The following is a 70,889-nucleotide window of genomic DNA, read 5'->3' as shown; positions in this document are numbered from 1 at the left end:
TGCGTGCGTGTGTGTCTGTGTGTGTGTGTCTGTGTCTGTGGGTGTCTCTATGTGTGTGCCTGTGTGTGTATCTGTGTGTGTGTGTCTGCGTGTGTCTCCGTATGTGTGTCTCTGTGTGTGTGTCTGTGTGTTTGTGTATGTGTGTGTCTGTGTGTTTCTCTATGTGTGTGTGCCTGTGTGTGTTTGTGTCTGTGTGTGTCTCTGTCTGTGTGTGTCTCTCCGTGTGTGTGTCTGTATGTGTATCTCTGTGTGTTTGTCTCTGTGCACGTGTGTCTGTGTATCTGTGTGTGTGTACCTCTGTGTATGTGTCTGCATGTGTGCCTGTGTGCGTTTGTGTCTGTGTGTGTCTCTGTGTGTGTGTCTGTGTGTGTATCTGTGTGTCTGCGTGTGTCTGTGTCTCTGTGTGTGTGTGTGTGTGCCTCTGTGTGTGTGCCTCTGTGTGTGTCTCTGTGTGTGTGTCTGTGTGTGTCTCTTTCTGTGTGTCTGTGTGTGTCTGTGTGTGTGTCTCTGTCTCTGTGTGTGTGTGTATGTCTCTGTGTGTGTCTGTATCTCTGTGTGTGTGTATCTCTGTGTGTGTGTCTATGTATGTGTCTCTGTGTGCGTGTGTGTCCGTGTGTGTCTGTGTCTCTGTGTGTGTGTCTGTGGGTGTCTCTATGTGTGTGTCTTTGTGTGTATCTCTGTGTGTGTCTGCGTGTGCCTCCGTGTGTGTGTCTGCGTGTGTCTCCGTGTGTGTGTCTGTGTGTGTCTCTGCGTGTGTGTCTCTGCGTGTGTGTCTCTCTGTGTGTCTGTGTGTGCCTCTGTGTGTGTCTCTGCGTGTGTGTCTGTGTGTATGTCTGTGTGTGTGTGTCTGTGTCTCTGTGTGTGTCTGTGTGTATGTCTCTGTGTGTGTGTGTCTGTCTCTGTGTGTGTCTCTGTGTGTCTCTGTGTGTGTCTGCGTGTGTCTCCGTGTGTGTCTCTGTGTGTGTGTCTGTGTGTGTGCCTCTGTGTGTGTGTCTGTGTGTATGCCTCTGTGTGTGTGTCTGTGTGTGTGTGTCTGTGTGTGTGTCTGTGTCTCTGTGTGTGTGTCTCTATGTGTCTGTGTTTGTGTGTCTGTGTGTCTGTGTCTGTGTGTGTGTGTCTGTGTGTGTGTCTGTCTCTGTGTGTGTGTCTCTATGTGTCTGTGTCTGTGTCTCTGTGTGTGTGTCTGTGTGTGTGTGTCTGTGTGTGTGTTTCTCTATGTGTCTGTGTGTGTGTCTGTGTGTATGTCTGTCTCTGTGTGTGTGTCTCTGTGTGTGTGTGTCTGTGTGTGTGTCTGTCTCTGTGTGTGTGTCTCTATGTGTCTGTGTCTGTGTCTCTGTGTGTGTGTCTGTGTGTGTGTGTCTGTGTGTGTGTTTCTCTATGTGTCTGTGTGTGTGTCTGTCTGTCTCTGTGTGTGTGTCTCTATGTGTCTGTGTTTGTGTGTCTGTGTGTGTGTCTGTGTGTGTCTGTGTCTCTGTGTGTGTCTGTGTGTGTGTGTGTCTGTGTGTGTGTTTCTCTGTGTGTGTGTGTGTCTGTCTTTGTGTGTGTGTCTGTGTGTGTCTCTCTGTGTGTGTCTGTGTCTCTGTGTGTCTGTGTGTGTCTGTGTGTGTGTGTGTCTCTCTGTTTGTGTGTGTCTGTGTCTCTGTGTGTCTGTCTCTGTGTGTCTGTGTGTGTGTCTCTGCGTGTGTGTCTGTGTGTCTGTCTCTCTGTGTGTGTGTGTCTCTCTGTGTGTGTCTGTGTCTCTGTGTGTCTGTCTCTGTGTGTCTGTGTGTGTGTCTCTGCGTGTGTGTTTGTGTCTCTGTGTGTGTGTCTGTGTGTGTGTCTCTGCGTGTGTGTCTGTGTGTGTGTGTGTGTGTGTCTGTGTGTCTGTGTCTCTGTGTGTGTGTCTCTATGTGTCTGTGTTTGTGTGTATGTCTGTGTGTGTGTCTCTGTGTGTGTGTCTGTGTGTGTGTCTGTGTGTGTCCCTCTGTGCTTGTGTGTCTGTGTGTGTGGGTATGGGTGTGTGTACACATCTGGTGACAGCACAGCTCTGTCCACCTTTGGGTCTTCCTGCTTTAAAGCACTTCGGGACTGCCACAGCTGAACTGAAATCTAGAAGCTTTCTTCAGGGTGGCCATCAGTCCCAAGGTGGGGCTGCTCACCCTTTCTCCTCTGGGGCTCACTCGTGGCCTCCTGGGTCCTGTGTCTGACCCAGGCCTGGTCTGATGGGCAGACCCAGGCCACCTGGGTTCACATGCTGGCGCTGCCACTTCCCATCCGGGACCTGAGCCCCTCCCTCCACCTTCCTGAGCCTGGGTTTTCTCATCGCAACCCAAAGGGTGGTGAGTGATGAATTCCTGCCTAACTGGAAGGGTTGTTGGGAGGATACAAGGGAAGGGAAGGTGTGTGGCAATCACTTAGCGAAGCCCCTGGCCCACCGTGGGGTCCCCTCCTGTCCTGACGGCAGCAGGGGCTGGGGAAGGCCCCAGCAGGCAGGCTGAGGGGGGATGGTCCTGAGGGGCAGGCTGCTTCCGGGGGCCTTCGGATCCTCCTGCAGAGGCAGCTGCTTGTGCAGAAGGCTGCCGCTGATGCCGGGCCAAGAGCAGGGGGGCCCTGAACGGGCTCCAGAGACTCAGCACCCACCTGCCCGCCCGCTCGCTCACTTGCGCACACGCGCAGGGCACTTGGGAGCGGTGGTGGAGGGTGAGGCTGCGTGTGCATGCGGGTGGGAGTGTGCGTGTGTGTGCAGGTAGGCACGTGTGGGCTTGAGAGTGTGGACTGAATGTTAAGCGACTTGCCTGAGTTCATCCTGCTGGTTGGCGCTGGTGCCAACACAAACTTGACTCCAAGGGGCTCATTGAAGGCAGGGCAGCCCCCTTTTCCTGGGCTTCATTCTCGCATCTCTGAGGAGGCTCTGCCCACAGTGGGGGCACCAAGGAGAACAGGGTTCACCGTCCAGTGAGGCTCTGGACCACCCTGTCTGGCTGCTGCTTCTTTCCAAGGGAGACAGTGATGGGTTGGGGATGGTTGTCATGGGGGCCAGAAGCTCTGAACGTGGCTTTCAGCTCTGACACCCATCTCAGTTTCCCCAACTGTCAAAGGGCGCCAATGGTCCAGGCTGCTGACCTGGCAGGACTGTAGTGAGGACGAATGGGTCCCGCATGGGGAATTACCCGTAAAGGATGCTCCTTGGGATGTGAAGATGGAAGGGATTCTTGCCACCTGCCCGCGCCCTGGCCGGGTCAGGGGAGGTGGGCGTGACCCTGGGGACAGACCTCCTCTCCTGGTCCTGAAGCTGGCTGGACACTGGCCATGCAGCCACAGTGGAGGCCCGGCCATGCAGGTGATTGGCGCTGAGCCCTTACTGGGCAGGCCCCAGGCTGGAAGCTGTCCCAGGTGACCTGAGGGGAGGGCCAGGGGGCTACGGGTGGGCAAAGGCTTCCCCTTGCCTCGGGGAGGTTATGGCAGAGAAGGGGTGAGGGCTGGGCGATGGGGGTGCTCTAAGCCCTGCCCGACCCTGGGGGCATCACTCACACGCACAGAACCTGGACGGCACCGTCATCCATTTACTGTTTAGACTCGCCTTGGCCCCAGGAAGGATGTGAAGAAGGCTATCCGCGCAGGGACTCACCAAACGCCGGGCGATTCAATGCAGCCTCCCTGGGAGCTCTCTGCGCCCCCCAGCTTCAGAGCGATACCATATTTACGACCTCGTTTGGTGACTGAGTCATCGCCCGTGAATTTATTTCTGCCACCCCGGCTAGGTGGTCGCACCCTCTGGAGGCCCCAGGGGCCTCTCACCCGTGTGCACCCGCTCTGTGGCCGCCGCCCACGGGCAGCTCGTGGGGGGCTGGTCTGGTCTGTGGTTCCTTAGGGTCCGCATGGCCCGGTCCCCAGCTCAGAGCTGGGCTTAGGCCGGCACTCAGCAAGGGGCAGGGAGAGTGTGTCACATGGATGGCAGCTGCGAGGGCAGGTGCAGGGCTGCCCGGCGTGGGCACCCCACTGGCCTCGCTGAAGCTGACCGCCAGGCACAAGAGCTGTTCATAACTAATTCAAGTTCAAGTGTGAAGGATTTTCCTTTAGCCCAGTGGGCTTGGAGCGCACAGAGCTGAACTGAATTTGACAAGAAGAGCCTGGGATGGGGGCGTGTGAGACGGCCCGAGTCCTGGATGTGCAAACACCACAGATGGTGGGACGTTCCCACAAGGCAAGAGGAGCGCCCCCATCCCCTGCCGCTGAGCCTTTCCAACAGGAAGAGCAGGTGAGGGTGGAGGGACTCCAGTACGATATGGCCTAGCTCTGTCCCCTTCTGCCTCAGTGACTTTGGGCAAAGCACTGAGCCACTCAGAGCCTCCGTCTCCCATCTGTAAAATGGGAACCACAGCATCACCTGCCCCTTAGCTGGCTGTGAAGATGGAATGAGACGATACAGGAGGAGCGGCCGGAACAGCACCCTGTGTGCGGTAAGTGATAATTAGCTATTTCTATCACTCACTCATTCGTTCACTCCTGAACGTGTTTATCAAGTACTGACTACGTGGTAGGCCTGGGAAGTAGCTGAAAACAAGGTCCTCCACCCCGCGGAGCTTGCAGACTGCAGCACGAGGTATCAAGTGCACAGCTGCTCAGAGGCTGATGTGAGTTCTGGGACATGCACGTGGTTTCCAAACCGCTGGGTGTTAGTAAGGACGAGAACCCTGAAAGCCAGGGCAGAAGCCCGCCTGCCGGGCCACACGCCCCCGGGTGCCGAGTAAGTCAGTGAGTCCAGGGGATGGGGGTGGGTGCAGGCTGGCCGGGCCATTTGGTTGTGAGGACAGAGGTGCAGCCAGTGTCTGCAAGAAAGGGGTGACTGTGCAGACGTGCAGTCGGCTGCTGACGGGGCGCTGTGCTCACCTCTACCCCTCTCCCCCCGTCATTCTTCCTCCTGGGCAGGGGTCACGCCTCCGTTGCGCTCTCTCTTTCCCCTTCTCTGCGAGGCTCCCACCCCCTCCCTCTGCTTACAAGGATGCCCCCATCCCCACCCCAAGGGCAACTCCTGGCCTTCCCCTCCTTCAGCCACCAGCTCAGCCCTCAGAGCGGACTGGTCCAGCCTTTCTTCCAGGGGCGCTGCGGGCCCGCCCCTCTGCGGGCTCCCTGCCCTTCCCACTGGACTGTGCTGGGCCCCCTCCAGCCAAGCACGACCCCCCAACATCTCACACCCCCAGCCCCAGGGTAGCACCTGGAAGCATGTCCAGGAGAGGACCAGCCATGGTCATTAAATCCTCCCCCACCCTCAGCATCCTCCCAGCCCCCTGGGGCCAGGGGACCATGAAATTCCCCTTGTCTCCCTCTCTCAGTGAGGGTGGGATGCTGTGGGCACACAGAGCCCCCGGAAGAGACCCTGGCCCTGCCTTAGGGAGCTTGGGGTCTCCCAGGAGGCCGAGAGGCCCCAAATGATGACCTGCGTGCTGGGCAGAGCTGGACTCTGTGAGCTGGGAGGCTGGGCCAGTCTGGGGTCCTGGCAGCGTGGTCCGCCAGGCCCCACGGGTGGGACCAGAGCCAGCCCCCTGCGGAGTCCCTGCTCTCCACACCGCTGGTCAACAGGCCCAGGAACAGGATCTGGGAGACATTGTTTGGCCTGGTGTTTTTACAAAGGAAACAATGGGATGCCTTAGGGAGTGCCCACCACCAGCCAGCCAGGGAATGAACGCTCGGAGCACCAGGCTTTTATGTCCCCGACTGAGCAATCTTTCGGCCCCACCCTTAGGTGAGGTCACATCTCCCCAGAGGCCTCACTACCCCGCCGCCCATCCCCACTGCCAGCCACATCCTGGATCAGAGGTTCCTCCGGGTGACATGAAGCTGGACCGGGCCACGGGACACCCTGCTTTCCCGCCCTGGCTGACAGCGCCCCTTGGAGCGGTGGGCTCCCAGCTGTGGGTTCTGCCGGGCGTGCAACTGAAAGAGTCGCTGCCAGTTCAGAGGGGCTCGTGAAAAGGCACCGCAGCAATGGACGATGACACGGGCTTATCATTTTGGGGTCACTATTATAATGATTCTTTCGAATGCCATTGTTATTACCTGGCAGTGGAAGCTCTATGCCAAGCTGCTCTAAACGACCGTGACAGCAAGCCGGTCAGGGTGACTTCATTCATTCATTCATTCATTGGGAACTATTTGTTGCCTACCTACCACGTGTCAGGGGCTGTGCTGGGCCCTGGGGGCCACAGACCCGAGACTGGGGACAAGCCCCCCACCTCCAGCCCTGTTTGCGGTCAGACGGCAGTGTCAGAGGCGGGCGGGCAGGTCTGCGGGGCTCTGAAGGCTGACCATCCCCGAAGAAAACAGGATGATGAACTGGACAAGAGCACAGAGGTCCCTACCTCCCTGGTGTGTCCAGGGGAAGTGTCACCCCTGGAAACTGCAGGTCAAGGAGGAGGGGATTCGGCCAGGGGTCAGCAGTGGGGTGCGGTCGTCCGAGGAGTGTGTGCCGCACGCCTGACCCTTCCAGGTCCGGCTGGGGAGGGAGGAACCTCAGAGGAGGAAAAAGAAAGTCAAATGGCTCTGCCAGTTCAAATGCCCTTTCTGTCGGCCTCCATCACCTGTGGGGTGGGGAAGGCGGCAGGGGGCTCAATGGGCCCCAAGTGGACCTGTTTTTCTTCCACCACAAATGGACTTCCCAATTAACAGATACACACTACTGAATACAAAATAGGTTACCAAGAAGGACCTACTGTACAGCCCAGGGAACTCTACTCAACACTCAGTAATGGCCTACATGGGAAAAGAAACTAAAGAAAGAGTGGATATATGTACATGTGTAACTGATTCACTTTGCTGTGCACCTGAAGCTAACACAGCACTGTAAACCAACTGTACTCCAATAAAAATGTAAAAACTAAAATAAAATAAATAAAAAAGTAACAAACAAACAAACAAATGGACTTCCTGTTTTCCCAAATACAAGTAGGGCAAAAATTCACTGATCTCTTCATTCACGGATAAATGAACATTCACCCTTCATTTGTGTGTTGAGCCATGGTGCCAGGCGCTGGAGACTGTCCCTGCCCTCCTGGAATTCACGGTTTGGTGTGTAGGTCGGGGCTGGGGTTAAGAGAGATGAAACTCAGATAAATCCCCACGCAGTGCGTCAGCAGCACCAAGGGGGCAGGAGGAGAAAGGGAGACGGACACGTCCCAGCGCTTGGCCTCCCCCATGGCCCCTCACACGGCCCCCTAACTCTACTGAGATGCAGGGCTTCCTCCTCCGGCCGCCCCGCTGCCCGCATCTGCCCGTCCCCCTCCCACGCCGTCCAGTCTTCCCACGATGCCCTCTGCACAGAAAGCCCCCTCCTGGGGGTCCAGGGCCAGTTTCTTGGGCCTCCCTCCTGGCCTCACCCCTGCTGGGCACTGACCCCAGTTCTGGTCACACCTGACCTTTCCCCAGTACACAAAACACCTCATGCCCTGTGCCCTTTCCTACATGATTCTCTCCATGTGGACTGTCTTTCCTCCACGTAGCGCCTGTAGGAACTGGCTTCTCTGGGCCTCGGTTTGCTCATCTGTAAAATGGGGGTGATAGGCTCTGATGAAGAGGAAACGAGGGGCTGCGTGTAGAAACCCGCGCTGTTCAGAGCTCCCGGAAGGGGCTCAAGAAACGGTGGTCTCCTCCCCGCTCTTCTCTGGGAAGGATTGGGAGCCATGGCGGGCTAAAGAGGGAGGGGTGCCGCCTGAACTGTGCGGGGAGGGTCTTGAGGGCAGAGAGGCTGCCAGTGGGCAGAGCTGCTCCAAGGCCGGGTGACGTTTCAGGAAGTTTGGGGGGTGCTGTACGAGCCACAGGTGTGAGCTCTACCCACCGGAAGGGGAGGCCAAGGGAGGGACAGATGGACATGCCCCTGAGCTTTCTAGGGGGCACTGGGGTGGGGCTGGGGCTGAGCAGTGGTGCTGGTGTGGGAAGGAGGGAGGCCAGTGGCAGATTTGGGGAGAAGAGGGCGGGTTTAGGGGTGCAGAGGTGGGGACCATCGCAGTGGAGGGTGTGGCAGGCTGCGGGGAACTCGGGTCAGGCCTCAGGAGACAGGTCCGGGCTTTCCAGGAAGAGAGAAGGTCAGGCTGGGCCATGTCGTGCCTCTGGACCGGGAGCTGATCCGGGCCTGCGTCCAAAGATGGCAGAACCTAGCGTCTTTGCTGTGGGAGGGTGTGGATGGGGTGCCAGACCAGGCAGACCCCAGCATCTGGTGTTAGAAGCATCGCCCCACGGGCTTCGCAGGACCTGGCAGAGTCAAGGCTCCTGGCGCAGGACAGGTTCAAGGGATACGTCCTTGGCTTGGGAGCTCAGGGTCCGCAGGGGACGCAGACATGTAAACACATGGTTACCATGACAATGCAGGCAGGCCCCAGAATGTGGGGTGCCCCAAAGGGGGGGGAGTCAAGGAGGTTGTTTTGGAGGAGGTGGTGCTTGCGTTAAATCTTGCCATTTTCTGGAACTTCCTCCACCATTATCTATGTGACCTCTTTCTGTAGATTAACCTACTAAAAACCAAACCAAACCAAACCCCCAAAACCAACTTACCTTAAAAGGGAAGCTTCCACTGCCATCAACTGAAAACCCTGTCACCTGCCATTCGCAGAAGGCAGTACAAACAAAAAAGCCTCTTAAATTCCATCTTGATGAGGCTTCCTGCAGGACGGCTCTGAACCTGAGGCCTGATGAATGTGAGAAAAATGTTCTAGCTGTCAGCCCCCAACTCCCCGATAGACTAAGCAGAGGTCCCAGCCTCACACCCTGGGTCCGATAGAGCAGGTGGAAATCCGCTAGCCTGCGAGTGAGTGCGTGTGCGTGTGACGGTGAGTGCGCACATGTGAGCACGAGTCTCTTGGGGAGGGTGTGAGGGTGGGGCCGCAGGGACGCAGAGCAGAGAAGCCCCCTGGGTGTGTTGAGGGAAGGGGGCTCTTGGAGGGATGCTCGGTGAGGATCGTGTGTGCTGTGGCTGGGGAGGGAACAGGGTGCGGGCCGGACCCCAAACTCACTGTCCCCGGAAATATTGTGCGTTGCTGGGGGCGGGGGCACCGGAGCCCCGTCCACTGACACGCTGACCAAGGTGGCCTCAAGGGCTAAATAGAGGCTTAGGGGCCTTGGGCGGGGCTGTGTGGAAAAAACTCCCTCCCAACTGCCCCGCCCTCCAGAGGCCTCACCTGGAGTGCGTGTGTGTATTCACCGTGCACCTAAATGTGATGTGCGTGTGTGTGTATTCACTGTGCACCAGCAAATGCGATGTGTGTGTGTATTCACTGTGCGCCTGCAAATGCGACGTGTTAGAGTGTGTGCACCCCAGTGCCTGCCCGTGTGCACACGTGAGCCTCCACCTTGTCCTCACGCGCGTGCATGCACCTGCCCCACAGGGCCGTCCGTCTCACGCCAGCTGAAACAGCCGAGCCCCCGGGGTGGGGCAGGGGCTTTTTCTGCTTGGGAAGCTTTCTGAGCCCACCTGCCTCTCTGTGTCCACACTTGCAGAGGCTATGTGACCTGCCCCAGGTCATGTGGTGCAGATGCTGTGTTCTTTTGTAGGAGGTTTATCTGAAACTTTCTGGAATTTCAGGAATTTGGGGGGGAGTCTCCTGCCTGAAGCCAGTTGGATTCAAGGTGATAGGAAAATTAACTGGGGACAGGGGCATTCCTTGTGAGTGACAGCCTCCCAGGCAGAGGTGCAGTGGCGATGGCGGGTGATGGGAGGCGGAGGTTAGGGTCTCCCAGGAGCGCGCTCCTGCCCTCGCCAGGCCCAGGAGAACCAACGGAGTCACGGCTGTTAGACCCGTGAGTATGCAACTTGGCCTCAGGTGGAGTTGGATTCTGGTGACTCTGAGTTCGAAGGGACAGAAACCTCTAAGCTCCCCAGAGCTCAGTTCCCCCATCTATGAAATGAGACGTGGTGAGGATTGGCTGGAATTAGCATGAAGTGACTTAACACAGTGCCTGACGTGTAGTCAGTTACAGACGAAAACACAGTCCGGAGAGGTTAAGCAACCTGGCCAGGGTCACACCGCCCCTGAGGGAGAGCTAGACCTCAGTGTCAGCTTATCCCGCCTCATCTCCGCCCCCATCCCACAGCATCACGTGGCTGCGGCAGGGACTGGCTCCTCTGGGAGTCCTGGACTTCCCACGGCCCCGGCTCCTGGACCATGGCAGAGAGAGCCGAGGCTCCAAAGGGCGTCGGGAGGGTCTGACTGCATGCACCATTGCTCAGGGGCTTCCTGGGGGGAAGCTTAGGGCCAGCCTTGCTCTCTGTGGTGTCAGGTCTGCCTTCTGGGGAGAAAGGGCTCTTGGCAGCTGTCAGACGCTCTGGGCAGCTGAGGTGGCCGTTAACACGCCCAGGCCAGGCTCCTCTCACCGCCGAGGCCAGCAGACCTCACTGATCACACGGTTCCAGCTTCGGGCTGGCCTCACACCTCCACTGCCCATGTGGCCTTTCTGAGGCTGGAAGCTGCCAGCGGTCCCCACCGCCCGCAGGATGGAGTCTCCACGACGTTCTCCGAGGTCTCCGAGGTCCTCTGTCCCCGTCCCCTTGGACTTTGTGGTCCCAGCAGAGAGCCAGCCGACACTGGCTGATACCCCAGGATGTCCACACCTCTGTGCTTTCACCAAGCTGCCGCCATTGCCCGGGAGGCCTTCTCCCTGTCACTCTGGCAAAGACTTTCTTACCTCTCAAGACACAGCTTCCTGCCATCTCCGCTCTGTACTTTTCTCTGAAGCTCCTTTCAGGCCCCCAGGGCCACCCTAACACCCAGACACTGATGGAGCGTCTGCATGGACCCCCAGGCCCTGGCAGCGGGGGCACCAGTGTCAGAGTCCATTCGTACCTGTTCTCACCTCTGGGGCCCTGAGCCAGGCCAACCTGGGGTCCCGCTTCTATCCACTCTGGCACAAAGGTTTGCAACGATTCCCCACCCCCCGGAAAACAGAGAGCTCCATTAAACAACCCTGCCGGCACACACCCGCTGCAGCGGGGCCACCTGGGGAGGGTGCTGTCCAGGGCACGCCCTTCTTTGAACCTCGGTGCACCTGTCTCCTGGTCCGCTCTCAGGACAGATGTCCTGGGTCCGTGAAGGGGGTGCCTGGGAACTGCAGGCCCGTCCCCACCCATCACGGCCCCCGCAGCTCCATCTCCACCCACCAGGCCTCACACCTGGGCACCTGCATCCGGCTACCTACCGGGGCTCCAGGCCACGCCCACAGGGGCACTGGTTCCTCCGCCCCTTTATCATTCCTGGGGAGGGGGCGGGGCCGCGGCTGGAGGTGGGAGAGGCCGGGGAGGAGCCTTGGGAGGCGCACCTGGGCCGGTGGGGTGCGGTGCTGTGCCGACCCGACAACCGTGGCCATTATCTGCACTCTCGTCCTCCTCCTGGGACATTCTTCCCTGCTCTTGGCTACTGGTTCCTCTCGCTCAGCTCCCAGCTCTCCCTCGGCTCAAGTACCTTCTTCCCTGGGAACCTCCCCTCGGGCTGGGTTAGCTGCCCTCTCTTCAGGCTGGAGGCCGGGCAGCCACAGGCCACACCTGGCCCGTAGGCTGTTTGCCCAGCACCGTGTTTCAGAAACATTTGAATTAGTTGCCACTGTTTTGAAACTGTATGTCTTCTCTGGAAAGACTGGGCGCTGGGCTAACTCGGGGCCCACATTCCCAAACACGGGGGGGGGGGGGGTGGGGCCGAGTCCCAGCAGTGCCCTCTAGAGAGGACAGGGTCTCACAGTCCGCGGCCAGCTGCTCACGGTTTTCTAGTGCCTGCCCGGACCCCGTCTGCACTGGAGTTGGCCATCCTGGGTTCTAGAATGTAAATTCCTCCGGGGAAGGGCCTGGGGTCTCAGCCATCCCTGAATCTGGGGTCAAGCACAAGCACAGCTCATGCGGACGCCCGCTAAGCGTTGGCAGGATGTTTCTGAAGAAGGCCGGCCAAGCGGGGGAGGAATTGTTTTTAAGAGAAGGGGAGGTGGGGCTGGATCCCGAAGGAGTGGCGGAGATAGGAGCATCTGGAGAAGCGCCTTCCAAGCAGGAAGAGCCGCCTGAGCAGAGGCCCCGAGGCGGGGGCTGGAGGCGGCAAGACCTGGCTGCAGTGCGGGCGTCCACGGGGACGTGGTGGCGCGTGAGGTCAGAGAACTAGAGCTTGAAGGGTGAGTGGGTGTTTGTGAGGAGCTAGGTAAGCCTCGGCGGAGAATTCCAGGGGGAGGGGTCATGGGGCGCGAACACAGGGACAGGAAGGTGTCCCTCATGTTTGTGCACAGCGGGGAGTTCACAGTGACAGAGCTCAGGGTGTGTGTCGGGGACAGGCTGCTGAGAGGGGTGAACGTGATGCAGGTGGTGAGTCAGGCCTAGGCAGAGAGAGCTCTAACGCAAGCCTAGCTGAGGGTTGCCTGTTTTTTCTCTTCCTTGTTTTTTCTTTCCTAAAAGCACTGGGAGTGAAGTCGTTGGATTTTTGTGTGAGAAAGATTGCTTTAGTAAACCCACAATTGGAGTTGTCAGTTTCAACACATACTTCTCAGAAACTGATTGATCAAGTGGGCCCAAAATGATATAGATAGACACCATTGATAAACTCAGATTTCCATAGGCGTGTAAATGTTGCACAAGAAGGTCAAGGTTATCCAAGCACCCCTGGAGCGGTCACAAAAATCGTCCTTGTGCTGGGCCTCAAAGGAAGCCCCCATGCACTTAACACGACCCACTTCACACCCACTATGTTCTCTGACTACCACGCAATAAAATCATAAATGAGGGACTGTAGGATCAGCGCAAACATTCTGTGTGTCTGGGGACTAGACAGCATCTTGGTCAATTACACCTGGATCAAAGAGGAAATCACCAGGAGGAATTATAAAACAATTAGACCTGAATGACCTTAAAGATGCTCTGTATCCAAATTTTAAGATATAGCTAAAAAAAGTACTCACAGAAAAATATATAGCATTAGATACATTTATCAGAAACAAGAAATAATGAAACAAACGAGCTAAGCATTCAACTCCAGCAGTAAAGCAAAACAGAAGAAAGGAGGGATGAAATAATAACATTTTAAAATCAAAGAAATAGAGAGCAAAAAAGGATGGACTACTGAACACCAAAAATTGCTTCTTTGAATAAATTAATATGACTAATCAAGGCAAATAGAATAAGCATGCAAATACAATGTATAATAAAAAATAATAATAACTACAAAAATGATATTCTATGAATATAGTAATAAGAATAACCAGATGATAGTAAATTGATAAACCTGAGCAAAATGAATAAATTCCTGGAAAACACAAAGCAATGAATAAAGTCAAGAAGAAGTAAAAAGCTTGAATGGGTCAATAGTTATTTAAAAAATTGAAATGATAATCACTGATCTTTTTACCAAAAAAGTCTAGGTCTATTCAGTCTTGTAGGTGAGTTTTGTTAAAATTTCAAGGAATAGGTTAAGTGTTCTCTTACAAAGTCTGTTCCAGAATTAGACAAAACAGGAAAGATGCCAATCCATTTAATAAGCCTGGTTAATATAACCTGGATTCTGAAACATGTTTGGGACAGTACAGGAAATTATAGGTTTATTTCATTCATGAGTCGTGGACATAGGGTTTATTCTGGAATGCAAGGATGATTAAGTATCAGAAAAATCTAATGATGCAATTCTTCCCAGTCATGAATGAAAGAATAAAATCATTTCATTATTTCCATAGCACTCAAGAAATGCTGACATCTATTTCTGATTAAAAGCCTCTTAGAAAACCAAGAATAGAAGGAAATTTCCTTAACTTGATAAAGGCTGTGTACCAAAACCTACAGCAAAACCATAATTAATGCAGAAATTTTAGGCTCATTTTCATTAAGATTTAGAGCAAGGCAATTCTACTCATACTATCAGTACTGTTTTTTTAAAAAAATTATTATTAACATAGTATTACAGGCCAAAGCTATAAGACAAGGAAAGGTATGTGAAATATAAGGGTTAAGAGGGAACAGACAAGACAGTCATTTGTGGAAGATATGACCAACACAGAATCAAAATAAGCAACTATTCACAGTATCATAGGAACCATGAACTATCTGGACTTACCCTAACAAAAAATGAATGAGACTTTCTTGAAGAGAATAGCCTCTCTACTAAAGGAAATTTTTTTAATTTGAAAAATCAAGAAACATTATATATTCACAAATGGAATGACACATAGCAAAATCTCAATAAAACCTGTTGCTAGGGGCTTCCCTGGTGGCGCAAGTGGTTGAGAGTCCGCCTGCCGATGCAGGGGACGCGGGTTCGTGCCCCGGTCTGGGAAGATCCCACATGCCGCAGAGTGGGTAGGCCCGTGAGCCATGGCCGCTGAGCCTGTGCGTCCGGAGCCTGTGCTCCGCAACGGGAGAGGCCACAGCAGTGAGAGGAGAATTCTAGATCAACAGGATAAAGACAGAAAACCCAACAGAACAATGGGCAATGGCTTTGAATAGGCAGTCCTCAGTAGAGGATTCCCAAATGACTAAAGCAGATGTGAAGAGATGTTCCAGCTCACCAATAATGAGTGAGATGCAAATCAACACAAGGTGTCATCATTCATGCCCATCAGAATGGCAGATTAGAAGCGTGAGGAATGGATGCCAGGTGTTAACAGGTATGTGGGGAGATGAGGACTCTGCACCGCTGAGTGTAGGATGTGAACACGTATAACCAGTCTGGAAAATATTCTTTGTTTTAATTAAATATGCACATGCTTTTTTGGCCCAGAACTCCACTCCTGGTTATGCATCCGAGAAAATTCTTCAAACAGGGCCCCGAGCGATGATTCACAGAGGCATTGGTTACAGTAGCTAGAAGTCGCCAGTGACCCAGGTGTGCATTCTGAGGGGGTGGGTACCATGCAAATGGACGCGGCGTTTGGAGCAATGAAAGAGTTGTATTTATAGCACAGGGAGGGGCCTTGAGTCGCATGCCGAGCGCAAAAGAGCAGAAAGAGAAGAAAACTGATCACACTATACCAGAGATTCTCAAACTTTCATCTCAGATACTCTTAAAAATTATTGAAGACCCCTATCTGTATTTATCATATTAGAAACTAAACATTTAAAACAATTTATGAATTCGTTAAAAAACAAATCTATTACATGTCAACATATGTAACATATTTTATTTAAAAAGTTTTATTTTTCCAAAATAAAAAATACAGTGAGAAGCAGCATTGTTTAACGTTTTTGCAAATCTTTTGAACATCTGGCTGAATGAAAGACAGATTCATTCTGTCGTGATATAACACATCCTGTAGGCTCTGGAAAACTCCATTGGACATTCAGGAGAGAACGAGATGAAAAAGGCCAAGAACATCATAGTACAATCCTGAAAACAGTGTCAACCTCCTGCATCCCTGGACCGTACTTTGAGAGCCACTGCATTATATCGTTTGTGTCTATTGACAACACGTAAGTACACATAAAATTTCACTACACATTTTACGTTTCAGGCATATTCAAGGCTGTACATAAAACGTACAGAGGTCAGAGCCTGTAGGGTGCAAGAGGGGGACAAGAGGGGCAAAGGATAAAAGGGAAAATAAGATAAAACAAAGCAAGACAGAATCTCTATGTGTTTTACCGGGGATTACAATTAAACTCAGGTCTCCGCCCCTGAAGAACAAGAATGCTGAAAAACAAAATGAAATAAGAAGACAGTCCAGGAGCCTGACCGGCCAGGACTCAGCAAGGAAGCAGGGAGGCCAGGGGGTGTGTGTGTGTGTGTGTGTGTGTGTGAGCGTGTGCACGCACGCACGTGTGCATGGGGGGTTAGAAGTGACGAGGTCTAATGGGGACAGAAATGCATCTGTGAATTCATCTGGACCAAATCCAGGATATCCAGGGTCGGGAGGGAGGAAATGCAGCTTCCTCCGCCTCTGTCTCCTCCTCTGTCTGACACTCTCCAAGCTCCAGGTGAGGACCCCGCTGCCCTCAGGGGAGCCAGCCTCCTGGTTTGAGGCTGGGCCAATGTGGAGAGGTCTGTGCTCACAGCCCACTGCTGCGGCGCTACAGACCCTACTGCAGGGCTGAGCAGAGATGATCGGGTGACCCCAAAGGCCTTTCCAGACCTCTAGGCCTTGACATCATGAGCATTCGGTGGCCGCTGAGTGGTGACCACAGCTCCCGGGCTGCACGGAGCTGGACTCCTCCGTCCCGGCCTGCACCCTGCCAGGTGTGGCTCAGGCAGGTAGCAGGCATCCTGTACCACTGTGTCAGCCGTAAGCAGCGCCCTCCCCAAGGTGACCTCCCCACTTGCCTCAGAGCAGAGCTGCACACTGCGCCCAGGCCCCTGGGGGACATCCAGGGCCCCCTGGCATTCAGAAGCAGGAGAAATGACTTGCGGGTCCCTGGCTGACCAACCAGAATCCATGGCTGCCCGCTTGGGCATCTTTAAGAAGGCAGGTGTCCTGGACAGGCCTCTTGTGGACGCCCTTCCGTGGGCTACTCAGCCTCTGCCCCGTCTTCACCCAGTTCCCCCTACGGGCTCTTTGTCGGTCTGTCCAGGTGTCCCTATTCCCGGACCCAGTACTCCACCCACAGGTGTGTCCCCCAGCTGCACTGGGAGCGATTGAGAACAGGGACATTCTTCCTTCCTTCCTGTGTCCCCGGGCTGGCCACTCAGGAGGGACCTGGCATTTGAGAAACAAATGAAAGAAGTGAAGTCCTGTGCAGGCGTGTGGCCGTAAGGGGCCGGGGCTGGGGGCTGGGGCTGGTGAGGAAGGAGCACGGCTACCTCCGGTCACGTTCCCCCTCCCGCCGTGGCCGGGGGCTCTGTCTCCCCTCTCCTCTCCTCCCGTTACAGTCAGCACCCTTCCTGCCTTTCACCAGAAGTAGGAAGCATTTCAAACAGGCAGAAAAGTCGAGAACCATGTCATGCATGTAATTAACACCCATGGACCCCAGGCTTGTATTCAGCTGGGATGGTCCGGGTGTTAAGGCCCTAAACTCTCCATATGTTCAGTCAGGCTGGGAAATGAGCGGCTCTCCTGAGCCCTCAGACGATCTGCGCCCTCCCCCAGGGCCTCCCCCAGACACCTCTGCCACCTGGCAATTAAAGGGTTAAAGCCAGCCCAGCCCAGGGGTGAGGGGGCACAGCCTGGTGCCAAGACCTCAGCAGTTCCTATAGACTGCGCCTGCGGGACCCACTTCTCAGCTTTGTCAGAGGTGAACATATTTTCCTATTTATTTCAGATTTTCTTTAAAGAAACAAAACAACAGGGAATCTGGAAGCTCCCTGTGGAACCCTCCCCATCCCATCTCCACCATAATGAATTCGTTGCTTTTCATTCCCTTGCATGTGGTTGTATTTTTGCTCTAGAGGTAAGTATCCGTCAACAAAATATTGTACTGTTTTGCATAACCTCAAGCTTCATATAAATGCTACCAAGCTGTCCACATCCTTCTGCAACTTGCTTTTGCGCCCAGTGCTGTTTTGAGAGGGTCCACGTCGACACACGTGGCTCCAGCGCACCCTCCCCACTGCTGAAGGGTATTCATGCCATTGGACGAATAGACCATGATTTGGAAAATCTATTTTTTTCTTATAAAGATTCGGATTGTTTCCAACCGTTTGCTTTTACAAACTGTGATATCCTAAACATCCTTGTGCATATCCTTTGGTGCACACGTGCATAGATTTCCATTGGATATGGTTCCAGTTATCTGTGGCTGCAAAACAAACTACCCCCAAACGTAGCAGCTTTGTAACAGCAACCATTTCATCTGACCTCATGAGGCTGTGTGTCAGGAATTCGGGGCAGGGCTCAGCTGGGAGGGGCTTCCGGTTAACATGGCACTGACTGGGGTCACCCGATGGGATCCCTCTGCGTTGACCTGGACAGTGGTTTGGTGGGAACGGCTGGAAGACTGAGCATCTCTCTCTGGTTTCTCCAGCGTGGAGGTCTTAGGGTCCTCAGACTTCTTATCTGGTGGCCCAGGTCTCCAGGAGTGAGTGTCATGGCCAGCAAGGCAGAAGCCCTGTGGCCTCTTATGTCACCCAGCCTCACTTCCACTGAAGTCATTGACTGCCGTAGCCCCAGACCCACCCGGATTCCAGGGGACAGAGCCTAGACCCCACCTTTGGGTAGGCGTGTCAAGCAATTTTCAGCCATTCTTAGAAACCACCTCTTGTACTCAGGGGCAGAGCTACTGTGCTGGGGGCCTGGGCATCTTCAACAAACTGCACTGGGCGTTGCCAGATTGCCCTCAGAGGTGAGACACAGCAAGGTGTGGGTTCCTGGTTCTCTACATCCTCACCAACACTTACTAGTGTCAGACTTTTTCTTTTTTGAGAAATGGTATCTTACTATAGTTTTAATTGATTTATTTAATTGTAGTCATAGTATAGCATGATTAGTAATGAAATTGAATGCCTTTTCATATGTTTATTGGCCATTCAGGTTTTCTTTTCTCCAAATTGCTCTTTCCTATCACTTGCACATTTTTCTCTTGGGTAGTCTGTTTTCCTCCAATGTATTTGTAAGTATTCTTTTTCTTTCTTTCTTTATTTTTGGCTGCATTGGGTCTTTGTTGCTGCGCGTGGGCTTTCTCTAGTTGTGGCGAGCGGGGGCTGCTCTTTGTTGCGGTGCGCGGGCTTCTCACTACAGTGGCTCCTGTTGTTGTGGAGCACGGGCTCTAGGTGCACAGGCTTCAGTAGTTGTGGCACATGGGCTCAGCAGTTGTGGCTTGCGTGCTTAGTTGCTCCGCGGCATGTGGGATCTTCCTGGACCAGGGCTCGAACCCGTGTCCCCTGCATCGGCAGGCGGATTCTTAACCACTGCGCCACCAGGGAAGCCCTGTAAGCATTCTTGAGAGTACTTTGATACCAATCCTTTGGCCGACATGGGCATTACACATATCTCTCTTAGTTTGTGGCTTATCTGCTCACTTTTAAAACTGTCATTTTTTTGATAGACAAATTTTTCATTGTAATGAAGTTAAATTGGTCATTCTTTTTTTACGGCCTGTGCTTTGGGTGTCTCAACAAGCTCAGCATCCCCTGGGATGTGCCTGATCTCCTGGCCTGGGTGGACTCTGAATGTTCCTCCACTGAGCGCAGTCTGACCCTCACATCTTCCCTCCTGTGTCCCCGGCATGTGGGATGCCTCTCCTCCTGCTACCGACCAGGGTTCTTGACCTCCTTAATCAATAGAAACTGACTAGAGGCCAGACAAGAAGTTCAGGCAAGGCTTTATTGGGGCCCTGCTGCAGCAGGGGGGAGCGAGAACAAACAATGGTTTCCCTTGCTAGCTCGCTCCCTGAGGGGGTTGGGGCGAGCTTGTTTCTTATATGGGGTGAAGGTAGGGGTGTGTCCTGGGGACAGGCCAGGGGTGGGTGGCTTAGGTGCTCTGCCCGCCCCTTTGTTGGTGCGTGCAGGGGACATGCGCAGTACCCTGCTTTTCCCCCTGGCTCCTCAGAAGTGGCAGTTGGGTTTTTGGTCTTTTTGTATCTTGTTGTCCAGAATGTGCTCTGACTGCACATGCACACGGTTATTTTTAGTCCCTTATAGTTTCTTTGTATCTGTTGCTCCAGGAGACGTTTGTCCAGGTGCAGGCACCGCAGCAAAGGGTCCCAGGTCCCAGGTCCCAGGCTGTCTCACTCCAAGCTGGCCATGCAAAGCCTACCTGCCCCCGGAAAGCCTCCCCAAGCGCTGTCCCTTTCAGCGCAGTCTCAGCGGCTTCCTCTCTCCCTCCTTCCTTCCAGGACTCCCAGGCCCCCTGGTGCCTCTTTTAGTTTCTTAGTTTTAGTTTCTCTTTATTCCCTGCAGCTCTGTGCAGATCTGGATTTGCAAGCCTGGATTTTTAGGCCTGGCGTTTCCTGCTGAGCATTGGACCTGCACCCAGGAAAGCTGGTTCCTGAATTTGCCTGCAGAGGCCCGGGGTTCTATGTCCCCCAACCATCATCAACAGAAACAACAGACTTTCAACAATGTTCACAAGACACAATATTAAAACGATGAAAAAAGAATTTTTTACAACACAGTTAAAATAACTGCATAATTTATTACTAATCATCCTGAGACACACAAACAAGAAAGGAATACAATTTAAAGCAAGACTTCAAGAAATAAAAACATCAAATCACATGCAGTCTCCTTTGACACTGAACTCCACGATGATTAAATGAAACTTGGCGTTTCTTCTGGAGGGAAACCATGCTCCTTTGAGCTTCTAGGGCCAATGCACGGGCACGTCTTCACAACTTCCCACTGTGGAGGCAGCTCTGGACATTTCCAACCCCCGCCCCCCGGAGCAGCTGGCTCCCTGTATAGAGATACAGCTACGTGCTCTTATGGGATCACTCACTCTCGGCCCTGTTCCTTGGGCACTTAACCGTACCTGGATCCACCCTCTTTCCTGATCACAGCGCCAATCCCCCAGCATCTCCAAGGGAAGATGGTGGCAGCAGCAGAAGGAGGGGGTGTGCTGACCCCTCCTCAGAGGCTGGGGCTCAGTGAGTGAGCCTCCACTGGGCAGGGATATAGGGGCAGGAAGTGGAGGGTCTTGCCAGAGGTCAGGGAGAAGTAGACTTTGGTGCTGCTGGGCAGGAAGGGCACGGGGAGAAGAGCGAGAGTGAAGGGGGCCCAGTTGGCCCTGCAGGAGGACTTCAAGAGGGTGGCCAGGCTGCCAGTGCAGAAAGAGGCTGCCCTCGCACGTCAAGGCTCTGATCCTTTTGTGCCCGCGCTGCCTCACCTATAAAACAGAAGAAGGAAAATGTGACCTCCTTCCTAAGGTTTTATGAAAATCAAGCTCGTTTTACTAGTAAGAGTGATAAGAATAACGACCAGCAATTTAGGTGAAGTTTGGGTTTCCTTTTTCCCATTAAAAACAAGTACTGATTACTCGGATGGATGGGGCTGGCTGGCTATGTTCCTTATTTGATAGGTGGGGAAACTGGGCCCCAGGGACTAGGGGGTGCCCTTCAGGGAGAGCTGGAAGCCACTTTCAGGGCTGGCCTGGAGGATTTTCCCACGAGGCAGGGTGGGAAAGCATTCTGGCCCCAAGTGGATGCCAAGCAGGGGTAAGCTTCCATGTGGCTCCTGCTGTGATAACGCAGTGTGGCACCCCGTCTCTGGCAGCAGAAAAGCTGAGAGCAGGGGGAGGGGCCGCAACCCGGTTGGTTCCCAGCAGGGCCGGCTATATCCGTTCCCTGCTGTCAACCAGGAGGAGGGGATCCGCTGCTCGGGAGGGAGTCATGTGGCCAGCCTAGAGATGGCAGCCTTCCTTGGAGCTGGGGAGGGGATATGCCCACACCCTCCCGGCTCAGGGGGGTGTGCCCTCGACACCCCCTTCTCAGCACTGCCCTCTCCCTGGGCGGGTGGGGGCAACTGATGCAGTTACTGCCACAGGCTGCTCAGATGGCAGAGAGGCCCTTCCCACGGGATTTGAGGCTTAAAAGTGGGTTGGATAAGGGTAGTGTTTCCCCTGAAGGAATGAACTGGGAATTGTGGGATTTTAGGAGCAGCAGGAGGCCTAAAGGGTGGGGGGTGGGGTGGAGTGAGGATGGTTTTCCCGGCACCTATCATCATCATTCAAACTCCCGACCCCTGCCCTCCTGGCAGACACCAGCAACAAATGAGCGATTAGCCTCAGGCATCAGCCCATTTTCTGCAGCCACCCATACCTACCCATTTGTTATTTTCTTCATTCTGCATCCATCTATCCATCCACCCATCCATCCATCCATCCACCCCATCCATCCATCCATCCATCCACCCATCCATCCCTCCATCCATCCACCCATCCATCCATCCATCCACCCCATCCATCCATCCATCCATCCACCCATCCATCCACCCCATCCAACCATCCATCGATCCATCCCTCCATCCATCCACACATCCATCCACCCATCCATCCATCCATCCATCGATCCATCCATCCATCCATCCACCCATCCATCCCTCCATCCATCCACCCCATCCATCCATCCATCCACCCCATCCATCCATCCACCCACCCACATATCCATCCATCTGCTCCATCCATCCATCCACCCCATCCACCCATCTATCCATCCGCCCACCCACCTATCCATCCATCCACCCATCCATCCATCTGCCCACCCACCTATCCATCCATCCACCCCATCCACCCATCCATCCACCCATCCATCCATCCATCCATCCATCCACCCCATCCACCCATCCATCCATCCACCCACCCACCTATCCATCCATCCACCCCATCCACCCATCCATCCATCTGCCCACCTACCTATCCATCCATCCACCCCATCCACCCATCCATCCACCCATCCATCCATCCATCCATCCATCCACCCCATCCACCCATCCATCCATCCACCCACCCACCTATCCATCCATCCACCCCATCCACCCATCCATCCATCTGCCCACCTACCTATCCATCCATCCACCCCATCCACCCATCCATCCACCCATCCATCCATCCATCCATCCATCCACCCCATCCACCCATCCATCCATCCACCCACCCACCTATCCATCCATCCACCCCATCCACCCATCCATCCATCTGCCCACCTACCTATCCATCCATCCACCCATCCATCCATCCACCCATCCATCCACCCATCCACCCATCCATCCATCCATCCACCCATCCACCCATCCACCCATCCACCCATCCACCCATCTATCTATTCAATTCATGCTCCTCAAGGGGTCCAGCCTTCAGGAGTCAGCAGTCTGCGTTTGCAGTCCCTGGGCCCAGCACTTACAGATTGGTTGCCCTTGGGCAGATCACTTCACCTTTGTGTCCTCAGTTTCTGCAAGTGTACGGTGGAGATGACAATAGTACCTACTTCACAGAACCTTCTGTGAGGCTCAAGTGAAATAACATACCCAGCTCACATACACACACTTTTACGTGTCAGCAGTTTTTTTTTTAACTCTTCTTAACTTCACTCATTTATTCAGTTTCTCTATTCACTCATTCATTTATTCACAATCACTGTCTTATTCCCAGGAAATGAACCTGAATTTCTTCTTAGTTTTTCTTTCATCACTTCCCACCTCTGGCCTTTGGCTGGAGGATTGGTGCTCTTCTTAGAAAGTAGATCCTGAAAGCTGACCCTGGAAGCCAGGGTTTGTTTGTTTGTTTGTTATTTAGTTTATTGGAGTATAGTTGACTTACAATGCTGTGTTAATTTCTGCTGTACAGCAAAGTCAGTTATACATATATACGCATTCTTTTGCATCTTCTTTTGCATTAAGGTTTATCACAGGGTATTGAATATATCAATAGTTCCCTGTGCTCTACAGTGGGACCTTGTGTTTATCCATTCTATATACTGGAAGTCAGGTTTTAAGAGAGACCAGAAGAGGGGAGGACCCTCTCAGCAAACTCCCAGGACCCTGCCCACCGGTTTTACTTGCTGACCAACTTAAGGCTCCTCTTGGGTTCCCGGCTCCCACGTACCCACCTTTGTCCCGTCCCTTCCAATGCACAGAGATCAGAAGGCAAGAAGGACCAGAGAGGGATTTCCAGCGTCTCTTCTGTGCCAGGCTTTTCCTAGACCTTCTCTGATCTAATCATCCTTATAGCCTTTAGAGGTGTAGGGCTAGTTCCATGTTGTCGTAAGAAAGCTGAGGTTCAGAGAGGTGAAGTGACTCGCCCCACGTTGAGCAGCAAGTGAAGAGCAGAGTTGGAATTCACACCCGGGTTTAGTAGGTTGCAAAGCTCAGAGCCCTCCCGCAGCTCCGAAAGCCCTCGGTTCTCTGGCTGGAGGAGAGGTGCTCAGAGTCGAGTGTCTTGGCTACGGCTCGCCTACTCCCCGCTGCTGAGTGTGCATAGCTCCTTGACCCGCTCTTGCCTGAAGTCCTAGGAGCTGGTGGGGCTGCAGGAGCTGATCTGCAACCGTTTCAGCTGGGGTGTGTGCGGCGGGAGGGTGAGTGACTCCGGACTGTCCTGGGAGAGCAAGGACACTTGGTCCTCACCACGGGGGCGAGGGCAGTCAGCTGGCCCGAGACACCAGCTCAGGGTCTGGAGAGGTGGTTCCCCCGCTTTCCCTGCTTGCCCTCAGTCCCCTGCGGGCCCAGCTTGTGAGGACCTGCCCCCAACCTGCCGACTGTAGCAAAAACAGATGCAGAGTCTGCCCTCGTCCTTGCCAGGCTGGACCCTGGCCTCAGGCCTGGGTGGATCCAGGCCTCTGGGAGTTCGGGGGTCACATGCCTCTCATCACCCTCCAGCCTGGGGCGGCATCCCTGTGTCAACTCAACTCAACTCGATTCCATCCATTCCACACGTGTCTCTGGAGCCCCATTCACACGCCAGCCCTGTGCCAGATACGGGGGACACCTGCCCTCAGCGGATCGACCTCATCCCTGTGTCCACAGGAGACCCCAGCTTATCTCCACTGGGTCATCGAGAGCAGAGCTGCCCAAGGGGCCCCGTCTGGAGAGGCGCAGGGAGCACCGAGCCAAGGGTGCAGGACGAGGCTGGGTTTGCCTCATTCCTTCCACAGCGCATCTTGGCACCCACAAGTGCAATGTGCCGTGCTGGGGGCTGCGGTAGGGCTAGGGCTCCAGGCGGGGAAGACGATGCCAGCGACGCAGACGGCTCCACAGCAACGACTAGCCCCCCTCCCGCCCCTGCCGCGGCGCGCAAGTCTCCCACAGGGTCCTTCTCGGTTTCACTACGAGCATCTTAGATGGGTGGGTGGTCGGCTGCTGACGTACAGCCTGGCTGGTCTGACTGCCAACGGCCACAGCTTGGCATCTCCCATCCAGACCTCTTTTCTGGGCTCCACGCAATGCCCACAGGGCATCTCCACGTTGAGGCCCCACCGCTCTCTCCCTCCTGCCCGTACTTCAAGCGCTGCTCCTCCAGCTAGGTGAAGGCCACACGGCCATCCTGCCTTTCGGTCCAGGAACTCTGCAGCACCCTTGCAGCTCCGACCGCCTCACCCCCATGGGTCCTCCCCTGCCAGCCTCTCCCTGCGGTTGGTGATGCGGGTCCTGAGCAGCCCTGGGCGTCCGGCCCCCTCACTTCGACGGCTGCAGCCTCTCTCAGCCCAGTTCGCTGCCAGCATCTGCTCTCTCCCTGTCGGCCAGGGCTGGCTTTGGAAAATTAAAATCTAATCAATCATGCCCCTGCCTGTCTAGGTCCCGTCAGCGGGCCCCCTTTGCTCTCAGCTTCCAAGGCCCCCAACTCGGTCACGCAGGCGTCTCCAGCCACGCTCTGGTCACGCGGGTCCTCTTTCAATTCCGTCTCCCCGCCCAGGTACGTCTGTACAAACTGTGTCTTTCATCTCTTGTATTCTGATGCTCTGACATCTGGGGCCTGGCCGGCCCTGGAGGGACTGCCCCTCTCAGGTTAATTCCTAAGGATGGTAAACCAAGTGAGTGTGCTTTTCAGATACAAGCCAACCAGTCCAGTCCCCACCCCAGCACCTCCTCTGTTGGTTCTCACGCTCCAGGCCACTATCCCCCTGCCCTGATCACCCCAGGGCCAGGTACCAGGCAACCAGGGACAGCCCCTGTGCCCCCGAGCCCACGAAAATCATTCAAACTAGCCAATCCTAAGCCTGCGGAGCCTGCCTGGCCCATTCCATCCCATGGAAACCACAGTCCAGGTTCTTGTTCACATTCTCTCCTGTTCCCTCGGCCTTCGGGACCAAACCCAGTGCCGCTGGGACATGATGTGCTCCTTGCCTTGGGATCCGCGAGTATAACCTGTTATTTTCAATGTGTTGGCCTTCCCATACCAAAATCACAATAAAACCTATGCCCCAGCCTCCTGTCCCTCTGCACCTGGCCCACTCCCCCACTTCCTGCAGCCTTGCTTAGGCGGCCTGCTTCTGGCGGCTTTCCCGCCACAGTCCTCCGGGGCTTCCTATGCAGGTCCCGTCACACCATACTGTCATTGGTGGTTTCAAAGCTCTGTCTTCCCAGAGAGGATCTAATCTCCCACGGAGCAGCAGCGACTGTTTCCTTGCTCAGCGATTGCATTCCTGGCGCATAGTAAATGCTCAATAAATATCAGCTGTGGAATGAGCAAACACGCACTGCTCATAGGTCATGTTATAACAGAGCTCAACGACCCTCTGGTCAAGGGGGGCAGGAATAAAACTGTCTGCAGAGTGTTTGCCACTCTCCTCAGTGCAAGGTTGGGTCAATTTCTCCTTCCCTTGGATAGGGGCTACCTTTGACCCACAGAATGTACCAGAAGTGACATTGCAACTTCCAAGTCCAGTCCCAGCCCCGAAGAGGTCTTCCGCTTCTTCTGTTGCATCTTGGAACGTTCCTCCTTGGAACCCAGCAGCCACGTAGAGCATCCCACGTGTGGAACTGACGTGCCCCCAGCTGACAGCGCGAGCTGGGTTCCCCGAGGAACCTGCCTGCCATGTGAGTGAAACCGAGGAGGACCCTGTGGGGCTCTGGGGCACGGAAGCCTTTTTTTGTCCCCCGTCTCTCGTAGGCAAGACTCCAGCCTCCATGACCTTCCCTGGGTTCCAAAGGGTGGATTTGAACAGTTGCTAATCAGGGGGGAACGGCCAGGAAACCACCTGGGGCGAGATTCAAGGGACCGAAAAGCTCCTCAAGATCAGGAGACCCTGCACACACCCTCATCTTGTCAGCAACGCCACCCCTGAACTATTGCTAGAGAACCCCTCATCAAGTCCTCCCGGGTTGGGACACATAGTTGTGGAGTGCAGGAGCCCGCTATGTCCCCCTCTGCCTGGCAAAGCAATAAAGCTATTCTTTTCTACTTCACACAAAGCTCTGTCTCTGGGATCCGACTCCGCCCCTGCGCGCAGAGAGGCTGAGCTTTCGGCATCGCGAGTAGGGCCTTTCCGGACCTCTCAGCCCAGAAGCCCACTCAAGCAGGTGAACGAGCCTCCCCGGACGCTGCACGGAGCAGAAGAACTTCTTATCAGCGCTGTCGAAGTTGCTGACCTACAAAAACCGTAAGCAAATAAAACGGCTGCTGTTTCAGCCGCTCAGCTTTGCGGCACAGAGTTAGGCGGCGATGGCCACGGGGAGAGAGATCCCGCTGCACGCCGGGTCACGGTCTCGCACTATTTATGAAGCTCAGAACAGCCCTGCCAGGAAGACATGATCACTGTCTTACAGAAGGAGACGGAGGACCAGGCTAAGGTCACAAACGTGGAGAAAGTGACGGCAGGATTTTCGTCTGGCTGCAAGCCTGTCATCCTTCTGTCCATCTGTCCACATGGTAGAGAAATGACTTGAGACTGGGGCCGGAACCCAAGAGCCTTTGTGGTGGGCAGAGGAGGACGCTGGGAAGGTACTCAATGACCAGCCAGCCCGAAGTGGCCCCAACCCTGGCTGGGCATGGATGCCTGGCTGCGGGTCTGGTTGTGAAATCACATTTTCTCCACCAGGCTGATGCTTGGTCGCAGAGTGCCCCTGGCCTCTCACTGCGCTGCTGGCCTCTGCTTGGCCTGGGAGCAGATGCTGTCAGCGGCGAGGGGACACCCCAAGGCCCAGCCACGCGTATCGGGAGGCATCAGGAGGAGGCTTTGAAGCGGGGACCTTGGACCTTGCTCAGATGCTCTTTGCAGGGTTTGCCCAACCCCTTTCTTCCCTTGGTGGTGGCGGCCGTCCAGGGCTGGCGTGGGCACTCGAGGCTCTTTCCTCGCGGGCACTTGGCCGTCCAGCCCCCTCCGTACTGGCGGGGCCCTAGGGGGCTCGGCCTGGCATTGGCTGGCACACTGCCCACCAGCACCACTGGCTCTTCCATCTCTGGCCAGACCAACAGTCACAGGTGCGACTGTCAAATGTGGCCCGAACTGAGAAGAGAAAAAAGATGAACAATGAACTACAGTCTGATTAGCTGCACTTTGGCAGAACTCTGGGTCTTTCGTCTTCAGATTCTACAGAGAAGTTTCTTGTGATTTCTTCTCTAGGGTGTAAAGGCCTGGCTGCCAGCATTTAGCAGGAAAACGAAGGTATAGAAAAATTAAGAAACTTTTTCAAGTTCGTACGGCTGAGTCAGCGGTGGGGCTGGGATTCGAACCCAAGTAGACGGCGCCTGAGGATGCTGTACTAGCTCAGGTAGCACGCAGGAGGGGTCATTACCGTACTAAACAGACACTTGGTACCTACTTTCGAGTTAAGGACCAGAGGGGTTATAGAATTTAGAGTCATATGTCTCTCTCCTTTTCTTCCTTTTTGCCATCACTGAGAATTATTATTGAAAGAAACCAAACTTTGTACGTATTCTTTTCTTTTTTGGCCGCACTGCAGTGGCAGGCGGAACTTCCCTGACCAGGGATCGAACCCGTGGCCCCTGCAGTGGAAACGCGGAGACTTAATCACTGGACCTCCAGGGAAGTCTGAAACAAACCAAACTTGGTAGCATACCTGAAGCTATTAGAATAACACAGGATGTGCAAGGAAAAAAAAATGCTTATTTCATAGATAGGATACAAGACTTCAGAGAGGTTAATTAAGCTGCCCAAGATCACACAGCATAAGGAGAAGGACTGGGGTTTGCATCCCATACCATACCCACTGCCTTATCCAGTCATGAAGCACTCTGCTCTGGATCACCTCTTCCCTGTATGGTTCTCGTCTGCCTCAATCACCCTGTTATTTTCACTCCTGGGATGCGCCTGACTTACCTTTGAACTCACAGAGCTCTGTACAGTGCCTGGCACATGCTGGGTGCTCAGTACCTACTTCCTGAAATGAGCGGTACCTGTAGAGGTTGGGAAACAGAGGCTCAGGGAGGCCAGTGACTTATTTCAGGTAGTCACAGCACAGGGACCGGGTCCCACGACTCCAGGACAGGACCCTGGCACCGCCCAGGAGGCCAGATCAACACACTTTTTAAACCCTGGATAAAACCCGGAGGGGTGAGTGATTTGGTCAACAAAGGCCTCGTGTGTTCAGAGAGCACCGGCAGGGTAGGGCTCTGACAGGGAGAGGGCTGGGGAGGCTGTTGCCAGCGGCCTGGAAACAGGGGGGCTTCTGGAGCCCAGAGCAGGGGTGGGAGGATGGAGTAGTCTTTTTTCTTTCTCTTTTTTTTCCACCTTGGCCTTGGTGCTAAGGTTGGCAGGTAACATACAGAGCACCCAGTTAAATCCGAATTTCAAACAAGCAACAAATCATTTTTAGTACATGTATATCCCCAATATTACATGGGATAGAATTATACTGAAAAAATGCACTCGTTTACCTGCAGTTCACATTGAACTGGGTGTCTTGTATTTTTACTTGCTAAACTTGGCAACCCGGCCTGGTGCTGGCGGCCCAGGCTGGTGGATGGGGCGAGGCAGGACTGGGTTCGCCCTGTGGTCTGACTTCCTTGGCCGTGTGGCCGGGGCAGATTCTCAGCCTGAATCCTCACTGTGCAAGAGGAGCCTGAGCCGGTGCCTCTCCTGGGCTCCTGCCCCGCCCCCCTTCCTCCCTACACTTACCTTGCTTGCTTTTCTTCCCCTCCCCCACCCCACGGCACGCATCATTCTTTGCAGTACATTTGTATTTGATGTTCTGTTTCTATGTTCCCCCAGACGGAAAGCACCACGCAGACAGGGCTCTGATTTTTATCTGATTTTTATCATTCATCTGTGCACGTTTGTGTCCCAAGAACACGCCGTAGGGCTCATTGTACACTGTCAAGGGAAGCAGTGAGGAAGGGGAAAGTCAGAGAGCTGTGCTTGTCCAAGGCCACGCAGTCAGCAAACGCCAGAGCTGGGGGCGTCCGTCGGGGCCCTGAACACACGTGCTGATGACTGAAACTGCGCTTGAGGGTGTGCACGTGTGACACTGGAGGAGAGAGCTCCCCTCCCAGGCTCAGTCTGCCCTTCGGTGGTTGTGGGGGCCGGCAACATGCTCTTCAGCCCCTCCCGACTCCCCTCCTCACTCTGGGAGCCTCCACAGATGACTGGCTGATGGCTGACCCCCAACCTCCCAGACGGTGGTGGGAAGGCAGAGGGGAGCTTGGGGGCTTTGCGGGAGGCCCGCCTGGAGCTGTCTAGACGCCAGCAGTCTGTGTGGACGGCATAGCAGCAGCGGCAGTGGGAGAGCCGGGTGGCTCTGCCGGGGAAGCTGCCCCCATGACTGCCACGCCAGGACAGACGGCAGGAAGGCGAGTCAGGATCTTGCCAAAGCCTGGTCTCCTTACCTCCTTCCAGGTACCCTGGGGCACCCCTGGAGGTCCGGCGGGTGATTTCCTGCACTGCCCAACCCTGGGGGGAAGGGCTGGGCTGAAGCATGCCAGCATACAGAATCCCCGCTGCGGAATGCAGTGGGGAAGGTGCCTGGCCAGGGCTGTGGGCCTGCCGCACGCCGTGCTCACAGCAGCCGTGGAAAAGAGAACCGCGGGACTCCCCAGTGGCGCAGTGGGTAAGACTCTGCGCTCTCAGTGCAGGGGGCCCGGGTTCCATCCCTGGTCAGGGAACTAGATCCCACACGCCGCAACTAAGGAGCCGGTGAGCCGCAACTAAGGAGCCCGCCTGCCGCAACTAAGACCCGGCTCAACCAAATCAATCAGTCCATCAAATAAATATTAAGAAAAGAAGAAGAAAAAGCAAACCATTTCCCCACTGCCTGGTACAGAGCCTCTGCCTGCACGGCAGTGCCACGAGTCACTGGATGGCCTTGTCAGCGGCCACTGCAGGTGGATCACAGCTCTGGAGGTGTCCCAGGGCTGCCGAGCGGGCTGACGGCCAGGCTGCCTGCGGGATGAGGGGCCTCTTCCAGTGGAGCCGCTGGGAAGTTTGGCAGCCTGGATGCTGGGTTGTCGGCGAGGTCCAGAGCAGGCTCTCTGGGTCAAGGCCACGTGGGAAGCTTTGGCGCCCGGGTGTGGTGACCACCAGGGCTCTGAAGAGTCTCGGCCTGATGGAGACAGTGGGGGAAGCTGGACGAGGGCCCCTGAGTCAGATCGGGGCTCAGACCTCGGCCTCGTTCACCTGGTGACAGCTGCAGCCAAGCAGAGGCCTGGGGAGTGAGGGGAATGCCAGACTGGCCTGGGCGAGAGATCTGGTTCTGAGCAGCCGTGCTGGGGAAGCAGTGCTGGGGGAAGGTCGAGGGCACTTGGCAAAGTAAAGGGGAAACACTTTAAAACCTTACGTGGGTATCTGAATTTGCATAACGGCCCCAGGTGTTAAACACTTTGACCGCCACACCTGCCGTGACTTGGCTCTTCCTGTGGGGGCCACGGGCAGCGCCCAGGGCACAGTGGTGCCCAGTGAGTACAGACTGGCCCGAGGGCAGGGAGGTCCCTACTCCGGCACATCCCAGAGGCTTGGCAGTGGCTCGAGAGGCCTCTGGGCGTCCGGGGTGGACCACGGCCCCCAGTTTCCAGCACTGGGATCTAGCAGAGAGGAACCAACAGGGCCCGGGCACCCTTGACCCCAATCCCTCTGGATACAAGTGACCTGAGGCCTGGCTCCTGTCCCATCTGTGTCCCATGTGCAGGAGGGGACAAGGACGGACAGCCCCTCCCTGGACTGCTGTCCTGGTGGCTTCTTGCCTGGCTGCCTGGCCCCATCCCCACACCCCAGCTCCCCGCCCGGTGAGAGGCAGCTCTGAGGTCACAGTCTTGGGGCTCAAGATTCATGAGCTTACAAAGGTGACACCGTTTTCTCATCTGTAAAGGAGATGAATCTGAATCACAGAACCGACCTCTCAGGATGATTCTGGGATCAGAGATAAAGCCCCGCTCTGTGCAGGAGCTCCATCATGGGACAGGGCTGTGTCTACGCTTCCATCCATGGGTCTCTGCCCCTCCCCGCCTGCAGTGGCCCCTCCGGTGACCTCTCCCCTCCTTAGGACACAGTCTCAAGTTCCGATGTGGCCCCCCGTGGCCCCGCCTCACACGCCGCCCCTCCATTCTCCTCCCCTCACAGGCTGCCCCTCACCTGCTCTGCTCCAGCCACCCAGGCCCCCTCCTGGCTGGTTCTCAAACCCGCCGCTCACCTGCCTCAGGGCCTTTGCATATGCTGTTCCCTCTGCCCGGAACGCCCACCTCCCAGATCCCCCATCCCTTCACCTCCTTCAGGCCTCTGCAGTCCCCTGCCAAGGGCCCACACACACATGGCGTCTCCCTAACTGTGGCTCCCTGTGCTGGCTTGTTCCCCCCGGGGACGTGTGGCTCCCTCACCCGTCTCCCAGGGGAGGAAGAGCCGCGAGCACCCAGCAGGTGTGACGGACAGGAGGAAGCAGCCGACCCAGGGTCCCAGTGCCAAGCCTGGTGAGGAAGCTGGTGCTCTGACCAAGGGCTCGGGAAGGAAGCGGTACGGGGGCTGTGAATCTAGGGCCCTCGGAGTCACCACCAAAGCAACAGGCCAGAGACGGGCACTATGCCTGCCGCCCGGCGTCCACCCTGCAGAGAGTACGAATGGCTCTGCCTGCCTGTCCCTGGGCATGGGGGACACAGCACCGGCACCCAGCACCTCCACAGCAGCTCTGCCCGAGTAGCTGGTGGAGAGCGTCTGGGGGGCGCCTTTGGAGGACCAACCGGCAATGGGAAGGCCAGGGGTGCAGGACAGGGCCCGGGGCTTCCTTGCCCTGCAGGCAGCCTTTCCAGCCTGCTGCCCACCCAAGGGCATCCAGCCTGCGGCACCAGCACCTTCAGGCACAACTGCCTGCAGGACCGAAGGCCCTGGGCACTACTGGCCAAGGTCACCACCTTCTGTGCTCATCATGACCTGGGCCCCGTGGCCCGGCTTTCCCCTGGGGCCGAGACTCTTGGGAGTTCCTCCACTGCCCATCCCCCTCCCCCTGCCCATCATCGGCTCAAGGACCAAATAATATGTGTGTGTGGCCGTTGGGGGGGGGGAAGGGGGAGGGGCAGGTTTCAAAGTTTCAAGCAGACACGAAAACTGCCCAGAAATCACGAGCCTGGGAGAGCCAGGCACTTACTGTCATCCAGGACGTGTTGGCCTTGGGAGAAGGGGACCCGAGGTGGCACCTCTGCCCCTGGGCCCCAGCTGAGGGCACAAGCACCTGCCCCCGGGGGAGGGTCCCACTCTCTGGGCCTGAGGGTGTTCCCCCGCCACACCTGGTGAGATGCGGCAGTGAGGCCCCGCCCCGGGGGGGGGGGGCCGGGAGGGCCGCCCTTGTCTGGACGCCACCCTTGGGCAGGACTCTGTGCTAGGTGCTTTCCCGCCATGGTGGCCTCTGGAGACCCTGTGTGGCAGGCACACTCAGCGCCCCGATGGGCAGACTGAGGCTCGGAGCGAGAAGGGACCCAGGGTCCCCATCAGGGCTGGGAGAGGCCCTGGGTCTGCCCAGAACCCAAGCTTCACGCCGGACCCTCTGGGGCCTCATCCCTCACAGCACATAGCATGAAGGGGAGGCCCAGAGGCCCACGTCACCTGCTCAAGGCCCCTGCAAGGGAGAGCTGAGCCAGCCTGGCCTGGCCACCACAGCTGTGTCTCGGGCACGTCACTGGGAGAGGACCCGAGACCCCTCTCTCTGCCCCCTTGCCAGCCGCTGCTGGGCCCTTTGGAGGGTCACACCTCTGAGGCCGTCAGGGAAGACCTGGTTGTCACCCCCATGTTACAGGGGAGGAAACTGAGGCCCAGAGAGGTGAAGCTTCTTATCCGCGGTCACGCAGCAAGCCAGCTGCCTTGCGCCCAGGCCTCTTCTGCCTCGTGGCCGTGGTTAAAAACAAGGTCATTGGCTGGAAGCCTGAGTTCCTAATCCTGACTCTGCTCTGTGAACTTGGCAAGCTGCTTGGACTCAGGTCTCCCTTTTCAGAATGGGTAGAACGATGCTACGGGGGGTACTGGGACCCCTAGCCTGGCACATTCTACGTGGCACTTAGAAGTGCCTCAGGAACGACGGCTACGATTACTCCTCAAGAGCCAGCCAGGGCCAGGGTGGGCGCCGGCCCCGTCTGACCCAATTCCCACCCCTCCCCCCCCCCCCGGGTCCCGGCATCTAGGCCTCCTGATGGGCTGAGGCCGCCCTGAGGTGTGGGGCTTCCGACGGGGTTGGGGAGGGGCACGCTGCTCCCCTCTTCGGGTTGGGGGGGCTGCCTTTGTTTTCTTCCAGCCCAATCTGTTTTGAATAAACCACGTTTTCATCATCTTGAGCCGTAATCCCCGGCATCAGAGGAATATTGTGAAATGTCAGCCCTTTCTGGAGGAATCTCAGCAACATGTTTTTTAATGTTCAGCATCACATATGGGGACAATAAATACCGAAAATATGTGGACGAGAACAAGGATGGGAGCGAGCTTGGCGCTCAGCTCTGCTTCCCGCCGCCCTGGAGCCTGATTTTGCATCACAATAAATTAGCCCCAGAGGCTCCCTGGGAGGCCCCGATCCTGGGAACCAGGTCTTGGGTCCCCAAGGCCGTGGCACCAGGTGCTCCTGGTGGGTCCCTGACTGGGCAGTGCCTCTCGGGTCGTATCTGGGTCTACCCTGGCCACACCTGCTAAGCCAACGCCATCTCGTCACCTTGCAGCCGAGGACACTGACAGCCAAGAATGGGGACCTGGCTCGCCCCAGGTTAGCCTGCTGGCGAGTCGCGGAGCAGGGATTCCAGCCTGGCCTTGAAGACTCCGTGTCGTGTTCTTTACCTGTGAGGGTCACAGACGCCCCCCCAACTGTCACAGCCAGGGGGCCTCAAAGATAAAGTCCTGTTGTCCACCCTCCTCTTGCCAGAGGTGGGGAGACTGTGGGCTCATACCAGGCACGCAGCACGTTACTCCCAGCTCCCCTCTCCCTCCACACGGCGTGTGCTTGAATCACGTGTGGCCTCCTCTGAGATGTGTGACTTGGAAAAGGCATCTAACTGCTCTGAAACTCAGTAGGCTGATCTGTAACATGCGGGCATGATGATTCCCCTTCAGAGCGACCAGGAGTATGAAGGGAACCGCCCACAAGAGGCTTTGAGAACTGAGCCCGGCGCTGGGAAGCAGCGGCACTCTTCCTTCCTGCCCTGCCCCAGATCTCCTATCTGTAACACAGAGCCAGTGGTGCTCGCCCTGCCTGCCCTATCTGGAAGTAGACCCTGGAGAGGGATGGGCCCCAGGAATCATCAGGAGTTGGTCCCTTATAGTCGAACATGAGTATTATCATTGGCTCACCGAACTGCCGGGCTCTGGGCAGTTGGCGTCCGCCAGCTGACAGGCCAACGGTAAGCACGGATGCCCCTGTGCAGTGCCCAGCACAGGTGGCAGGTGGGCATTCTTCTGCTGACCGCAGCCTACCCTGGTGTCAGAAGATCATTCTGGGGACATGTACTCTTCCTTTGCAGGGCCGGGAGCCTCAGGTTCAGAGCAGGGAAGACACTTGTCTGTGGGCGCCCAGAGGGACTGCCACCCCTGACCAGAGCCCCGAGTCCCCAGAGGCCAGGCCTCCCTCCCCCTGGGGCCAACCGGCCATGCCCTGCTGGCTCGGCCCCTGCAGGTGCCTGGGAAGCTGCCCAGCCTGCCCTCCTTCCTCCAAGGTTTGTTACCTGGGGGCTGGCGTCTCCCTAAGAGTGCACGTCCAGCTGTCTCAGAGGCATGGCCCCCTCAAAACAAGGAGCAGAGTCGGCCCCGACTGTGCCCCCTGCAGCTGGGAGACCTCGGGCTGGATGCCTCTGCTCATTTCCATTCCTGCAAGGCGACGTTAAGCTCCTGCCTCCAGGGCTGCTGGTGACTAGGCTTCGCAGCATCCCCGGCTCCTACTAGGAGCCATAGGAGATGCTCGGTGAATGAGTCACCGCTGCTTTCTGGGGCGAATCCCCAGGCTTTTCCTCTTACTCAGCTCTGGCCCCATCTGGGCGGGGCCTGTTTTGACCCTGTCTGGGCTCCCCAGGGTGCCCCGAGCAGAGCAGCGTGACTTTGGCTCCTGTGTCCGCAGCCCCCTCTGCCCAGCTCCCCACCGGCAGCAGCTGGCTCACCAAGGCCGTGCACACCAGTGAGTCATCTGTTTTGGTCTGGGCCCTGCCGGGAACACTGTCGGCCCCAGGTCAAGTGACCTGGTTCTTCGCCAGCAAACAAGGGGGCCGCTCACCACCCCACCCCTGCCTCAGCGCCCCAGCCTGTCACTCAGCCGCCCACCATCCACCCGGTGCCCCGGCCCCAGCTCTGCGTTCCTCCTTGGGTCCCACTTACTCACTTGGCCAACTCTTCATCCATTCAGTCCCTTTACTGCCCAGAACGGGCCTGGCACAGCATAACTGCCCTGTAAACATCTGTTGACCAGTGAGGTCACTCATGTATTCCTTTGCTCCCTCACCCAGTCTTTCACGCCTGAAGCATCTACTGAGCCAGGCTGCTGACCCCTTGGTGGCTCGCAGGGCTGAGTCTTGGCAGGGGGAGCCCCTTGCGAGAGGCAGAGAAGGAGAGAAGAAGGGGTCCCAGACACAGAGGATGGAGGAAGAGGAGGTGGTCCACGGTGTTGGCCAGGATCCTTGGAGAAGGTTCAGCTGAACAGCAGGGTTGGAAGCGCCTGGAGGAGATGGGAACCTGGCCGGGGCAGATTATCATTTAGGGCTGGGGACCCCTGGGCCTGTGGTGGGTGGGGTAGGTAGGGCCATGGGGACAGGGAGGTAGATGAAAGGGCAGGAACAGGGGCCAGAAGAGGCCTGGAGCTCACGCGCCCACAAGCGGCCAGCCTGAGCGAGGATGGAGGCCCAGCATGCTCTGCCCTGGGGCCGGGGCGCTGCTTGTAGGCAGCCCAGCCGGATCCAGCTTGCTCAGGGCTTGAGGGGGAGCCACCTGGTGGCAGCGTACCCAAATTACTGACTAAGTCCTCAGGCCGAAGCCAGGAAGCTAGACTTCCTCTGAGAGGCCAAGGGGTCAGGCCGCACGGCAACCCCGTGCTCTTATCCCTCCTGGTCCCCAGGGTGTGAAGGAGCAAGGCGGGCAGTGGCCACATTCACAGGGTCCCAGGGGTGCCCTGATGAGCCTGCCGGGCCTCAAGTGTCTTCCTCACACTGCTGAGATGATCAGCACCCAACCCCCCACTTACGGAGCTTCTGTGATCTGGGTGGGATCAAAGGTGACCCCCATGTGGGTGCCCTGTGAAGAGCCGCCCTTCTCCCCACACCCAAGGGCGGCGAAGGGTCAGGCCCCCCACAGTGTCGGGCAGGGTCTCCCCTGCCCAGGCAGGGGCCATGGGAGTCACAACCGTCTGAACAATCCGGGCTGCTGTCCACACCCCCCCACAGAGACCATGTGCCCTGTGCCTCCCCTCACACAGGGCAGGGCACTGGTCTGTGGGCCGCTGGACGGGCCCTGGGGACGTGGGATAAGCCCACTCAGGCCAGAGCACAGGGAGGCTTGGCAGTGCCGGCCAGGAGTACCCTCCGGGTGCCCCTCTCCCCGCTCAGCCATCCCTACAGTCAGCCGTGGCCGCAGCCTTGCCTCTGGGCTCTGCCATCCCCCCGGCTCAGCAGTGATGCTAATGACCATAACAACGTCAACTCTGACTTCCCGGGTTCAAGGCTCCGCTCTAAACCCTTCACTATTCAGATTCATTTAATCCCCACAACAACCCCATGAGGTCGGTGCTATGGTAAACCCCCTTTCACAGATGGAGACACGGAGGCCCAGAGAGGTTAAGTAATTTGCCTGAGGGCACATCCTGTGAGTAAGCCCCGGAGCGCCGCATCCAGCCCTCTCTAACACGCTGTAGCTGAGGACGGGCAGTGGAAGCCAGGGCCGTCGTCCCCCAGTTCCACGGCCACACGGTGGCTTCATTTCATCGCTTGTTAAAGGTAGGATGTTGCAGGAGGGTCGCCGGGATGATGCTGAGCAGATGTCAGCAGGAGCTGCAGGTGGGGAGATCTGAGCCCTCTTTGGTCCAAGAGCTGCGAGCAGGAGGTGTCCTTGACCCTCCAAAGGTCCATCCCGGCCCCCAGCCCCACCCTCATGGCTGTGGACGATGCCCTGATGACTACGCAGTCCCACCGCCCCATCCAGCGTCTTCTAAGGTTGGGCACTTGTCCGTCCTCAGTTCTCCAAACTCAACAGGCTTCAAACTTGGCTTTGTCACACTCCTGCCAGGAAGCCCCTTCCAATCACTCTCTTTTACCAGTGGTCTCACCACTGCCCAACCCGAGCCTGGAGACCCGTGTCCCCTCCGCCCTGGGCCTCTTCTTCCCAGCTTGACTAAGTCTCTTGCCTCGTGAGACCCCTCCGGGCTCTTCCATCTCCCAGCCCTAGAGGCTCTCCTTCATGGCAGAATGATGTTGCAGCTCCTTGCCATTCAAACCCCACTGTGGTCAGACCCCAGCCAATCACTCCCCAGCCCTGCTTCCTCCAGGGGACCAGGCCTGCGTACCCCTCCCCATCTCCATGCCAGAGCCCATGCTGTTCTCACCATCCACAAATTCCCCCTGCTCTTCCCTCTACCTGGATTCACTGACACCCTGCCCATCCCTGGAGAGCCATTCCAAAGGCCCCCTCCTCCAGGAAGACTTCCCTGACCTCTCCTCCAGGGTGGATTTTGAACCCTGCCAGGCAGCACGTCCCTAGGTGACAGGCTTGCAGTCTCACTGGAGACGGTGGAACAAGCCTTCAGCTCCTGATTCCACTGCCTCTTGGCTGCGTAAGCTTCGGAACAGTATCCAACTTCTATAATAGGGTCTAATAAATACCAAATGAGGGGCAGGGCCGGCATCTTGAGCTGATGTTTGGCTAAATGGTGATGCTCTGAGATCTCATCTGTGAGCTGTGTGTCCCCCTAATTTCTTCGTTCTCTCAGGGCCGTGTGTGGTGTATGGTTGGATGGGGAGCAAGCAATAGGGGGCACCTCGGGGCTCTCAGCTTTGAGGGCCCCTGGACGTGTCTGTAGCTCCAGGGGCTCGAGAAGGGAGTAGGAAGAGGCCCTCTCCCGACCCTGCCGTCCCAGTGGGTGAAATCCCAGAGGGCAGCCCAGCCAAGTGGGTCAGTCCAAACAAGGGAGATACTGAGAGCAGCCTAACGCTCTGCACCTGGCCCGACAGGGTGAGGGCGGGGGTGGAGTGGCATGGGCAGTGCCGCACCTGCTGTCTCTGGGACCCTCCACCGGGCGGTCACTGGCATAGCCCGTGTGGGTCTCAGCTCTAGCCCTGTCCCGTTGCCGAGCGAGGGAACCCCAAGCCTGGCTGAGGTCTCTCGACCCCACTTCTCCTCCCCAGAGCTGCCGGGGTCTGAGCCTTGAAGTGTGTGGAGGCACCCGGAGCCCCACCCCTGAGCTCCGGGCACTGCAACTGCATCACCAGCACCTTGGGCTGCAGGCTGGAAACCCGGTGGCTGCGGCCACGAGCTGGGGTGCGGCAGTCCCGCCCCCGCGCCAGGGCTCAGGATGGAGCTAGCTCCTCTCCCAGCACGGCACTGAAGAATCCAGAGGAGCTTCATGGGGCGGGGAGACTAACAAAAGGCAACGAGGCGGGTCCAGGACGGGACCCAAGACTTACTAGGGGTGGGCTGTGTGCTCTGAGGTTGGGGCTTGAAGCCCTGGGGCCCCAACTCCACTCAAGGGCACATCCCTTCCTTCAGGATGGTGTCAAAGTTTGAAAACCACTATCCTGGGACTTCGCTGGTGGTCCAGTGGTTAAGACGTCGCCTTCCAATGCAGGGCGTGCAGCGTCGATCCCTGGTCGGGGAGCTAAGATTCCACATGCCTCGCGGCCAAAAACACAAAACATAAAACAGAAGCAATGTTGTAACACATTCAATAAAGACTTTAAGAGAAAAACCAAAGGAACCGCTCTCCTCCCTCAGCCCACAACCTCCCTCCCCATCACCCCATTTTACAAAAGAGATGAACTGAGGCCCTGAGAGGCCTGTGGCAATCGAGCGACAGGCCAGGCCCTAGGGCCAGCGCGGGGCTCTGCCCTTCATGTCACCGCGTCCCACGGCAGGGGGGGCAGGCACACGCCCCCTGCCAGGGTGAGAGGCAGCGCGCCCCACTGTGCTCGCTCGGCCGGGCGGCTCTGACGGCTGCCTATTTTCTCCTGGTAGAGCTGGATTCCCCCCCACCCCGTGCCTTGCCTCCCTCCTTCCCCCACCCCTCCTTCCCCGACAGGCCCGCATTAGGGGGATCGCCAGCCACACTCTATCCCCTGGGGTGGAGGTGGGGGTGGAAGGTGACACATACACACGCGCATGTGGGTGAAATGTAACATTTCCTGTGTGTTGAGTACAGCGGTAGGAGGGAGTGAGGGCGGGCTTCCTGGAGGAGGTGACGCCCGCTGTCAGAAAAGGCGTCCAGAGCTCAGCAGGAAGAGACAAGGGCTGGGCTCCAAGGTGGGGGGAGACAGAGAGGCAGGATGGGCTTTGGGCAGCACGGCATGAGGGCACAGGCCTGGCCGCCGTCACAATCCGGCTGGCGGCCAGGAGGGTGGGGGTGTGGGGAGGGGCAGCCCTCTCCTGAGCTTACCCCTGCCTCTTCCTCCATGGCCCTCCCCACAGCTGGAAGTCTGGGAGTCACCCCGGCTCTCCTCGTCCAGCAGTCCCCCATGCAGCCTGTTTCTGAGGACCAGAGGACCTGCCCCCAAGACATCTGCTCGCCCTCCTCCTCTTAACACCCCCGCGCCCCGCGTCTTGGTCCAGGCCGCCCTCCTCTGGCTTGGACTCCTGCAGTCGCCTCCCAGCTGGTCTCTCGTCTTCTGCCCGCTTCGGGCAGAGTGAATAGCTAGCGTGCAAATCAGACCGCAGCCCGTCCCCCACACCCTCCCGGGGTCCCTGCTGCTCTCAGGGTGAAGTCCACGTGCCTCATCAAGTCCCTGCTGACCTCCCAGAAGCATGGGGTTCGGGATCAAGACCCCAGAGGAACGTGGGCCTCGCTCACGGAGAGGTCAGGATGCACAGGGCTCCAGATCCCAGAAGGCGAGAAGAACCCCGCATGTTGGACCCGAGGGCAAAATGGGTCTCTGACTTCGGAAAGAGCCCACAGCCCCATTAGCAGAGGTTTAAACCGATACGATTTCTCCAAGCAGTGTGCATCTTAGCTACGAAGGCCTCAGGGCTCTGCCCCCGGCCCCCAGGCCGCCCTCCTGAGTCATTTACGGAAGGCCTTCATCTACACGGGTGAATGTCGAAAACTTGGGAGCAACAATTAGCAATTAGTTAGGGCCTCTTTGGGAATCTGTGGTGAGGGACCACTTGGTCACTTAAGCGAGACCCTCACCCACACGGATAAGAGCTGTTCTTAGGGTGAAATGCTGACCGAAGCCCCATCCCCGGGTAATCAGGGAAAGACTGACAGCCTCTGGCCCGCATATGCAGGGGGTCACATTTGCAGTAAAGGAGTGATTCGGTTGGACAGCGGGTACATAAACGTGACCGTCCGGTGGTTTCACCCAGGTTTACAGCGATATCTGTGGCCTCGTTTGTCCCTTGCTGTGGACCCAGCGGGCAGAGGGCGGTCAGCTGCACCGGAGCCCCTGAGGCCAGCTCTGCACCTGGACACTCAGCCACAGTGTCCACGGGGCAACAACCAGTCCCAAGGCCTGGCGAGGGTGGGGAAGGGATGCTCCCGTCTCCAGGAGGGCCTCTCTGCAGGGGTCCAGAGTCAGGAAGCAGTGAAGCAACCCATCGCACCACCAGAGAAGGGACAGCAAGGAGAGAGAAGGGGGAATTTTTATCCCAGCCCCACTTACGCTGGGGGTGACCGTATGATTTATTATCTAAACCAGGACACTTTTGAGAGTAGAGGCACAATAAATAATCATGCTGGGGTCACAGGTGTGACTTGGGACGGCCCCGGGAGAGCTGGGGTGCAAGTAGGACTTCTTCGTGCTTATACACAGGATCCCCTTGAACTCCTAAACCAGCCCTGTCGCGGGATCTGATTACCTCCTTGTAAGTGGCCGGTGGCTCTGAGAGAGCCATTTGCTCCAAGTCACAAGCGAGAGCTGGCATTCGACCTCTGAGGGGTCCGAGTCCAGATTGGCTCACCTTCCTTCCTCTCAGCCTAAAATCTGCCTGTACGGAGAAGAGGTTGCTTGCTTGGGGAGTGGGAGAGGGTGGGGTGCTGGGCTGGGGGGTAGGGGGCTTCCCGGAAATGGCAGGCTGGAAAGATCAGGAAGGACTTTCCAGGGAGCGCCAATGTGGAGTGAGCCTGGGGGCCGGTTCCAGGGCCGGGCTCCCGAGAAGCACAGGGAACCTTGAGGCTCCAGCCTTCCCATGCTGGGGGGTTCAAGATGGCAGATGCACATCCCCCTGACCTGGCTGTGCTCCTGAGCCCACGAGGGGTGCCCAGGTGCAGTGCGCGCCTACAGAAGTCTGTACCTGGGGTCACACCGTGCGAGCGTCGGGTCAGTGCAAGCCACGCAGGTGCAACCTGCTTCAAGCACGGACACAGGAAGATACCCACGACTTCACAGAGGGGAGCAGCGTGAAACCAGAAATACTCACACGCCAGTGGGCACACACGTACACCCGCGTGTACCACGTACAGGCCCGGGCGCCCTCGGCCCTGCCTCACGGAGGGTGTTTGGCTGAGACTTTCAACAGTTACCGTGCGCCTCACCCCCATGACACCCCCAGCCTCTCCCCTGGGAAGCCCCACTCCCTCACTAAGGGTGGCAGCCTCGGGGCCCCAGCCTTTATGCAAATGCCAAACCACAGCTCACTCTGTCTTTTCTCTCCTCCCTAATTGACTGTTTTCCCTCCTTGCTGGGGCTGCGGGGAGCCCGGGGTCGGCATTCAGGAGGGATCTCTCCCCCACGGCCTGGCCCCTCCAACCCGGGCTCCCGGCGCTTTTAATCTAGTTACTTTTCCATCAACACACTGGGAGAAAGACACAGGGGCGTAATCGTATCTGTGGCTGTTGACGTTCAATTAACCGCATAACCTTCAGGCGCTCCCTTTCTGTCTCTCTTTCCCTCCCCGGACCCCACCCACACCCCTTTCCAAGCCAGCTGCCCCTCTGAGCCTGACTCTGCCCCAGGGGCCCTGGAACACCACAGGCCCCCAAACATGGCGCCTGGGTGGATGCCCCGACGCTGCGGGGAGGCAAGCCACCAACCCCAAACGCAGCCGCACCCGCCTCTTGCCCCTGTTGCCCTGGGCCCTGCCGGCCCCCGAGGCCACCCGCGGGCCCACCGCAGGCCCGGAGCAAGGGGTGCCCAGGAGCAAGGGGTGCCCGGGAGCGGGCGCCTGCACAACCCCACTTTCTGGCCCTCGTCTGGGGCCAGCAGCTGTCATTTGCCGGGCGTTCCGCTTTCTCCAGTGTACCATGCTAATTTTTCGAGGGACAATTTTTCGACAATGAGCCCTCCAGCCCGAACAGAACCCCTTTATGGGGCCGGCCCCAGGGAGGCCGCGGCGCTGCCAAGGCGAACAAAGGCGCATTGCAGCACGAACACGCCTGCGCCTCTCAGGCCCGAGAGCGCAGAGCGCGCCGCCTCCGGCCCCGCCGAGCGGACACCTGGTCCGCCGCCTCCTGGCGCCCGCTCAAGTCATCCGTCCCGGCGGGAGGGGGGTGCCGCGGAAGGCTCCAGAAGCCGCGTGGGCAGGTAGGCGGCCGGCCGGCCGGCGCGGCTTGGCTGGGAGCGCGCGGGTCTGCGGAGACATTGAAGCCCCGGAGCTGCAGCACTTAATTAGGCTGATATCATCCCGCACAAATGTTCCTCCGAGAGGGGAAGGCTTCTGGGCACCAAAATTATTTTGTGATTAGAAGTGAAAACGAAGGAGAAATTATTCCGCCCTCTGAAGAGCTTGGAGGGGTGAGGGAGGCGGCGGGGGGCGAGCCCAGGGGGGCTGGACAGGCTCAATTGTCCGTTGGTCCCTTTCACTCTCAGACTTTCCACACTGCCCGGGACCTATATCGTTTAAAAGAGTGACAGGAAATGTGTCCGGATCCCTTCCTATAGGTTGTTTCTTTGAGCTTCAGACCAAACCTGAAAGGCAATACCTGCTCCCGTCGCCCCCTTTTGTAGATGCCCAAAGTCCCACAGTGGCCAGTGGCGAATGGGGCCAGTCCTGCCAAAAGCTCTTGTTCCTGGAAGACGCGGTCAGGAGTTGCCGTGGCCCCACTGCCAGGTGCACGCCTGTGTCTCCTCTGAAGATCTAGCTCGAGGAGGGCGAGCATCCCAACTCTGGAGAGGAGGACCCTGGGGCGGGGGCGGCGCTTGGCTCAGGCCACGCCTCCTGAGAGCCAGCGCCTCAACCAATCCCCAGGTTTGTCCCAATCCCCGGGTTTGCCCCAGGGACCCTCAAACACCCCACCCCCCAAAAGCCTGGGGTGATGCCCCGACTCTGGGGGGAGACAAGCCACCAATCCTGAAGATCACGCCGTCCTGCTGGCCCCTCCCAGTACCTGCGCAGGTGCAGTGCGCCGGCAATCCACCACTTGTGTGGCCGCACGCTGCACTGTCCCAGAGGACACCTCCGCGGGCCGGGTCCAGGGCCTGGTTCAGCCACTTTCTGGCCGTGCGACCTCCAATGAGCAGCTCAGCCTCTGAGTCTGTCTGGGTGTCCTCACTAGAACATGGGCCAGTGGCCAGTCCCTCCTGCCTTCTCGTGCTCTTTGAGGATGGAATGACCTGAGCGTGAATCTCAGCCCAGGGCTGGCCATGGGCGTGTTCAGGAAACTCCACGTGCAGGGAGGGCTGCATCCGCCAGCATCTTTGCAGAGACGCTTCTGCAAAGTGGGTGAAGAGCTGTGCTTCTCAAGCGCCCCTCCCCCCTGGCCATTTTGGTCCTTCCCTGGGACATGCCCCTGACCTCCCCAGGGTCCAGTGGGGGCCTCAGGACCTGATCTAGCCCTATGGGGGGGTTTCCTCCCTGACTGGTTGGTGCCCATGCTGTACTGCTTGTTAAATATTTGAATATTACCCCAATTATGTATATAATAAAATATTTTACTATGACATATATATATATATATATACACATAAAACTGTGATACAGAACGTAGGTACTGTCCCATTCAATCAACCAACCAATCATTCATGACCTAAGTCACTCATTTACAGAGCTATTGATTACTGATTCATTGATTCCCGTGCATGTTCCCTCATAGGCTCAGTCATTAATTATGCTATAGTCACTCCACCTACATATACAAATCCCTTTTCATGGACCTGGGCGTCCCAGGCGGGCCTAGAAGTCTCTCTTTAAGAGCCTGTGGGCGATTACAGGGCATCAAGCGTGTGTACCACCTTCTGTAAACCAAGAACCGACAGGTGACCGGCAGGAGAGAAGAGTTCCAGGCGTGCAAGGAGAGGGGTCAGTAGGCTCCGTGAGGAGGGGCAGCTGAGCTGAGCTCTGCAGGATGGACAGGACAGGGACACTAGGGTGGGGGCCCTTGGTAACTTGAGAGAGAGAGGTCAGATCTGCCTTGCAAGCAGAGTTGCTTGTGACGTCAAAGATGAATCCAGGAAGGCAGAAGGGGGAGAAGGGGTTACTTCCAGAGCCCCCGGGCCATCACAGAGGACATGGGCTGAGCTGCGGCAGTGCCAGGCTGGCAACCAGTGTGGGCTCTGGGACAAACCTGGGTTCTAACTTGATTCCCTAATTACCCAACTGGGGTGACACAGAGAGGTTCCCGAGCTTCTCAGCCCTCTAGGCGCTTCAGCTGTAAAGCGGGGACAACAAACCTATTTCATCCAGCTGTCATGACTCTTCCGTGAGTACTCAAATTCTGCATCAGGAGTAGGGCACACAGTAGGTACTTTGACACACAGTGGATTCTCAGTAAAGGGCCCTTCTCGCTCCGAGGCTGCTGGAAATAGGGACCAGAGGACAGAGGATGAAAAGTGAGAGACGTCGTAAGATCGAATCAGCAGGTGGGATGCAGTGAAGAAAAAACGGACTCTGTGACTATTGAGATCTGAAGATGGGGAGGAAACAAGGACGCTGGAGGGCAAATCTGTTTGTAGAGGGTGTTAGTTGTCTGTGACAAATTACTCCAAAACCTAATGGCTTAATCAACATTTAATACCACTCACGGTTTCCGCGGGTAAGAAATTTGGGAGCAGCTTAGCAGTGTGGTCCTGGCTGGAGATGTCTCTTGAGGTTAAGTCAAGATGTTGTCCGGGGCTCTGGTCCCCCGAAAGCTTGACTGAGGCTGGGAGCTTGTCTTTCCAGCTGGCTCCTTGGCAATGTGGACAAGGCAGTGCTGACCGGGGGTCCTCGCCTGTTCCCTCACCAGATGCCCTGGCCGCTGCTCACCCACACGGAGGCCAGGGGGAGCTCCCCTGTGTTCTCTCGGTGTCACAGATCAGCTCCTATTCAATGGGAGAGGAGCTCACGCAGATCGGGAGTCAGGAGGCCAAGGTCGTGGGGGCCATCCTGGAGGCTGCTCACCACAGGCGGTGACTTGACACAGTTTTTGACACATAGATTTTGGTGTTTGTGAGGGACCCGCACAGGGAAGACCCGCGGGCCATTAGCGATGCCTGAAAGCAACAATGTCATCAGTGTTGGAATCAGGGCAGCTCTGGAGACCTTTGTCTTCAAGCAAAGCCACAAACGTACCTGCGACTGGTTTTCAAATTCCTGGTGAGAAGGAATCTGATTGGTTCCACCTGGGTCAGGAACATTCTCTGAGACCGGTCAGCTATGGCCAGAATGCTTAATGCAGCACGGGGGTGCCTGTGTGCTGCGTGCATGCACGCGTGTGTATGCCAGCGTGTGCCCACACATGGGCTTGCATGCGTGTGTGTGTGTGCGGTGTGTGATTTCCCACAGAAGCCACCTTGAGCGGGGCTTCTGTCCCCACAAGTATCAGCTGGAGCCAGGGTAGCACACTTTGTCTGCAAAGGGCCGGGTTGGGACTATTTTAATCTCTATGGCTGTTTCAGGACCAAAGCAGCCACAGGCAATAGACGTAGAACAAAAGGAATGAGCGAGGCCGTGTCCCAGTAAAACAGTTTCCAAAACAGGTAGTGGGCCAGATTCGGCCTCCGAGCCATCGTTTGGCAGTCCTCGAACTGTGTGCTAAAACTGTTCCATGTTTGTTTGAAATTTTTCATTCTTGTCTGTGGTGGACGGTGCAGATGCACACGCCCTGGCCCCCTCCCCGGCCCCCTCCCCAACCTCGCTGCAGATCCTCCTGTGAGGAAGGGCCAGCTGCCCAGCTGCAGGCAGTGTGGACCACAGACATCCCTGGGCGGGGCGGGGGGTGCTCCCCAGGGTGGCCTCAGCAGCAGGAGCCTCCTCGCCAGGCCACGCCCTTGCCCTTGCCGGGGGACAGCCAGCAACAGGGTGCAGTGGAGAGAGGTTCGGCCACTTCCGCCCAGAGTGCCTCACCACTTGGCCCAGCCTTCGAAGGGCCTGCCTCACGGTTCAACGTCCAGCTTTGTCCAATCCTGCCTTTACCATCTTATGCATTCCTTGGAGAAAATTTTTTTAAAAACCAAATTGTAAGGTCATGTGAGTGTGGTACCAAGAATAGTTGCTCTGAGGGACCAGAGGAAGAAGAGATCGCTGAAGGCTGAAGCAGTCAAGGATGGCTTCCTGGAAGAGTTGGTGTTGGAGCCGCCCTTAAAGGATTCCTTAACGAGTTAGTTTGCTGAATGCTGGTGCTGAGCTGGGGTCACATGGGGTGACCACGTAGACAGAGACACTGCCGTGGGGACGAGGGCTCGCCTGGAGGAAGGAGCTGTCCTGAGGGGGAAACAAGTCAGTGCTCCTCAGGAAAGGGGGGGTCCCATCAGTGCTGGGCACTGAGGGCTTGGTACTGGGCGGGGGGTCCTGGTGACCCCGTTGCTGACTCTGGGATTTCTGCACATTTCCACCACAGGTAAGAACTCCCCTATTCCTGAGTTTCCAGCTCTGGGTGCATTTCTGTGCTTCTGGTTTTGGGGTGTCACTGAGCTGGGTGGTAAAAGAACAAAGAAAAACGCGCCTCGATCCCCCTCTCCCTCCACCGTGCTGGGTCATTCCGTCGCAAACGCTTCTGCTGAGCCCTGTGCTGTGGCCGCTGCTGTCAGAGGTCACAGACCAGTTAGGGACACACCCTCGTGCTTCCCAGGGGTGCTGTCACGGGAGCCGTGGGGAGGCCCACACAGGTGCCCGGGGACGAGAGCCTTCCGGAGGGCTCCACGGGGTGGGGGCCATGTGGAAGGGTGAGTGGGATCTCAGCGGGCAGGCATGGGTGGAGGATCTCAGAGGGAAGAACAGGCGGCACGGGCCCCGTCGAGGACTGGCGAGCGTGTCTGGAGGCAGCCTGGGCGAGGCTACTTGGGTGTCAGTGCTCCAAGCCCCCGGCCTCTCTCAGCATCTCCCCCGTCATAGGCCCAGGGACGTTCTGCTCCTGCCCTGAACCCTCTGGGCTCAGGCCCACCCCAGGGCCCAGGACATCTGCGCCCAAGACGGTCGTACCCCTGGTTTACCCATCATCCTGACGCCGGCCAGCTGCATAGGGGACAGGGGAGGTGGGGGCATTTGGCAGGAATCGGTCACTCAGCAGAGGGTGATGCAGTGCAGGTGTGGGACAGGTGATGGATTCCATGGTGAGTGAGGCTTCCACGTGGGAGAGCCCTTGATCCTGAAAGTGACCCGAAGGTGAGCGTCACAGCTGAGCCGGGAAGCCCTCACCCGTACTGAGGATGCCGGCAAAGCCGGGGCCTCCCCTCCCCCGAAATGAGCAGAAAATAAATGGAAAAATGAGTGGAACGCTTCAAACAAGGCCTAATGCAACAGGGGAAAGCGAGGACTTTGCCAGATGTCCTTACACTGATTTTACTGCTTGTATTGAATCAGGCACCTTCTGGGGGGCAGGCCGGGTGAGAGCTTCAAATGCTTCCAGAGTCTTAATCTGCTGCGAGGAGGGTCACGAGGTGGAGTCTTGCATAAAAGGAGGAAAAATTAGAAACAACCGCAATGTGCATCTATGTGGGATCGGTTCCGTACATCAGGGGGTGCGGCCGGGCTGTGCTCTGGGTATTGTGAGAAAACGCGAGGACTCGGTGCCCTGCAGAGCTGCCCAACTTAACAGGCGTCAAAGTAGTGCCCGATATCACCCACTTGGGTTTTGTTTCTTAAAGCATAGAGGCCCAGAAAAGCCTGAAAGGGAGTGTTCCAGAATGTAAGGAGCACACACCTGCAGCTAGTGGCATTACGGGGGATTTATTTTATTTTATTTTACTTTTGAATTTAATTTAACTTTATTTTACCTTTTTATTTTATTTTACTTTGTAATTTTACTTTACTTTTTAATTTTATTGAACTTTATTTTACTTTGTAATTTTATTTTACTTTGTAATTTTACTTTTTTATTTACTTTTTAATTTTCCTTTACTTTTTTTTTACTCTAATTTTATTTTACTTTACCTTATTTCATTTTACTTGATTTGCCTTTATTTTATTTTTGCTTTTATGTGTTTTCCAAATTTTCCACGGTGAATAGATGCCACTTTGGTGATCAGTTACAAACGTCAGTGGTTCCTGTAAACCACTCCGTTCCTGAGCTCCCCAGGGCTGCTTCTGGGAGCTGGGCGGAGGAGGGGTCAGGCAGGGGCCTCCAGCCCTGGAAATAGAAGTGCCCAGAACACGTTTTCTGAGCAGCCCCTGAGCAGGAGAGCCCCAGTGAAGGGGTGGCCAGATTCGGAACCTCGGGGGCCTCCGCACGGAGAGCGTGAAGGAAACAACACAAACCAGAAACTGCTCGAGTTGGTTGTGAAGACACACACCCGAGGCTGCAGCCCCAGCTTGCAGGTATCCACTCCAGCTTCCCGCCTGTTTAACTGCCCAGGGGAGCTCTGGGCACCGTGCCAGGCCCACCCGCAACCCGGGTACACGCCCGTGCATCCCTGTCAGAGCGGGGCCCAGGGAGCCTCCGGGAGAGCCGAGGGATGCCCAGGCCGAGGCCTGCAGGATGTGGCTGAAGCACCAGCTGCCCACGCGGGACATGGGGGAGGACACCGGCTGAGAGCCGAGAGGGGAGGAGGGGGGCAGGCTGGGGCCCCGCAGGCATGCAGAGCAGCTCAGAGCCACCCTGCCTTGGTCGTCAGAGCCAACACAGTGTCACCGGTAAGGCAGGGCAGGGGAGCCGCGGGACGATGCCCCAGCACAGGGGAGGCCCCGTTTCTTAGCGTCTGCCTTGCCCTGGAGTGTGGAGGTCTCAGGACAGGGGCTGGCAGGGGCTGAACGGCGGGGATGCTGAGGGGCCTCCCTGTACTGGGCAAGGCTGGTCTCCAGGGGAGGGGGGTTCCTGGACGCAGCAGGAAAGGGACAGCACTGCAGTCACACCCGAGGGTGGCTCTTGGATTCAATTAGATTTCTTGCTCTGGTCTCAGCTATGTGTAGCTGGGCGCTTGCCCCTCTTGGTAAACATTTTTGGTTTTTTAATAATTTCCCCATTTACTTCTTCCCCCTCTGGTGTGTGGCTGCCCCTTCAGGCTCCTCAAGTCTGAGGAAGGCGGAGACGACACCCTGCCCTCTGGGTCCCTGCCGCCAGGGGAGGGAGCCGTCCTGGACCTGGACCCCCAGCCCGGTCCCGCCTTTGGATGACTGCAGTCCCGCTGACGGCAGCCTCCCTGGAGGCCCTGAGCCAGAACGGCCCAGCTTAGCCGCTCCCGAATTCCTGTCCCACAGAAACCAGGTGAGATAATAAATGCTATTGTTGTTTTGGCTACCAAGTTTTGTGGGAATTTGTTATGCAACAATAGAGAAAACGCTAGAAGAGCACAATGGCTGAGTGAACAGAGAGAGGGGGTGGAGTCCAGGTGAGGCCGGAGAGTTGGGCGGGCTCTGGCCGGAGGAGGAGGGCGGTGGGCTTGAACCTGAGATCCGAGCCGTTTTGGTGGGTTGGGGAGAAATCAGACCACGTGGCTTGAGAAGCGAGTGGAAGGTGAAGGAGTGGTGCAGCTGCTGCGTCACAGAGGTGTCTCCGAGGGAGGACAGGGACAGGGCAGGGCCCCCCGCAGGGCTGCCCATGCTCCCTTCACTCCAAGGGAGTTTGATGCCTACGACCCGGCGTTTGCGCGTGGTGGTCCCCAAGGGTTCCTGAAGAGTGGGCTTCTCGAGGGTGAGCACGGGCCGCACCTCCTCCGCGTTCCCAGCAACCCCCACCCCCACCCCGCCCCCCAACGGGTCTGTGGAGTCAGTGAGCGAATGAGTGTCTGCCTGGATTGTTACGGTGGAGAGAGGGCAATTTGCAGACCAGCATTTACAGACGACCGAGCAGGTGGCCACCACGTCCCTGTGCGCTTGAATGCGTCCTGTTGCTGGCCGAGCTTCCTTCCCACGTCATGACATGGGTGGCAGTTCAGAGGGGCATGCGGCTGGCAGTGCTCTCTCAACTGGAGAGCCGGTCACACCGCTCACTTGAGCGACCTCAGCCGTGGCTTCGCCATCACTGAGTGAGTGAAGGCATGAGGGCACGGCCATGTGCCGGCAGCCTGTCCAGGTGAGAGCCCGTGTGGGCCCCAGTCCAGGGGGATGGCCACAGCCTCCTCCAAGCCCAGCCCTGACAGCAGATCTGGGGCCCCATTCAAGAGGAAATTTCTCAGCCCCACCAGGCAATAGCACAAGAGCTGACAGCAGCCCACAGGGTCTGCTGTGATCACTTGGCCGACACGGAGAGGCAGCCAGAGGTGGTGGGACGGGCAGAGTGTGTGCAGAGGGCTTTCCCCCTCTCCAGGTTGGCGAGGCCGTGCCACTTCGGCCATAAGAGGGGGTGTGGCCAGGGTCAAATCCAGTCTCTCTGACTCTGAGCCTGTGTCCTCTGCTCTGGGCAGACAGAGGTTGAACTGGATGCAGAGGAGAGGGTCCAAGGGTCTCAATGCAAGGAAACCACGTGGTCAGACCAGGCCTGTGGGTGGAAAGGCCTGCTGGGGGTGGCCTGAGACCATGAAGGATTAACCTGGGGGCCGTCAGTGCTGGGGAGCCAAGGACTGGGAGGATATGAGAGAGCCAAGGAGGAGTGGGGAAACCATGGCAACTGCTCAGCCGAGGGGAAGGAGGGGCAGGAGAGAGAAAATAGCCTGAGGGTCAACTGCAAGGGCAGGTGGTGGGGTCTCCCAGCAGGCAGGCAGGGTGGGGCGTCCTGGGGGCCAGGGAGCCAGAAGAGCAAAATAATTTTGAAGAAAGAATAACATTGAAGGTCCTTCCCTGGTGGCACAGTGGTTAAGAATCTGTCTGCGAATGCAGGGGACACAGGTCCGATCCCTGGTCCAGGAAGATCCCACGTGCCGCAGAGCAACTAAGCCCATGTGCCACAACTACTGAGCCTGCGCTCTAGAGCTCACGAGCCACGACTACTGAGCCCATGTGCCACAACTACTGAAGCCCACGCACCTAGAGCCCGTGCTCCACAACAAGAGAAGCCACCACAATGAGAAGCCCACGCACTGCAATGAAGAGTAGCCCCCGCTCATCACAACTAGAGAAAGCCTATGTGCAGCAACAAAGACCCAACGCAGCCAAAATAATAAAATAAATAAATTTATAGAAAAAAAAGAATAATATTGGAGAACTTAGATGACCTGATTTCTTCAAAACAACAGCAATCAAAACAGAGTGGTATTGGCAATGGGATAGACACATAGATCAATAAACAGAATCGAGAGCCTGGAAATAGACCCATATAAATGGCCAGGTGATTTGCAACAGAAGGGCAAAGGCAATTCCATGGCCAAAAGATAGTCTTTTAACCACTGGTGCTGGAATAATTGGACATCCATAGGCAAACAATGAATTTCGATCCGTACCTCACACCATATACCAAAAAATGACTCAAAATGGACTGTAGATCCACATGTAAAATCTAGAACTAGGCATTTCTAGGAGAAAATATGTGTGACCTGGGTGAGGCAAAAAAATAATCTGCAACAAGAAAAATCGATACGTTGGAATCTACCAAAATTTAGAACTTCTTCAAAATGAAGAGGAGACTTGGGTTCAGAGTACATTAAGAACTCTCAAAAGTCAATGATAAGGAAATAAGTCACCCAATTAAAAATGCACAAAAGAAGACATACAAGTGGCAGATACGCCCATGAAAAAGATGGTCAGCACAGCTAATGGTCAGAGATATGCAAATTAAAATGATCCCAAGACACACCTGTTAGGTTGGCCAAAATAAACAGACAAAACTGACCGTGCCGAGGCTGACAAGGATGTGGCACAACGGGGTCTCTCATACGTTACTGGTGGGAATGCAGAAATGTACAACGACTTTGGAAAACAGCTGGCAGTTTCTCAAAAAGTCCAACACAGCCCTACCATACGATCGCGCCTTTTCACTTCTAGATATTGACTCAGGTGAAGTGGAAACTGATGTCCACACAAAAACCTGTATGCAAATGTCCATAGCAGCTTTATTCGTAATCAACCCAAACTAGAAACAAACTAGATGTTTTTCAAGAGGGGAACAGGTAAGCAAGCTATACCCTTACAATGGCACACTCTTCAGCGATAAAAAAAATAATAATAAGACAAAACTACATGGATGAATGCATTCTGCTAAGTGAATGAAGCTAGAAATAAAAGATAACATAGCCTAGGGTTCCATTTATGTGCCATTCTGCGAAAGACAAACCTATCAGGACAGAAAGCAAATAGGTGATTGCAGGGCTGGGGAGAGGGGTCGAGTACAAAGGAGCAGCGCAGAGGCAGTTTGGGGCGACGGAACTATTCTGTTTGGAACTGTGCTGGTTGGATGTACAGCTCTATGCAGTTGTCAAAGCCTTGGGACTGTACACCACACCAAAAAAATGAGTTTTACTAGAAACAAATTCTAAAAAATCAACCAGGGGAACCCAAATGGAACGCAGATTGTGACCAATGAATCAAATTTTATTACAAATGAGTGACATAATCGCATTTAAGGAGGTGGGGGTAAGAGTAGCTACCTCAGAAACTTTGGAAAATAGTGTTTTGTTTGGTTCCTGTAAGGCTAAATAAAGTGGACCGTCCACAAACACGGTACTCTGGTTGGTGAGTGTGTTTCTCACACGGTACAGGTTAATGTTCTGACACTCGTGTACATGTATGCTAGGGTTGAACAAATAAGTAATCTACTGTGGATAAGGACAGGTTTATCACTTCAGAGAAAGAACTTACACATAAGGAAGGAGGAAATGCTAGAAGGAACCCCGAGGTATTAGGTTAGAGTTGGAAATGTCAGTATGAACTCATGTGTACACACACACACACACATGCACACATATAAACGGACAGATAAATAAACATAGATGTGTGCACATACATGGGTTAGTGTATATGCACACGTTTCCTGGCTCTGTCCACTGAGAGGGCCTAGAGGCAGTGACACCTCAGGAGCAATGAGTGTATCTAGCACACAAATCTTGGTTTCTAAGTATCATTCTCCAGTAGAAGGAACCACGGTTCTTTGGAGAAGTGGTTGATTCCAGGGCTGGGTCAGGGGAAATATAATGCTAAAAAAATTGGTATATATCAAAATGATACAGGACATAGGACAGAATTTCTAGTGCCAGGAAGATGAACTAGATGTGCTTTCCCTGATTCCTATGACTAAGCACAACTAAATCCTCCAGGCTATATATAAACAAATATAAGAAGACTCTGAAAGGTGGAGAGAAGAGGACACACTCTCTAGGGACAGTTGGCTGCTGTTTGATTGGAGTAGAGCGGTTATTGACTAAAAGTTTCATCTTAATAAACCCTCAAATATATGGTCAAATGATTTTTGACAAAGGTTCTAAGACTATTCAATGGGAAAGGATAATCTTCAACAAATTCTGTTGGGAAAATTGGATATCCACCTGCAAAAGAGTGAAGATAGAACCTTATACCATATACAACTCAAAGACCTAAATGTAAAAACTAAAACTGTAAAACTCTTAGAAGAAAACATAAGGGAAGAGCTTCATGACATTGAATTTATGAATGATTTATTGGATATGACACCAAAAGGCAACTAAACAGAAAATAGGTAAATTGGACCACACTGAAATAAAAAAAAAAAAATCTATGCATTAAATAACACAATTAATAGAGTGGAAAACCAACCCATAGAAAGGGAGAAAAAAAATTGCAAATCGTATATCTGATAAGGGGTTAACATCCAGAATACGTAAAGAACTGCTGCAACTCAACAACAACAACAAAAACTCTGATTTTAAAATGGGCAAAGAATTTGAACAGACATTTTTCTAAAGAAGATATACAATTGGCCAGTAAGGATCTATTCAACATGAATAATCATTAGGGGAATGCAAATCAAGACCGCAATGAGATACTACCTCACACCTATTAGAATCATTGCTATCAAAAACAAAACAAAACAGAAAACCAACCCAGAAAATAACAAGCATTGGAGAGAATGTGGAGAAATTGGAACTCATGTGCTTTGCTGGTGGGAATGTAAAATGGTTCAACTACTATGGAAAACAATATGGTGATTCCTCAAACAATTAAAAATAGGATTATCATATAATCCAGCAATTCCACTTCTGGGTATATACCAGAAAGAATTGAAAGCAGGGTCTTGAAGAGATATTGGCGTGCTGAAGGTTAGAGCAGCATTATCTATAATAGCCTTTTGGTGGAAGTACCCCAAAGGTCCATTGACGCATGTAGAGACAAAATGTGGTATAGTGCATACATAGAATAGAATATTACTCAGCTTAAATAGGGAGGAGATTCTGACACACGCTATAACATGGATGAACCTTGAGGACATTATGCTAGGTGAAATAAGCCAGTCACAAAAAGGCAAATACTATATGATTCCACTTGTACGAGGCACCTAGAACAGTCACATTCACAGAGTCATAAAGTCCCATGGTGGTTGCCAGGGGCTGGCCGAGAGGGGGCCTGGGGAGTTACTGTTTAATGGATACAGAATTTCAGTTTTGCAAGATGAAAAGAGTTCAGAGATGGACGGTGGTGGTGGTTGCACAACAATGTGAACGTGCTGAATGCCACTGAACTGTAAAAATGGTTAAGATTGCAAATTTTGTGTTTTGTATATTTGGCCACAATTGAAAAACAGTTTTCTATCTTGCTAGGCTGCCCCTTTCCTGAACCTTTAGTTGGAGAGAGCAGGCTTTATTTTCTTTTTTTCATTTCTGTCCATTGGTATTTCTGGGTTGTTGACTCTTTTGCTCAAGGTCTGGGGTATATGAGGCAACTCTCTGCTATGTGGTTCCTCGGGTCCTGAAGTCCCTATCCAGCTGGCCTCTTCTCTCCACTTTTTTTTTTTTTTTTTGTAGTACGCGGGCCTCTCCCGTTGCGGAGCACAGGCTCCGGACGCGCAGGCTCAGCGGCCATGGCTCACGGGCCCAGCCGCTCCGCGGCATGTGGGATCTTCCCGGACCGGGGCACGAACCCGCGTCCCCTGCATCGGCAGGCGGACTCTCAACCACCACGCCACCAGGGAAGCCCTTCTCTCCATTTTTGAGTCCTTTCATCTTTTTTTTTTTAATTTTAAAAATTGAAGTATAGTTGATGTACAATATTACATGTTACAGGTGTGAAATACAGTGATTCACAATTTTTAAAGGCTCTGCTCCATTTATAGTTATTATAAAATATCGGCTATATTCTCTGTGTTGTATAAGATATCCTTGTAGCTTACTTTATACCTAAGAGTTTGTACCTCTTAATTCCTACCCCTGTTTTGCTGCTTCCCGCCTCACGCACTGGTAACCACTACTTTGTTCTCTATATCTGTGTCTGCGTCTTTTTTGTTATACTCACTAGTTTGTTGTATTTTTTTAGATTCCTCATGTAAACGAGATTGCACAGCATTTGTCTTACTCTGTCTGTGAGTCCTCTTCTGTTCGTGTGAGAAACGACGCCCAGCGTTTTTAGTTGTTCTAGGAATTGGGAAACTCCTCCGTCTCCCCAGAGCAGAGGTCTTGGTCGGCTGTGTGTTTTTGTTTCTGTTTTTTAAATTTGTTTATTTTTGGCTGCGTAGGGTCTTCGTTGCGGTGTGCGGGCTTCTCATTGCGGTGGCTTCTCTTGTTGCGGAGCACGGGCTCTAGGCGCGCGGGCTTCAGTAGTTGTGGCTCGCGGACTCTAGAGCGCAGGCTCAGTAGCTGTGGCGCACGGGCTTAGTTGCTCCTTGACACGTGGGATCGTCCCGGACCAGGGCTCGAACCCGTGTCCCCTGCACAGGCAGGCGGATTCTTAACCACTAAGCCACCAGGGAAGCCAGTCGGCTGTGTTTTTATTGGTTCTCCAGGCAATGCTGGTACTCACCAAGGTCTGAGGACCACTGAACTTGCATCTGAGCCCCAAGTCCCCAATGGCAAGGACTGGGCCTTCCTTGTTTACAGCGAGTCCCCTGAGCTGCCCAGAGTCCTCACACAGGGCCCCCCAAACCCGTGCTGTGTCTTCCAGGTGGTCCTTGCCCACGCTCACTGCTGCATGAGTTCACTGATTCCCTCCCCGACTCCTCGGGCCACTGGTCCTGAGCTTTCTCTTCTTGTCCTCCAGCAAGAGGTCAGACCCTCCCCCAAGGCCTCGGGAAGGTGCTGCAAAGCTCCCCGAAACCCAGCCTCCCCAAGCCTCAGCCAGGCCCACTGCCCAGTCCCCAGCCTTTGACCAGAAGGGACTCCTTTCTTCTGGGTCCTCTTGGTGCCTGTTCAAACGCCCACATTTACTGATAGACAGATCGTGGGCTTAGCAGGTGCAAAGCATCATGCTGCCCCAGATTCAGCCCTTCCCAGAGCTCTGGGTTCTGGCCCTTTACTGAGTACAGCCTCATTGAATCCTCCCAGTTCTTCAAAGAGCAGACTTAGTGCCAATTCACCGAGGAGAAAATGGAGGCTCAGAGAAGTTAAGTCATCTGCCCAAGGTCACACAGCTGGTGAGTGGCAGGGCTGGGACCAGGAGCCAGGTGGCCTGACTTTGTGGCCCAAGATTTTCTGCATGTGAGACACCCCAGACGCGGGCTTGTCTTAGGGACCCAAAGCCTCATGGAGAGTCCAAACACCATCAGTCTAGACCATTATCCAACCCCGAGGACCAAGTGCAGAGCCGGATTGACCTAAATCCTCTCGGCTGTAACCCTGTTCCGCCTGGTTCGGGGAACAGGTAGAGACCACGTGATTCCAAATGCCAGAGGAGCGAGGCCAGCTGACGTCAGATTTTCTGAGGGGCTGTGAGTTTCTATTTCCCCCGCTTCGAAAAGCCTAGCTGGGTTCAGGGTTAGAACCAACGTTTCCTCTATAAAGCAGTTAAGTTGCTCCAGAGAGAAACGGTTCTGTCTGGCCCTTGAATACCATTCCTGAGAAACGATGGCAGCAGGTAATGTACATTCAGCAAACCTCTCGTGTCTGACGACTGGCTGGCTCTGGACATGGTCCAAGACCTGGTGTGCTGTTGGTCTCTGGTTCCAGTCCCAGCTGGTCCCGGCTGCCCTGGGTGAGGCTTTTCGCTGGGCCGGATTCTTGGGACTTGACTTAATACATACCAAGCTGTTTGGGTCTTCCACAAAAAAAAAAAAGAAGGAAGGAAGGAAGACAGAAAGGAAGGAAGAAAAATGTTCCCTGGATTGCAGGAACGGTCATCACTGTAATCCTCACAACAATGCCGACGCAGCTTCGGGGCCGCCAGTTTTGCTGAGGCCCGCCGTGCGCCAGGCTGCTCAGGGGTCTGTCTGCTGGCCCTCGGGGCAGGCACTGTTATTGCCCACCCATTTCACAGATGCAAAAGCAGAGGCAGAGAGCAACTTCAAAGTAGCCCGGTTTTTGAAATGCTTCGCACATTCAGGTCCTCCTTTTAGTGTGAACCGTATACCCAGGAGAGTGAAGTGGCACAGAGCGTTCAACAGTAAAGTTTGGTCGAGTGAGTCAGATTCCCACTCAGTGCAGGAATTGCTTCTATAACACCCCTGGTGATGTCGTCCACCTTGACTACCTCCAGAGATGGGGAGCTCACTCCCTCCAGAGACAGCTCTTCCCACCTTTGGACAACTCAAACCCTCAGAAAGGACCATCGTTTCTTATTCTGAGCTGGGCTCTGCCTGCATTTGCTGGGTCACGATTGGTTCTGGTTTTACCCTTTGCTTTGTTCAAGCTCCTTCCGTATCTATAGGTCTGTCCGTGAACAATCAAAAGGAGCCTGGCTGCTTTTCCACCAAGTTTTCCCACCTGGAGACTTGAGGAAGGCTGGCCAGGATGTTCAGAGTCTGAGACCAGCAATAGGGTGGCCGTTAAAGGAAGAGCTGCGTGTGCTCAGCTGGAAGAAAATGAGTCTGTAGCAAGGTGACAGTGCATGATTGCAGCCCGCGGCTACTTTCAAGGCACTGCAGACACAGATGAAGAAATCACAAGAATAATGACAAATAATCATTACTGGGGTTCTGGGCACTGTGTCATCTCATTTGATCCCCATAGAACCCTCCGCAGAGACTCTTGTCCCCACTTTACAGATAAGGGAAGCGAGGCCCCGAGAGCCCAAGTCCCGTGTGCGGTGTCACTCAGCTGATCAGTGGAGCAGCTGCCACGCAGCCCCAGTCGCTCTGACTGGATCCTGCCCTCCCACCCACCCCGTGCGTGGATACACGCCGCTCTCGGTGGCCAGAACCTGGCTGACAGGTAGAAGCTGCAGGAAGACAGGCTGGAGCCCTTTCCAGAAGCCAGGAACGTTGGGCGGATAGAACTGGCCGCCTGAGAAAGAGACACGGCTGTGGCAGGCCGGTCCAGGAAGAGTCTTGGCCAGACCTTTGGACCACACTTATTCAGCCGAAGCTGGGGCAACCTTAAAAAGAAAAATGGAGAGTGAGGGATGAGTGGAGTCTGCCGTGTGTCTTCGCGGCCAGCGGTGTTACAAGTGCAGCTGGAAACTCCTTCTTTGGTGCCTGCATCTCTGAGTCTTTCCCCAAACGCTAGGAGTGCCTAAACACTGGGGTCCTCGGGAGGTGGTCTTGACCCTGCTTCCAGGAGCTCGGAAGCGGAGAAGGGTTGACGGGTCTTTTGCTGCCTCACCCTCCATTGCTGTCTTTGTACAACCAGGGTGGCCCCTGGAGGCCCGAGCTGGCTCTCTTTCCTCACTGCAGGCTCCCCCCCGGAAAGGAAGAGTCTGTGGGTGCCCGGAGATGGGAAGCGAGTATCAGGAGAATATCACCCAGAGGCCAGCCCCATCCTGACCTGGGTTCAAATCCCGACCCTCCTACTTCCTAGTTGGGGGCCTGGAGCTGGCTCTCTAACCTCTCTGTTCTTCTTCTCTAAAGCGGGGATAAAACACTAACCAGCAGAGAGGAAATTCTCAATGTGTGGTTACTATGTTGTCATTATTCTCATCAGTTTTGTCCTTGAATAATACTGGTAGCTCCACTTGGAAGTCTAGGACAAGAGAAAGAGCAAAGTGAATATGAAAACAGCGAGGGGCAAACGTAGAGAACAGACTTGTGCTTGCCGAGGGGGAAGGCGTGGGGGAGGGAGGGATCGGGAGTTTGGGGTCAGCAGATGCAAACTAGTACATAGAGGATGGCTAAACAGCAAGGTCCTCCTGTAGAGCACAGGGAACTCTATTCAGTATCTTGTGATAAACCATAAAGGAAAAGAACATGAAAAAGAATGTATATATATGTATGACTGAGTCACTTTGCTCTACAGAAGAAATTAACACAACATTGTAAATCAACTAGACTTCAATAAAAAAAGTTAAAAAAAAAACAGGGAGGGGTATTCAGACCCTCTAAATGTTTATGGAGCTATTTTGTTTGTTGGACAGTTTATATACATGCTATTAAATCTTTACAAAAGCCTACAGAGCAGATGCCCTTTTATTTCCATTTTCTATATGGTGAGATGAGCCTCAGAGAAGAAAAGTAACTTGCCCAGGGCCACACAGCTCAGCTGGGGATCCGGTGGGTGGGGCCGGGAGGGGGCTTGTCCTCATGCAGTCCTGGGAAGCCACCCCCATCCCCTCTGGGTCACTGGCTCTGGACCCTGGAATTGTGTGGTTAGAGAATTTTGGTCTCTGATTTCTTCCTGTTGGCGAATCCCAGGCTCAGGAGTATCAAGCTCTGAGCATCTCGAGAGCTGGGGGTTGGAGGCACGTCGGATCCATCGCTGCCGTCGAGGGCCTGGCTGGTGCCCAGGCAGTGCTGGGGATCCTCTGGGAGGTGGCCCTGCGGTCCGTGGACGCCTGCTCCGCCAGGCTCCGGGCCTTTCCCACCCTCCTTCCTTCAGCTTCTCCTGGTTTTAGGGACTCATTACATTCGTCTGTGCTTCCGGCTCTCCCCTGCAGGCTGCACAGTGACCTGGCATCTGGGTGGTAAGGAGGTTGCGTCTCCTCCTGGAGAGGCCAGGGGTGGGGGCCTGGGAGAAGGAGGCCTGGGGGCGGGCAGGACCTCACGCTACTGCCCCCCAGGACCCCCCCGTCCAGGAGCCACAGTGAGGGAGGCTGCGTGGGGTCACTTCTCAGCGCAGGAGGCTGAGTCACCTGCCTGAGGCCGCGCGTCTGGGGAGTGACCGGCTGTGAACCGGCGCAGTCAGCGTGACCCCAGGCCCGCGGTGCCACCACGGAGCTCTCTTCCCAGGGCCCGACGTCGTCACCCGGCCAAGGCGCCCCTCCCATCGCCTCACAGGCCCCTCGGGGGTCAGAGTGGGCCCGGGCTTCAGGCCCCGGAAGGGGAAGGGCCGCGGAGAGCATCTCACGTCTTGTTTGATGGACAAGAAACCTGTAGCCCAGGGAGGGCGGGTGGAACGCGGGTGTCCTGACGGCCAGGCGCGAACGCTTGCGGGTAAGGCCTCCCCAGCGTCCCCATCTTCCGGGGGTGGTAGCTTGTCACATAAACGTGGGAAGGACCAGCCCTGTCTGCTCAAGGATCCATCAAAAGCAGCAGTTTGTTGGTGGGGACAGTTATGGCTCCCAAACGCCCCCAGGTATCCACCAGAGGCACCGGAGGAGCGGCGGAAATCACACTCCAGCAGTCCTCTCGTCTCATTATTCCCCACGTGTAGAGTGAGGGCTTGGGCCAGTGGCCCGGGCTCCTTCCAGCCACCACGTCCCGGATCCCTCTTCTGTGCCTCGGTTTCCCCGACTGGCCTGTTGGCCGCATCAGCAGAGGACAGTCAGGGATCAGCTGAGCCTCCGGTTCCCACTTGAAAAAAAAATGTATTTAGTTATTTTTATTTTTAGCAGTATGGAAAGTTACCTTTTTAAAAATTTTATTGGAGTGGAGTTGCTTTACAAGGCTGTGTGAGTTTCAGGAGTACAGCAAAGCGATTCAGTGACGCATGTACATGTACCCAGTCTTCTTCAGAGTCTTTTCCCTTATGGGTTATTACAAACTGGGGACCGCTGTGCTCCAGCCTCGGCCTCTGTTTCGTGTCAGGAAGCTCCCTCCTTGCGCCAGGGACCCACTGGCCTCACAGGCTGGCCCGCGGAGGGGCCCTGACATCTTTGGGAACAGTGTCGCGGGTTCACCTGACAGATTGTCTGCTTTCTTTCCATCTCGGAGGAAAAGAGCTCCCGCTAGGAGCCGCTAAGCCCAGAGTAAACGGATGACCTCGTTGGGTCTTTCTCTCAGAGGTGGGGTGAGCAGCGAGCCCCCAACTGTGCAAACAGGGCCAGCCTTGCGCCGCAGAGGCGGGGCCCTCTCCCGGCCCCTCCTCCTCCCTTTGTGGTTTCAGACCGAATGGGGAGAAGCTCAAAGGCAGGGCAGGGAAGGTCAAAGCCAATTTGCAGGGCCAAGCGTCGGGGAGGAGAGAAGGGCAGAGACCACGTGTTTCTGGAGGCCTGGCCTTCACCTGGAAACATCTCCTGCGGCCCCTCCCAGCTCTTCTGCCGGTCAGCGTGGTGTCCTCGCTGCACCGAGACCCAATTTACTCATCCGGAGACACGGGTGAAGACACCCATCTGTTAGGGCTGAGCGCTCAGTCAGGGGCAATGAGTTATGCTGCCGGAGGGCCAGGGCTGAGTCTGGGAGCTGGAACCAGGTGCCGACGGAGCGGGGAGGGCGTCCCGGGAGGGCCAGGCTGAGCCAGGACAGAGGCAGTCAGCTGGGGCTGAATAGTGCCTGTGTGGGACACAGGGAAGAACCGACCTCTGCAACAACATACCCCACTGCGGGTGTTGTCTCTGGGAGGGGACCCGACTCCCCCACTTCCTAGCCGCGTGACCTTGGGAAGCCTCTCCTGGGTCTCCCTGTCCGTCAGCTTCCTCCTTTATAAACGGGGATGAGAACTTTGATATCAAAGGGCTCTTGTGAAGACGAAAAGAAACTGATGCAGAGTAGACACTCAATAAATGTTAGTTCCTGGGGGCTGAGGGAAGGCAGTTCCTTCATCCCCTGACAGGAGCAGAGGAGTCTGGGTGAGCCCAAGACCTGGGGCCCCCTCCCCGCTCACCTGTCACAGACAGACAGTGGCCCTCCCCCAGCTGCAGGGACCTGGCTGGGCCCTCCGCTGGTTGCAGGGCCTGCATCCGTGGGCCTCCCCCTCCACCCTCTCCTGGCTGCACCCCCAGGTCTTGCTTGTCTTGTCTGGGCACCCAGGGCATGTGTGGCTCCCAGCCCCTCTCTGGGGTAGAGAAGGTGAGAAAGGCTTAGGTTCTGTTATGCGGGCCAGTGGCTCTCTTAACATCAGGCCCTTGGCTCAAACATGCAGTGTCTTCCTGTACCCTCAGCTTTCTTTTTCAAAGCCAAGGAAGGAAAGAGAAGAGGAAATGCAGGGAAGGGAGGCCATATTTGATGAACATCTTAAAGCAAGCTCATAGGCGTCAGCAACGTGCTTGGCTTCCCTTAGCAAACTCAACGTACTGTAGCTCAAACAAGCGGAGGCTTTCTTTTTCTAACAGATGAGAATTCTGGAAATGGGTGGTTGCTTGCTCAGCTGCTGGTGATGCCAACGAGGACTGGGCTCTTTCCAGCTTTCAGCTCATCATCCTTAGCACGGGCCTACTTTTTGCCTCGTGGTGGCAAAATGGCTGCCTGAACCCTGTCAGGAATGTAGAGGGTCTCCCCGAGTCCCCTGTTGGTGTCTCATTGGCCAGAAGTGGGTCACGTGGCCACTCCTGGTGGATGCTGGGAATGCAAACACCCAAATGTACTTCTCCAGCCTCCAGCAGGGCAGGCAAGGGTGGCGCGTGGGAACCATTTCGAGTCATCCAGTCGGTCGCCTGCCAGAGGAGAGAGTGCCACTCGCATCCCAGTCTTACAGATGAGAAGCTGGTGCCAAGGGCAGAGAAATACTTACTCAATACGCAGTTTGATTGATTTACTTTGACATTCTGGGCCAGCGACCAGAGATGCAGAGATAAAAGCCACTCCCTTGCCTTCCAGAGCAGGGAGGATAATAATAATAATAATAAAAATAACAATATAATAGTTGAAATTCACTGAGCATGCACCAAGTGCCAGGTGCTTGCTGGGTACTTTCTAGACTTTATCTTGTCTCTTGCTCGCTCCAGCCTCAATCGATAGGCATGATTCTTTCTGCTACGGAGGAAGCCGAGGCTCAGTGACGCCCACAGCACACAGGCCAGCCCTGCTGTGTTGCATCACGCGATGGATGTAAGGGCCCAGGTGTGAATGAACCAGGCTCTTGGGCAGCATGGGAAGAGGGTGCCACTATCCCTGGAGAAGACATGGAAGGTTTCTGGAGGCGGGGAGATGTGCGTAGGTTCTGGAAGCACCAATTGGAATTTCCCAGGCAGACAAAGTAGGGGAGGTGCCCCAGGTGAGGAAAAATATTAGAAGTGATATCAGGAAACTCTGAGGCACCCCTAGGGTCTGTCCACCCACACTTCCCCAGAAATTTCTGTATTTAAAAGGAGCATTGAAGATAAAATCATACTTCTAACATCAGGAAGCATCATGAATAATAGAAAATGAAAAACTATTGAAAATAAAATCTTTTAGCTTATAGAATTGTCAAAAAATTTTAAAAACACGTGAACGCTTTTTTTAAATTAATTTTTATTGGCGTAGAGTTGCTTTAAGATGTTGTGTTAGTTTCTGCTGTACAGCAAAGTGAATCAGCTGTATGTATACATACATCCCCTCTTTTATAGATCTCCTTCCCATGTAGGTCACCACAGAGCACTGAGTAGAGTTCCCTGTGCTATACAGTAGGTTCTCATTAGTTATCTATTTTATACGTAGTAGTGAATATATGTCAATCCCAATCTCCCAATTCATCCCACTTCCCCTTCCCCTCTTGGAAACCATAAGTTTGTTCTTTACTTCTGTGACTCTATTTCTGCTTTGCAAATAAGTTCATCTCTACCATTTTTCTACATTCCACATATAAGTAATATTATACAATATTTGTCTTCCTCTTTCTGACTTACTTCACTCTGTATGACAGTCTCTAGGTCCATCCACGTCTCTGCAAATGGCACTATTTCATTCCTTTTATGGCTGAGTAATATTCCGTTGTATATATGGACCACATCTTCTTTATCCATTCTTCTATCGATGGACATTTAGGCTGCTTCCATGACCTGGCTATTGTAAATAGTGCTGCAGTGAACACTGGGGTGCATGCATCCTTTCGAATTATGGTTTTCTCTGGATATATGCCCAGGAGTGGGATTGCTGGGTCATATGGTAGCTCTATTTTTAGTTTTTTAAGCAACCTCCATACTGTTCTCCACAGTGGTTACACCAATTTACATTCCCACCAACTGTATAGGAGGGTTCCCTTTTCTCCACACCCTCTCCAGCATTTATTGTTTGTAGAATTTTTGATGATGGCCATTCTGACTGGTGTGAGGTGATACCTCATTGCAGTTTGTTGTTTTTTTTTTTAAACAACATCACCGCGACAAACTTTTAACTCTTTTTTGTTCTTTTAATAAATTTATTTATTTATTGGCTGAGTTGGGTCTTCGTTGCTGTGCATGCAGGCTTTCTCTAGTTGCGGAGAGTGGGGGCTACTCTTCGTTGCGGTGCGTGGGCTTCTCCTTGCAGTGGCTCTAGGCGTGCGGGCTTCAGCAGTTGTGGCTTGCGGGCTCTAGAGCGCAGGCTCAGTAGTTGTGGCGCACGGGCTTAGTTGCTCCACAGCATGTGGGATCTTCCTGGACCAGGGCTTGAACCCGTGTCCCCTGCATTGGCAGGCGGATTCTCAACCACTGTGCCACCAGGGAAGCCCTCATTGTAGTTTTGATTTGCATTTCTCTAATAATTAGTGCTGTTGAGCGTCTCTTCCTGTGTCTGTTGGCCACCTGTATGTCTTCTTTGGAGAAATGTCTATTTAGGTCTTCCACCCATTTTTTGATTGGGTAAAAGACACACGAACACTTGATGCTGGTGACGGTGTGGTGAAATCGACACTGTTAACACATTGCTGGTGAGAGGGGGAACTGGTATAAACCTTTAGACAAGCAACTTGAAAAATACCCTTTAAAACGTGCTGGTCTTTCACCTGGACTTTTAGAAAGATATCCTCAAGAAATGATAAATAAAAGTAGACAGAAAACTTAGTGCAAGACAGATAATGAACTGAACTATGAATCTGTGTTTTCTCCCTTGTATTTTTCCTCTCCGTGTCCCAGATTTGTAGCCAGACCTATTTCTACTCCTTAGTCCCAGGGGCACTTTTAGAACCCAACCAAAAGCTGCTTAAAGATAACATCTTTTTCTGCCTTTCGTGAAAAAGGGAAATCAAGAAAGAAAACATGCAAGCAGTCTCAATAAAGGATGGGAGGAGAGCTGTGAGAAGACAGGAAGAAGGGGCCCTAAGTTCCAGAGGTGGGACCTGGGTACCCTCCACAGCAGCACCCCAGGATGTGGCATGATCTCCCAAAGCTCCCTGTCAGGGAAAGTGGAGTCATAGCCACTCCCCAGGGTCCCGAGCGCCCAACCTGGCGCATAGCAGCAGCCACTGGATACCAAGGAACATGCCCTCGGCCGGGGGGTGGGGGCGATGGCGGGGGCGGGTATCTCTGGGGCATCCTCCGTGGTGCCTGGAAGACTGTCCAAACCCCAGGGCCTTTGCACGGCCCCAGGAGACAGGGAGTTCTGAAAATGTCTGAGGTTGGTTTTCCAGGCCAGGGGTCCAGTGCAATTTAAAGGAAACTTTGAATGTGACATTCTCACATATCTACATTCTCGAGAAAAAAGGTTTTTAAAGGCAATGGAGTACAGAGTGATAATCTTGTTTTGATTTCTTTTTTAGCTAGTCGTTAACTATTTTCCATAGGAAGATACCAAAGTCCCTGCCCTGTGTGTCCTGAACTCCGGGCACATATGTCTATGCTCGTACAGACCCTGCTGGGAGGGTCACTCTCTGTATTTAGTGCTTACTGTTCTTCGAGGTTCTTGGGCCCCGGAGACTCATCAGAACACTGTCTTGTTTAGCTCCCTCTCCCCAGGACCTTGCACGAGTCCTGGCAAACACTCAGGGGATGAATGAAGGAAGGATCGAGTACACGAATGAATGAACGAATGAATGGATGAACTCACAGGTGTCTGGTGTCTGAGATAAAGGGCCCGGTGAGGCCTGCCCCTGTCGTTCTCACACAGCTGCTGCTGGCAGCCCTAAGGGCTGCGCCCTCGGCCAGTGGAACAAACTGCAAACACACATTTGGGAGTGTAAACAGCCCTCCTCCGGGCCAGGGCCGGCTGGCAGCCTCGCGGGTAGCTTGCACAACCCTGTGGGCTGCTGTGATTCTCATTCTTGGGCCATGGAGTCATCTCTGCCGTGGGCCTCTCCCTCCTTGCCCTGGATTGTCTCTTGGCAACATAAAAGGAGCTGCGTGCCTGTTGGCAGTGGGAAGAAGTTCAGACCCCCAGCCCCTCCCAGAAGCCCGTCCTGATTTCCTAGATCTGCCCGAGGACCCGGAGAGGTAGGAGCTGAAAGGGAACCCTGAGATGACCCAGCCCCGCCCCCTCCCCTTTCCAGATAAAGGACCCTAGGACTGGAGAGGTGGGGACGCTGAGCCCGCTGCCAGGGTGGGCAGGCTTGGCAGGAGCCGAGTGTCCTGGGACGGCAGCTGCTTTCGGAACCAGACAAACAGGGCTGTAAATTCCTTCCTGCCCAGCCACCGTCCAGCCGTGTGAACTTGGATCAGGGCCGTGTCCTTCCTGAGCCCCAGTCCTTCGGTCTGCATTGCGCTGCACGCAAGGTTGACGCGGAGATTTAAAAAGATGCTGTCCGTAAAGCGTCAGCACAGCGCCTGGTCCAGACGAGGCCTCCCTTCTCCGCGCTTTCTTTCTCAGCGCGAGGTGCCGGGGCGTCGTTCTGAGCCCTCCACTGCAGGGAGCGTCCCCTCCGTGCTGGACCAGGCGTGCTGTGATTGCCTCTGAGCTTCCCACGTATCTGCCTACTTCCTCTCACGCTTTTTCTGTCCTCACACACCTCTCGGTCTTGCCAAATTTGTTCAGATTTCCCTTCCTCCTTCCCTTCCCGCAAACTTTCCCAGGCCCCTGCTGCATGCCAGACACCTGCTGGGCAGAGGTGCTCGTGGCCAGCGCCCGCCCTCACAGACCTCGTCCACTGCTGAGAGACCATGCGGGCCATGACCGGAGAGGAGAGCCGAGGGGCAGAGGCAGTGCTGTGTGTCCACGAAACCCTGGGTCCTAGCTCTGGTTTCTGGAACTCCCTGGCGGGCAGAACAACAGCCCCTTAAAGACAGCCACGTCCTAGTGCCCCGAATCTGTGAATGTTGCCTTATGGGACAAAAGGATGTGACTGAGTTAGGGATTCTGAGACGGGGAGATCATCCTGTATTTTCCATGTGGACACAAGGGGCCTTATAAGAGGGAGGAAGGAGGTCAGAGAGGAGAGGATATTTGCTGGCTTTGAAGATAGAATGAAGGGGCCACGAGCATGCAGGTGCCCCCAGAGCCTTCAGCAGGCCCCAGCCCTGCTGACACCTTGATTTCAGCCCCTAAGACTCATGTCAGACTTCTAAGCTCCAGAACTGTAAGGGAATAACTGTGTGCTATTTTAAGCCACTAACTTTGTGTTAACTTGTTACCACAGCAATAGGAAACGAATACATACGCAGGAGACCCTGTCCTCCCTGTAGTTAGGTGGCCATGTGACTCTAATCCCATCCAATGCAACGTGAGTTCAGGTGACGCCTCTCTTTACCCTGAGGCTCGACCCTCTGGCTTCCCTCTTCCCCCGTCGCCAGCTGTTGAGGATATTACAGCCGGTCACAGTCCAAAAACGGTGATGCTGCTGGCAGCCTGGGTCCCCGAGCAGACGCCCAGCTGACTGTCCAAACCTGTCAGGACTAGGGGTTATTCATTACAGCAACAAACTCAGGCTTTCCTTACCCTGGGAGCTCTGATGAGGCTCCTACTTCCCAGGGGAGGTGACATGACGCCTCAAGAAGACTCCAGGCAAAGGCAACAGTGCCAGCAGGGGCCTGGGGGGGGGGGTGTGGCGGCCGGCTGCAAAGCTTGGGGCCGCCGGGCACAGGAGACTCTCAGGCGAGGAGGGTGATGTGTGAGCACGGATCTGGGTGAACGCAGAGCCTTTTAAAGGCACCAGTGCTGGAACAGCTCTGGACACGGTGGTAGCTCGGAACGTGAGGCTCAGCGCCCCGTGGCAGCCTTCAGAGCTGGGTGATGATTCGTTACACTGTGCCCTCCCCAGAGGTGACTGGCTGCTGGGTGCGCCTGGCTCCTTCTCCAGGGCCAGCGTGGGGCATCCCATCTGTCCCTCCACCGGTCAGGTTTGCATGATGTGGTTACTGCCCTCGTTACTCACTATTTTGTTACCTGCAATGCATGTAATTCCTATAATAACGAGCACTCTAGGGCATAGATTTCATCACTCGTGTTCCATGACTTTATCGCAGGTTACAAAGGAGCTGCCCCGGACAGATGACGCGGCCTCTTGAGCCAGGCCCGCATGCCCGAGCTGCTCTCCCCTGCGGGGCAGTGTGTGGTCACAGGCAAACGTGTTTTCTTGCACGCTTACAGCAGCTGTGAAGGCAATCTTTTGTTTTCTTGGCCCATCTGTGGGATGCTGGAGGGCTGCTGTGCCCCCAACTGGTGTGATGCCCTAGACCCGAGACGGGTGCCTGCTGTACAGAGTCCACTACAGGCCAGGGCGTGGCTGAGGCCTTTCAAGGCGCTTCTCTCTTTTTTTCTAAATTCTTTTTCATGTTCTTTTCCATTATGGTTTATCACAGGATAGTGAATGAAGTTCCCTGTGCTCTACGGCAGGACCTTGTTGTTTATCCGTCCTATACATACTAGTCTGCATCTGCTGACCCCAAACTCCCAATCCATCCCTCCCCCCCCCAACTCCCCCTTGGCAACCACCAGTCTGTTCTCTATGTCTGTGAGTCTGTTTCTGTTTCGTAGGTAAGTTCATTTGTCATTTTTTAGATTCCACATATAAGTGATACCATATGACATTTGTCTTTCTCTGTCTGACTTACTTCACTCTGTATAAGGATCTCTGGGTCCATCCATGTTGCTGCAAGCGGCATTATTTCATTCTTTTTTATGGCTGAGTAGTATTCCATCGTATATATGTGCCACATCTTCTATATCCACTCTTCTGTCGATGGACATTTAGGTTGCTTCCACGTCTTGGCTATTGTGAATAGTGCTGCTATGAACGTTGGGGTGCATGTGTATTTCTGAACTATAGTTTTGTCCAGCTGTACGCCCAGGAGTGGGATTGCTGGATCATATGGCAGCTCTATTTTTATAGTTTTTTGAGGAACCTCTATGCTGTTTTCCATAGCGGCTGCTCCAGGCTCTTGTCTCAAAGCAGCCCCCGGTCCCCAGGTCTTCCTACGGGGAGATGGCGGCTTCCAGAGACCAGAGGAACTGCCCGTCCCACCTTCCACCCAGCCAGGCCTGACTCCAAAGCCCGGACTTTCTTTGCTTTCATGCCGCCTTGCACCTTCCTTACACGCCTGCCTCTCAGTTTTCCCATCCCTCCTCTCCCCACGCAGCCTTACAGGGCCCTTCAGGATCAAATGAGACGATCTTGAAGTGTTGGCCACGCTGGCAAGCTTCAGGAAGATTACTCATTCTTCTTTGTTTTTTTGCATAACTTTTGCATCTTTCGTGAATGGCTGTGAGAGTCTCCCCTCCCCCCTCCTCCCCTGCCCCCAGCCCGCTCTGCGCAGGGCTGGTGAGAACAGATGTCAGAGCCCGGGTGGGGAGAATGGTCCAGGGGCTTGGTGGAACTTGTCTCCCGCCCACCCAGCACACACACTGCCCTTGCAAAACACGATTCCCCATCTGGCAGAGGGCAGTGTTTGCCCT

Source organism: Globicephala melas, chromosome 7 (genome assembly GCF_963455315.2).
Source record: "Globicephala melas chromosome 7, mGloMel1.2, whole genome shotgun sequence".
NCBI classification, from domain to species: Eukaryota; Metazoa; Chordata; class Mammalia; order Artiodactyla; family Delphinidae; genus Globicephala; species Globicephala melas.
This window is presented reverse-complemented; position numbering follows the sequence as displayed.